We start from the raw sequence: 72,089 nt of genomic DNA, 5'->3' as shown, positions 1-72,089 counted from the left end.
CTACAACATGCCATCCTCACAGCATGGGACAAGAGTTATCACTCCCTGGACAGGAAGTTTGTGATACCAGTATCGACACGTCATCATCTCAGGTAGTGGATGTCACCCAAACGCCTTCAACAAGGCAGAAGTCTGCAATCTCAAAGCCAGATTCACCTCACTACGGATGCCTCCTCCTGGGGTTGGGGTGCCCATGTCGACAGTCTGTGGGTGCAGAGGAAGTGGAACACAGCAGATTCCAAAAGGTCCTCCAACTGGAGGGAGCTAAAGGCGGTACGCCTAGCCTTAATTCATTTCCAGGATCATCTGAAGAGCCGCAGTGTCCTAATCCGGTCAGACAACATCTCCACGGTGTACTACATAAACAAGCAGGGAGGGACGAGAAACAGCAGTCTCTCCAGGGAATGCAGTCTTCTGATGACTTGGGCCGAAGTATGGACCCGAGAGATAACAGCAGTCCACGTAAAGGGTGCATTGAATGTCATGGCCGACCTACTCAGTCGCAAGAAGATGCTCCCGGGAGAATGGAGTCTCAATCCGGCGGTGTTTGCAGAGATCGAGAATCGGTGGGGAGAACCTCGTATGGATGTAATGGCAACGGAACAGAACAGGAAGACCCAAATATTCTGTTCCATTTACCGCTCCACGCAAGCATTTGCGATCGACGGTTTATCAGTCAGTTGGAAAGAAGGTCTGATTTACGTCTTTCCACCAGTTCCAATGATCTCAAAGGTACTCAAGAAGATTCAGCAGGACCAAGCAGAAGCAATTGTGGTCCTACCTTATTGGCCACGAAGAACGTGGTTTTCCCTGGCTCTCCGTCTATCCAGAGGGAGGATTTGGAAGATTCCACCCAGACGGGATCTCCTCAGTCAGAACGGGTTTCTTCATCCGAACCCCAACAACCTCAAGTTATCGGTTTGGAGACTGAGCGGGATTCTTTAATTCACCTAGGTCTTCCCACGGAAGTGATCAATACTCTCCTAGCTGCTCGAAAACCAGCTACAGTTAAGGTTTACAACCGAGTTTGGCGCATCTTTAAGACATGGTGCCAAAGCAACTCAGAAAACCCAGAATCCCTAAATGCGATCATTCACTTTCTTCATGAAGGCTTCAAAAAAGGTCTGAAAACGAATACATTGAAGGTTCACTTTACTGCAATAAATGCACAGCAACAAGGAAAGTTTTCAAATAATCCATTAATCCGCACTTTCTTCAAAGCCTTGAAGAATATGAATCCTTCCTTCCATTCTCCAATTCCATCCTGGGATCTGTCTGTGGTATTGTCCGCTTTGTGTAAACCTCCATTCGAGCCGCTTGAAGAAGCTTCCATAAAACACTTGTCTGGGAAAGCCTTGTTCCTAGTAGCAATCACATCAGCAAGACGTATAAGTGATCTACAAGCCCTATCCTGTAGGGAACCATATTTCAGAGACCTAGGCCACTCCGTGGTTCTACGCACAATGCCAGGTTTCTTGCCCAAGGTTGCTTCAACTACCAACATTAACCAGGAAATATCGCTCCCAGTAATCCAGTCTAACGCTCAAGACCAGGATCAAACTCATCTCCTGGATGTCAGAAGAGTTCTTCTGTTCTACCTACAAGTCACTTCATCATTCAGAGAATGTGAAAGCCTCTTTTTGCAGCATCAGGGCCCTAATAAGGGTAAAAGGGCCAGTAAAGCAACTTTAGCGAGGTGGATCAAACAAACTATAGAGTTGGCCTACTCAATGGCTGAGTTACAGTGTCCATTGTTATTAAAGGCCCATTCAACAAGGTCTACAGCTTCGTCCCGGGCTGAACTGGCACAAGTCCCATTGGAACAAATCTGCAAAGCCGCAACATGGTCTACATCATCAACCTTCATTAAACACTACAGGCTAGACATTCAGGCAGCAGAAGAGGCTTCTTTTGGCAAACGAGTGCTACAGTTGGCGGCCAGTGCTCCCTCCCTTTGAGTACTGCTTAAAAATCCCTTTGGTGTGTGCTGCCAAGGACGAACAGGAAAGCGAAAATTTACTTACCGAAATTTTTGTTTCCTGGAGTCCGTAGGCAGCACAATATGCCCACCCTTAATAAATTATTGCTGCATACAATACATGGCTCTGTGTGCTCTGTGGTGCTTTATACTGGGAGGTACTATGTAATTAATCAATCTATTGCTTGCTAATTGGTCTCTATTCTGGTTGTACCTAGGGGACTTAACCCTTTGGTGTGTGCTGCCTACGGACTCCAGGAAACAAAAATTTCGGTAAGTAAATTTTTGCTTTCTGACCCCCATAAATTTTTTATACTTAGGTCTACTGAGCTGTTTAGAGGCTAATTTTTTGCGGAAAAATCTGTCGTTTTTATTGATACCATTTTGGAGTGTGCGTGACTTAATCACATTTTGTAAAAAAAAAATTGGGTAAGAGAAGCAATGAAAAATGTCAAATTGGCTATTTTGACCCTTTTTTCCATTACGCCATTCTCAGTTTTGTAATTTTTATAAATATTTTAATAGTATGGGAGTTTTCAGTTACGATGATACCCATGATGTTTATATTTATTGTTATTTAGGTATTTTTTTTTATTATACGCAAAGGGGGGGTGTTAAACTTTTAGAAGCTCATATTTGAGCCTATAAATAATGTTTTTTTTAATTTTTTAATTTTGTTCTATCAGGGATTTTTAAAAATGACATTTAAACTAGAAGTTGCTCATTTCTTATCCTGGACTGCCATCTGGTAACCAAAATAAGAATTGCAGCATGAACAATTAAAGCCTCGTCAGCGAGGCTTACAGTGTTCAGCACAACTACAGATGCAAACATTGGCCGAACAAGGCATTGGTAGGAAGCGCATTTAGATGCCGTGATCTTGCTTGATCACGGCATCTAAAGCCTTTAATTACCGCAATCAGCATTATTGCCGGTCACAGTAATTAGCCGCAGGTTTCTGCTATATGAAACAGCAGAGACCTGCTGGCGATGGCGCCCGCTGGACGTGTGAGCGGGCTCCAAGTTTACACATCGCTCCAGCGCCTTACATGTACGGCGGTGGTAGCGAACGGGTTAAAGGGGTTGTCCGGGATTGGGGTAATTGCTCTAATAGTACAAGTGTGGCATACACATTACATACAAGCAGGTAGTATCTTTGGCACCGATTTCTGCAGCCCCATTTTCATCTTTGAAATTCATGGCCGGAAGTTACTGTTTTCTTCTCCTCAGTGACGTACCGGGTCCCTTGCAGACAAACAAAGCTTCCTCTTCCGCTGCTCAGGGAGCCCGGTGACGTCACTGGCAGTGAATAAATCGAGGTGAATATTGATGAGAGGCGGAGTTACAGCGGCTGACCGTCATCCTGGTAAGCCCCGCCCCTCCAGTCTGGTGAGCTTCAGAATGAATGGAGGTGAATATTGATGAGGGGGCGGAGTTACAGCGGAGCAGAGAGACAGCTGTAACCACCTGATCCTGCGCTGCCCCAGGACCCACAGGGCAGTGCAGACGGAAGTCAGGAAAAGATAAACAGATTTATAAACAATGAGTGGGGGACCGTTGGAGCCACATAGAAGTGGCAAAAATAGCTGAAAATGTATGAGGGGACCATTATTTAGATGTACATTGCGCGTAAACGTGTTTTAAAAAAAAAAAAAATAACATTTGGTCCCGGACAACCCCTTTAATGTAATGTTCTGATATACTGTATTGTATCCTCAATAGTTTTGTATCGATAGATCAGGGTTAACTAGATCAGGCTAGACGATTGACTTAAATCTGCCCCTAGTTCGATGTGTTCAGTGAATGTTGTCTGCTGGCTAAGGAAGACAGAGGAGCTACATGTTCTCACTTCTCAGAAAACTAGGCTTAGGTCACAAAGAACCATCATCTCTGAGAAAGAAAAGGAAGAATTAGAAGTTCTAGAATAGGCAAAGCCCTGTACTGGAGTCGGTTAGCAATGTATTCTGCTCATTTAAGGCTGATAGAAACTTTGCTGCTGTGAAAGGGAACATTGCTAATACACCCTTCCACATATTTACATGGAATTGGCCAGCCATATCTTAATCCTGTACCCCTCAGTTTAGAAATTACAGACAAGTTTGAAGGAGCCTTATTGCCAACAATAGATTCTGCAAAGAGAGAAAGACTTTTAACCCCTTAAGGACTCAGCCCTATTTCACCTTAAAGGGACACTGACAGGGCCAATAAGCATATTGAGGTATATATATGGCAGTACAGGTCTTATAATGGGTATTACAATCATATAAGTATCCCCCCTGTCCACATTATACATACAGTAAACTTTAAGTTTTATAACCTGCTCCAACGGTATTCAATCTGCCCAAGGGGCGGCGTTTCACCTCTCTTGCGCCCAGCCAGCCTCCCCAACTGCCGCTTTGAAGTGCCGCCCAGCTCATGAATATTCAGTTTGCTGCGCGGCTTCTGCGGTCCCCGCTCTGAAGCGCTTCGCTTAACAGTGCCCAGCGCATGCGCCGGATCTTGTGAAGTCGGGGACAGTAAGCGCCGCCCAGCGAAGTGAATATTGATGAGCTGGGCGGCGCTTACTGTACCGGACTTCACAAGATCCGGCGCATGCGCCGGGCACTGTTAAGCGAAGCGCTTCAGAGCGGGGACTGCAGAAGCCGCCCAGCAAACTGAATATTCATGAGCTGGGCGGCGCTTCAAAGCGGCAGTTGGGGGAGGCTGGCTGGGCGCAAGAGAGGTGAAACGCCGCCCCTTGGGCAGATTGAAGACCGTTGGAGCAGGTTATAAAACTTAAAGTTTACTGTATGTATAATGTGGACAGGGGGGATACTTATATGATTGTAATACCCATTATAAGACCTGTACTGCCATATATACACCTCAATATGCTTATTGGCCCTGTCAGTGTCCCTTTAAGGACTTGGCCATTTTTTGCAAATCTGACCAGTGTTACTTTAAGTGCTCATAACTTTAAAATGCTTTGACTTATCCAGGCCATTCTGAGATTGTTTTTTCGTCACATATTGTACTTCATGACACTGGTAAAATGAAGTCATAAAAATTTTTTTTTTTGCATAAAAAAATACCTAATTTACCAAAAAATTAGAAAAATTTCAAAGTTTCAGTTTCTCTACTTCTGTAATACATAGTAATACCCCATAAAAGTTGTGATGACTTTACATTCCCCATATGTCTACTTCATGTTTGAATTATTTTGGGAATGATTATTTTATTTTTTGGGGATGTTACAAGGTTTAGAACTTTAGAAGCAAATATTGAAATATTTTAGAAATTTACAAAAAATCAAATTTTTAGGGACCACTACAGCTCTAGAAATAGAAAACCACCCAAAAATGACCCCATTCTATAAACTACACCCCTCAAGGTATTCAAAACTGATTTTACAAACTTTGTTAACTCTTTAGGTGTTGCACAAGAGTTATTGGCAAATGGGGATGAAATTTGAGAATTACATTTTTTTGCCTAGTTTTCCATTTTAACACATTTTTCCCGCTAACAAAGCAAGGGTTAACAGCCAAACAAGACTGTATCTTTATTGCCCTGACCGTAAACTACTGTACGGCCACAAAGCGGGGTGTAGAGTGAAAGGTGCGCCGTTTGGTTTTTGGAAGGCAGATTTTGCTGGACTGGTTTATTTACACCATGTCCCATTTGAAGCCCCCTGATGCACCCCTAGAGTAGAAACTCCCTAAAAGTGACACCATCTAAGAAACTACACCCCTCAAGGTATTCAAAACTGATTTTACAAACTTTGTTAACCCTTTAGGTGTTACATAGTACATAAGGCCGAAAAAAGACATTTGTCCATCCAGTTCGGCCTGTCATCCTGCAAGTTGATCCAGAGGAAGGCAAAAAAAAACTGTGAGGTAGAAGCCAATTTTCCTCACTGTAGGGGAATAAAAATTCCTTCCCGACTCCAATCAGGCAATCAGAATAAATCCCTGGATCAACTATCTCTCTCTAATAGTTATAGCCTGTAATATTATTCTGCTCCAGAAATACATCCAGGCCCCTTTTGAATTCCTTTATTGTACTCACCATCACCACCTCCTCAGGCAGAGAGTTCCATAGTCTCACTGCTCTTACCGTAAAGAATCCTCTTCTATGTTTGTGTACAAACCTTCTTTCCTCTAGACGCAGAGGATGTCCCCTCGTCATAGTCACAATCCTGGGGATAAACAGATGATGGGATAGATCTCTGTACTGACCCCTGATATATTTATACATATTATTTAGATCTCCTCTCAGTCTTTTTTCTAAAGTGAATAACCCTAATTTTGATAATCTTTCAGGGTACTGTAGTTGTCCCATTCCAGTTAATACTTTAGTTGCCCTCCTCTGGACCCTCTCCAGCTCTGCTATGTCTGCTTTGTTCACTGGAGCCCAGAACTGTACACAGTACTCCATGTGTGGTCTGACTAATGATTTGTAAAGTGGTAGGACTATGTTCTCATCACGGGCATCTATGCCCCTTTTGATGCAACCCATTATCTTATTGGCCTTGGCAGCAGCTGCCTGACACTGGTTTTTGCAGCTTAGTTTGCTGTTCATTAAAATTCCTAGATCTTTTTCCATGTCAGTGTTACCGAGTGTTTTACCATTTAATAAGTACGGGTGACTTGCATTATTCCTTCCCATGTGCATAACTTTACATTTGTCAGTGTTAAACCTCATCTGCCACTTATCTGCCCAAGCCTCCAATCTATCCAGATCGCTCTGTAGTAGTATACTGTCCTCTTCCGTGTTAATTACTTTACACAGTTTAGTGTCATCTGCGAAAATTGATATTTTACTATGCAAGCCTTCTACAAGATCATTAATAAATATATTGAAGAGAATAGGGCCCAATACTGACCCCTGAGGTACCCCACTAGTGACAGTGACCCAATCTGAGTGTGTACCGTTAATAACCACCCTCTGTTTTCTATCCCTCAGCCAGTTACTTACCCACATACAGACGTTTTCTCCCAGTCCGAGCATTCTCATTTTATATACTAACCTTTTATGTGGTACAGTGTCAAATGCTTTGGAGAAGTCCAGATACACGACATCCATTGATTCGCCGTTGTCAAGTCTAGAACTTACCTCCTCATAGAAACTGATTAAATTAGTTTGACATGATCGATCCCTCACGAAGCCATGCTGATATGGTGTTATTTGCTTATTTCCGTTAAGATGCTCTAACATAGCATCTCTCAGAAAACCTTCAAACAGTTTACCTACAACAGATGTTAAACTTACCGGCCTATAGTTTCCAGGCTCTGTTTTTGGACCCTTTTTGAATATTGGCACCACATTTGCTATGCGCCAATCCTGTGGGACATTCCCTGTCAACATAGAATCTGCAAATATCAGAAATAAGGTTCTGGCTATGACATTATTTAATTCCCTTAGGATACGGGGGTGTATGCCATCCGGTCCTGGCGATTTGTCTATTTTAATCTTTTTAAGTCGCTGTTGCACTTCTTCCTGAGTCAGACAGGACACTTTTAATGGGGAATTTATTTCAACATTCGGCATGTCATCTGACAGTTTATTTTCCTCAGTGAATACATTGGAGAAAATAATATTTAACAGCTTTGCTTTCTCCTCGTCGCTCTCTGCGACTCCCCCCTCATTACTCTTTAACGGGCCGACACCTTCAGATTTATACTTTTTAACATTTATATAATTGAAGAACATTTTAGGGTTAGTTTTACTCTCTTTGCACAAGATTTAATGGAAAATAGAGATACAATTTCAAAATTTCAAATTTTTGGCAGATTTTCCATTTTAATATCTTTTTTCAAGTAACAAAGCAAGTGTTAACAGCCAAACAAAACTCAATATTTATGGCCCTGATTCTGTAGTTGTAAACCGCTGTACCGGCACACGGCAGGGCGCAGAAGGAAAGGAATGCGGTTGGATTGACAGAGGATGAGGAGAGTGCAGAAGTGGAAGAGTAGAGGAAACTCCAAGCATTGCATGTTTAATATTAGGTTCTAATCTAATACCATGCCATCTGGCCAATTCCTGGCAAATCGATGCCCAAAATTTGCGAACTGCTGTACATTGCCATAACAAATGGGCATTACCAGCATTCTCCCAAAGGCATTTCTATGATCTTTCTTCTTATATATTTTAGCAAGAAAATATGGAGAATAATAGTCGGTGTACTATTTTGAACTGGGTTAATCTATGTTTATAAAAGAAAGATGCATTCTTAATGTTTTATATATTTCCCCCCAGGTATATCGAACTCATTAATTAATATTGTGTGGAAGCAGATCTCGCAGGTCTCAATCAGTATTTTGTGGAAGTAGGTATATTGAACCCCTTTATCAGAATTTTGTGGAAATAGGTATATCGCAGGCCTCAATCAATATTTGGTTCAAACAGGTATATATTGAACCCCTCAATCAGTATTTTGTGGAAGCAGGTATATCGAACCCCTTAATCAGTATTTTGTGGACGCAGGTATATCGTGGACCTCAATCAGTATTTTGTGGAAGCAGCTACATATCAAACCCCTTAATCAGTATTGTCTGGAAGCAGGTATCTTGCAGGCCTCAATCAATATTTGGTGGAAGCAGGTAAATCAAACCCCTTAATTAATATTTTGTGGAAGCAGGTATATCGCAGCCCTCAATCAATATTTGGTGGAAACAAGTATATCGAACCCCGTAATGAGTATTTAGTGGAAGCAGGTATGTCAAACCCCTTAATCTGTATTTTGTGGAAGCAGGTACAGTTGCAAGAAAAAGTATGTGAACCCCTTGGAACGATATGGATTTCTGCACAAATTGGTCATAAAATGTGATCTGATCTTCATCTAAGTCACAACAATAGACAATCACAGTCTGCTTAAACTAATAACACACAAAGATTTAAATGTTACCATGTTTTTATTGAACACACCATGCAAACATTCACAGTGCAGGTGGAAAAAGTATGTGAATCCTTGTATTTAATAACTGGCTGAACCTCCTTTGGTAGCAATAACTTCAACAAAATGTTTCCTGTAGTTGCAGATCAGAAGTGCACAATGTTAAGGAGTAATTCATGACCATTCCTCTTTACAGAACCGTTTCAGTTCAGCAATAATTTTTGGGATGTTTGGTGTGAATCGCTTTTTTCAGGTTATGCCATAACATCTCAATTGGGTTGAGGTCAGGACTCTGACTGGGCCACTCCAGAAGGTGTATTTTCTTCTGTTTAAGTCATTCTGCTGTTGATTTACTTCTATTCTTTGGGTCGTTGTCCTGTTGCAACACCCATCTTCTGTTGAGCTTCAGCTGGTGGACAGGTGGCCTTAAGTTCTCCTGCAAAATGTCTTGATAAACTTGGGAATTAATTTTTCCTTCGATGATAGCAATTTGTCCAGGCCCTGACGCAGCAAAGCAGCCCCAAACAATGAGGCCCCCACCACCATAATTCACAGTTGGGATAATGTTTTGATGTTGGTGCGCTGTGCCTCTTTTTCTCCACACATAGTGTTGTGTGTTTCTTCTAAACAACTCAACTTTGGTTTCATCTGTTCACAGAATATTTTGCCAGTACTGGTTTGGAACATCCACGTGCTCTTGTGCAAACTGTAAACGTGCAGCAATGTTTTTTTTTGGACAGCAGTGGCTTCCTCTGTGGTATCCTCCCATGAAATCCATTCTTGTTTAGTGTTTTACGTATCATAGATTCGCTAACAGGGATGTTAGCATATGCCAGAGACTTTTGGAAGTCTTTAGCTGACACTCTAGGATTCTTCTTCACCTCCTTGAGCAGTCTGCGCTGTGCTCTTGCAGTCATCTTTACAGGACGCCCACTCCTAGGGAGAGTAGCAGCAGTGCTGAACTTTCTCCATTTATAGACAATTTGTCTTACCGTGGACTGATGAACAGCAAGGCTTTTGCAGATACTTTTATAACCCTTTCCAGCTTTATGCAAGTCAACAATTCTTAATCGTAGGTCTTCTGAGAGCTCTTTTGTGTGAGGCATAATTCACATCAGGCAATGCTTCTGGTAAAAAGCAAACCCAGAACTGGTGTGTGTTTTTCATAGGGCAGGGGAGCTGTAACCAACACCTCCAATCTCATCTCATTGATTGGACTCCAGTTGGCTGATACCTCACTCCAATCATCTCTTGGAGATGTCATTAGTCTAGGGGTTCACATACTTTTTCCACCTGCACTGTGAATGTTTACATGGTGTGTTCAATAAAAACATGGTAACATTTAATTCTTCGTGTGTTATTAGTTTAAGCAGACTGTGATTGTCCATTGTTGTGGCTTAGATGAAGATCAGATCACATTTTATGACCAATTTGTGCAGAAATCCATATCATTCCAAAGGGTTCACATACTTTTTCTTGCAACTGTATATCACAGTACTCAATCAGTATTTTGTGGAAGCAGGTATATCGCAGGCCTCAATTAACATTTGGTGGAAACAAGTATATTGAACCCCTTAATTAGTATTTTGTGGATGCAGGTATATCGTAGCAGTAAATCAGTATTTTGTGGAAGCAGGTAAATCAAACCCCTTAATTAATATTTTGTGGAAGCAGGTATATCATAACCTTTAATCAGTATGTTATGGAAGCAGCTATATCGCAGGCCTCAATCAATATATGGTGGAAAATGGTATATTGAACCCATTATTCAGTATTTTGTGGAAGCAGGTATATCGCAAGCCTTAATCAATATTTGGTGGAAACCCCTTAATCAGTATTGTGTAGAAGCAGGTATATTGTATGCCTCAATCAATATTTGGTGGAAACAGGTATATCGAACCCCTTAATCAGTATTTTGTGGAAGCAGGGATATCGCAGCCCTCAATCAATATTTTATGGAAGCAGGTATATCAAACCACTTAATCAGTATTTTGTGGAAGCAGGTATATCAAACCCCTTAATTAGTATTTTGTGCAAGCAGGTATATCAGAGCCCTCAATCAGTATTTTGTGGAAGCAGGTATGTCAAACCCCTTAATCTGTATTTTGTGTTGGCAGGTATATCGCAGTCCTGAATCAGTATTTTGTTGAAGTAGGTATATTGTAGGCCTCAATCAATATTTGGTGGAAACAGGTATATCGCACCCATTAATAAGTACTGTGTGGAAGCAGGTATCTCGCAGGCCTTAATCAGTATTTTGTGTAAGCAGTAAGATCAAACCGCTTAATCAGTATTTTGCGGAAGTAGGTATATCAAACCCCTTAAATCAGTATTTTATCGAAGCAGGTATATCTCAGGCCTCAATCAGTATTTTGTGGAAGCAGGTATATCAAACCCCTTAATCAGTATTTTGTCGAAGCAGGTATATTGCAGACCTCAATCTGTATTTTGTGGAAGCAGGAATATCAAGCCCCTTAATCAATATTGTGTGGAAGCAGGTATATTTCAGGCCTCATTCAATATTTGGTGGAAACAGGTATATTGAACCCATTAATCAGTATTTTGTGGAATCAGGAATATTTAAGCTTTCAATCAGTATTTTATGAAAGCAGGTATATCAAACCCCTTAATCAGTATTTTGTGGAAGCAGGTATATCGCAGGCCTTAATCAATATTTGGTGGAAACAGGAATATCAGACTCCTTTTTTTTATAACTTTATTTAATTTTAAAACAATCACAATTAAATTAATATCCATATCTTTGCACTTATTAACCCCCCCCTCCTTTTCCCAGCCACTCACTGTTGTTGGACCCAAGCCAGAAGTCAAATAAAAAAGTAAAATCAACCTGAGGACTTAGGAAATGTACCCAAATTACCTTCCCGTTTTTTCCCTAATTGTTTCCTATGCACTTATTCTCTCAGTCAAACGTTTCCATTCAAAGAAGTCTGGGGGGTTTCAGAGCCCCAGTATTTTACAATCAGGACTTTTGCAGCTATAAAGCTTTTTAAGCATATATCTTTATTATGTGGGGGATGGGGAAGAGTAGAGGAAACTCCAAGCATTGCATGTTTAATATTAGGTTCTAATCTAATACCATGCCATTTGGCCAATTCCTGGCAAATCGATACCCAAAATTTGCGAACTGCTGTACATTGCCATAACAAATGGGCATAACCAGCATTCTCCCAATGGCATTTCTATGATATTTCTCCTTATATATTTTAGCAAGAAAATATGGAGAATAATAGTCGGTGTACTATTTTGAACTGGGTTAATCTATGTTTATAGAAGAAATATGCATTCTTAATGTTTTATATATTTCCCCCCAGGTATATCGAACTCATTAATTAATATTGTGTGGAAGCAGATCTCGCAGGTCTCAATCAGTATTTTGTGGAAGCAGGTATATCGCAGGCCTCAATCAATATTTGGTTCAAACAGGTATATATTGAACTCCTTAATCAGTATTTTGTGGAAGCAAGTATATCTTAGCCCTCAATCAGTATTTTGTGTAAGCAGGTATATCAAACCCCTTAATCAATATTTTGTGGAAGCAGGTATATTGTGGACCTCAATCAGTATTTTGTGGAAGCAGCTACATATCAAACCCCGTAATCAGTATTGTCTGGAAGCAGGTATCTTGCAGGCCTCAATCAATATTTGGTGGAAGCAGGTAAATCAAACCCCTTAATTAATATTTTGTGAAAGCAGGTATATCGCAGCCCTCAATCAATATTTGGTGGAAACAGGTATCTCGAACCCCTTAATGAGTATTTAGTGGAAGCGGGTATATTGGAGCCTTCAATCAGTAATTTGCGGAAGCAGGTATGTCAAACGCATTAATCTGTATTTTGTGGAAGCAGATATATCGCAGGCCTCAATTAACATTTGGTGGAAACAAGTATATTGAACCCCTTAACCCCTTCAGGACCTTGGACGAGTATACTCGTCCTGGAGCAACGGTACTTAGCACTCCTGGACGAGTATACTCGTCCTGGCATTAAACTGTCACCATGTCTGCAGACATGGTGACAGCGCTGAGTGCCGGCTGTTACACACAGCCAGGCACTCAGGCTCAATGCCGAGGGGGGTCTTGTGACCTTTATGTAGTTTCTGATCCCTGCGGTCCCTGACCGCAGGGATTAGAAACCTAAAAATGGCCCAAATATAATTTTTGGAACCCCCCCTGCACCCCTTAATTCATTTATGTGGCGGGGTGCAGGGGGGTGGTTTGTGGGCGGTGCGGCAGTTGCGGGATCGCGATCCCCCGCCCGCCTCCCGCAAAATTTTCATTGGTGCGTCAGTGGTACCAGAGTGTCAGGACATTGCTAACACTCTTGTATAAACGGCTGACATCGCTGCGATATCAGCCGATTCCCCTTTCCATACCGCGGTCCGTACGGACCGCGGTATGGAAAGGGTTAAGTCAGGGAGCTACCCCCCTCTGCCATCGGGGGGCTGCTGTGCCTTTGCAGCCCCCAGATGGATGGGGGGACAGAGGGAGGGAGCTCCTTCCCCTTCCCCGTCTGCTCAGTTGTGGCAGACGGGGAAGGTTCCCATGGCAGCAAGACGCCTTCTCAGGCGTCCTGCTGTCCATGGTGCTGAACAGATCTATGCTAAAAGCATAGATCTGTTCAGTGTAAGTAAAATACAGTACAGTACAATATATATTGTACTGTACTGTATTATACAGACATCAGACCCACTGGATCTTTAAGAACCAAGTGGGTCTGGGTCCAAAAAAGTAAAAAAGAAAAAAAGATAAAGATAATAAAAACACATTTATCACTGAATAAAAAAATAAATAAAAAAATACACTACACATATTAGGTATCGCTGCGTCCATAACGACCTGATCTATAAAACGGTCATGTTACTTTCGCCGCACGGTGAACGCTATAAAAATAAAAACTATCAGGAAATTGAAATTTTGCCCACCATACTTCCCAAAAAAGGTAATAAAAGTGATCAAAAGAGTCGCATGTATGCCAAAATAGTACCAATCAAACCGTCACCTCATCCCGCAAAAAATGAGCCCCTACATGAGACAATGGCCAAAAAAATAAAAAAAACTATGGGGACACTATAACATGATTTTTTATTTTTTTTTCAAAAATAATTATTGTGTAAAACTTACATAAATAAAAAAAGTATACATATTAGCTATCGCCGCGTCCGTATCGACCAGCTCTATAATATCACATGAGCTAACCCCTCAGATGAACACCGTAAAAAAAAAAAACTGTGTTAAATAAACAATTTTTTATCACCTTACATCACACAAAGTGTAATAGCAAGCGATCAAAAAGTCATATGCACCCCAAAATAGCGCCAATCAAACCGTCATCCCATCCCGCAAAAATCATACCCTACCCAAGATAATGGCCCAAAAACTGAAAAAACTATGGCTCTTAGACTATGGAAACACTAAAACATGATTTTTTTTTTTTTTCAAAAATGAAATCATTGTGTAAAACTTACAGACATAAAAAAAAGTATACATGTTAGGTATCGCCGCGTCCGTATCGACTGGCTCTATAAAAATATCACATGACCTAACCCCTCAGATGAACACCGTAAAAAAATAAAAATAAAAACGGTGTAAAAAAAGCCATTTTTTGTCATCTTATGTCACAAAAAGTGTAATAGCAAGCGATCAAAAAGTCATATGCACACCAAAATAGTGCCAATAAAACCATCATCTCATCCCATAAAAAATGAGACCCTACTTTAGATATTCACCCAAAAACTGAAAAAACTATGGCTCTCAGACTATGGAGACACTAAAACATATTTTTTTGGTTTCAAAAATGAAATCATTGTGTAAAACTTACATAAATAAAAAATTTGTATACATATTATGTATCGCCGCGTCCGTGACAACCTGCTCTATAAAAATACCACATGATCTAACCTGTTAGATGAATGTTGCAAATAACAAAAAAAAACGGTACCAAAAAGCAATTTCTTGTTACCTTGCCTCACCAAAAGTGTAATATAGAGCAACCAAAAATCATATGTACACTAAACTAGTACCAACAAAACTTCCACCCTATCCCGTAGTTTCTAAAATGGGGTCACTTTTTTGGAGTTTTTACTCTAGGGGTGCATCAGGGGGGCTTCAAATGGGACATGGTGTCCAACAAAACTGTCTAGCAAAATCTGCCTTCCAAAAAACGTATAGAATTCCTTTCCTTCTGCGCCCTGCCGTGTGCCCGTACAGCAGTTTACAACCACATATGGGGTGTTTCTGTAAACTACAGAATCAGGTGATAAATAATGAGTTTTGTTTGGCTGTTAACCCTTGCTTTGTAACTGGAAAAAAAATAGTAAAATGGAAAATTTGCCCAAAAATTTAAATTCTGAAATGTCATCTCTATTTGCCAATAACTCTTGTGGAACAGCTAAAGGGTTAACGATGTTTGTAAAATCAGTTTTGAATACCTTGAGGGGTTTAGTTTCTTAGATGGAGTCACTTTTATGGAGTTTCTACTCTAGGGGTGCATCAGGGGGGCTTCAAATGGGACATGGTGTCCAAAAAAAAACTGTCTAGCAAAATCTGCCTTTCCAAAACCGTATGGCATTCCTTTCCTTCTGTGCCCTGCTGTGTGCCCGTACAGCGGTTTACGACCACATATGGAAAATATCCCCAAAAAGTGAAATTTTTAATTTGTATCTGAATTTTCCATTAATTCTTGTGGAACACCTAAAGGGTTAAAAAAGTTTGTAAAATCAGTTTTGAATACCTTGAGGGGTGTAGTTTCTAGAATGGTGTAATATTTGGGTGGTTTCTATTATATAAGCCTCACAAAGTGACTTCAGACCTGAACTGGTCCCTAAAAATTGGGTTTTTGAAAAGTTCAGAACAATTTCAAGATTTGCTTCCAAACTTCTAAGCCTTGTAACATCCCCAAAATATAAAATATCATTCCCAAAATGATGCAAACAGGAGGTAGACATATGGGGAATGTAAAGTAATAAATATGTTTGGAGGTATTACTATGTATTATAGAAGTAGAGAAATTGAACTTAGAAATTTGCAATTTTTTACAAATTGTTGGTAAATTTGGTATTTTTTTTAATAAATAAAAATTTATTTTTTTTACTTCATTTTACCAGTGTCATGAAGTACAATATGTGCCGAAAAAACAATCTCAGAATGGCCTGGATAAGTTAAAGCGTTTTAAAGTTATCACCACTTAAAGGGACACTGGTCAGATTTGCAAAAAATGATCTGGTCCTTAAGGTGAAAATGAGCCGGGTCTTTAAGGTGTTAATTAGTATTTTGTGAAAGCAGGTATATCGCAGCACTAAATCAGTATTTTGTGGAAGCAGGTAAATCAAACCCCTTAATTAATATTTTGTGGAAACCGGTATATCGAACACCTTAATCAGTATTTTGTGGAAGCAGGGATCTCAATCCCCTTAATCAATATTTTGTGGAAGCAGGAATATCATAACCCTTAATCAGTATTTTGTAGAAGCAGGTATATCGCAGGCCTCAATCAGTATTTTATGGAAGCAGGTATATCAAACCACTTAATCAGTATTTTGCAGAAGCAGAAACCTCAATTAACATTTGGCGGAAACAAGTATATCGAACCCCTTAATTAGTGTTTTGTGGAAGCAGATATATCACAGGCCTCAATCAATATATGGTGGAAAATTGTATATTGAACCCATTATTCAGTATTTTGTGGAAGCAGGTATATCGCAAGTAGGGATGAGCGAACCCGAACTGTATAGTTCGGGTTCGTACCGAATTTTGGGGTGTCCGTGACACGGACCCGAACCCGGACATTTTCGTAAAAGTCCGGGTTCGGGTTCGGTGTTCGTCGCTTTCTTGGCGCTTTTTGAAAGGCTGCAAAGCAGCCAATCAACAAGCGTCATACTACTTGCCCCAAGAGGCAGTCACAGCCATGCCTACTATTGGCATGGCTGTGATTGGCCAGAGCACCATGTGACCCAGCCTCTATTTAAGCTGGAGTCACATAGCGCCGCCCGTCACTCTGCTCTGATTAGCGTAGGGAGAGGTTGCAGCTGCGACAGTAGGGCGAGATTAGGCTGATTAACTCCTCCAAAAGACTCCATCCAGTGATCGATCTGCAGCTGTGGATGATTGAACTGCTGCTATTGAATTGCTCACTGTTTTTAGGCTGCCCAGAGCGTTTTTCAGTCACTTTTTTCTGGGGTGATCGGCGGCCATTTTGTGTCTTGTGTTGCGTCAGCACAAGCTGCCACCAAGTGCATTTAACCCTCAATGGTGTGGTTGTTTTTTGGCTAAAGCCTACATCAGGGTGAAGCTGTCACACCAAGTGCATTTAACCAGCAATAGTCTGTTTATTTTTTGGCCATATACTACATCAGGGGCAAGCTGTCACCAAGTGCATTTAACCCTCAATGGTGTGGTTGTTTTTTGGCTAAATCCTACATCAGGGTGAAGCTGTCACACCAAGTGCATTTAACCAGCAATAGTCTGTTTATTTTTTGGCCATATACTACATCAGGGGCAAGCTGCGCCTGTCACCAAGTGCATTTAACCCTCACTAGTGTGGTTGGTCATGCTGTCACACCAAGTGCATTTAACCATCAATAGTGTGGTTATTTTTTGGCCATATCCCAGTCTAATTCTGTCAGTAAACGTATACCTGTCACCCAGTGCCTAAATACTAGGCCTCAAGTTTATATCCAGCTAAAGCTGTCGTTACTGCTGTACTGTTGTGGCTGGGCAAGTTATTTAGTGTCCGTCAAAGCACATTTTTTGTTCTGGGTTGAAATACAATTCCCAATTTAGCAATTTCCTAATTTAGTGGTTTCTGCTGTATCAGGCCTACTTTAAATACATCCCTAAAAGGGTATATCAGATTCAAGGTGCACATAGGGTCATTCTGAATAACTTCACACACATGCTACTGTGCATTTCCAAGTCTAATTCTGTCAGTAAACCTATACCTGTCACCCAGCGCCTAAATACTAGGCCTCAAATTTATATCCTGCTAAATCTGTCGTTACTGCTGTACTGTTGTGGCTGGGCAAGTTATTTAGTATCCGTCAAAGCACAGATTTTGTTCTGGGTTGAAATACAATTCCCAATTTAGCAATTTCCTAATTTAGTGGTTTCTGCTGTATCAGGCCTACTTTAAATGCATCCCTAAAAGGGTATATCAGAATCAAGGTGCTGATAGGGTCATTCTCAATAACTTCCCACACACGCTACTGTGCATATCCCAGTCTAATTCTGTCCGTAAAACGTATACCTGTCACCCAGCGCCTAAATACTAGGCCTCAAATCCATAGTCAGCTAAATCGGTGGTTACTGCTGTGCCTGTATTAGTGTAATACGGTACCTAAATAGATAGCCAGATAGTGTTAGGTGTCTGTAAAAAAAGGCCTGAATTTGAATTCAATACATTGGGCCAAATAATATTTTTGTTGTTGTGTTGAACGATAACAATGAGGAAAACATCTAGTAAGGGACGCGGACGTGGACATGGTCGTGGTGGTGTTAGTGGACCCTCTGGTGCTGGGAGAGGACGTGGCCGTTCTGCCACATCCACACGTCCTAGTGTACCAACTACCTCAGGTCCCAGTAGCCGCCAGAATTTACAGCGATATATGGTGGGGCCCAATGCCGTTCTAAGGATGGTAAGGCCTGAGCAGGTACAGGCATTAGTCAATTGGGTGGCTGACAGTGGATCCAGCACGTTCACATTATCTCCCACCCAGTCTTCTGCAGAAAGCGCACAGATGGCGCCTGAAAACCAACCCCATCAGTCTGTCACATCACCCCCATGCATATCAGGGAAACTGTCTGAGCATCAAGTTATGCAGCAGTCTCTTATGCTGTTTGAAGACTCTGCTGGCAGGGTTTCCCAAGGGCATCCACCTAGCCCTTCCCCAGCGGTGGAAGACATAGAATGCACTGACGCACAACCACTTATGTTTCCTGATGATGAGGACATGGGAACACCACCTCAGCAAGTCTCTGATGACGAAACACAGGTGCCAACTGCTGCGTCTTTCTGCAGTGTGCAGACTGAACAGGAGGTCAGGGATCAAGACTGGGTGGAAGACGATGCAGGGGACGATGAGGTCCTAGACCCCACATGGAATGAAGGTCGTGCCACTGACTTTCACAGTTCGGAGGAAGAGGCAGTGGTGAGACCGAGCCAACAGCGTAGCAAAAGAGGGAGCAGTGGGCAAATGCAGAACACCCGCCGCCAAGAGACTCTGCCTGCTACTGACCGCCGCCACCTGGGACCGAGCACCCCAAAGGCAGCTTTAAGAAGTTCCCTGGCATGGCACTTCTTCAAACAATGTGCTGACGACAAGACCCGAGTGGTTTGCACGCTGTGCCATCAGAGCCTGAAGCGAGGCATTAACGTTCTGAACCTTAGCACAACCTGCATGACCAGGCACCTGCATGCAAAGCATGAACTGCAGTGGAGTAAACACTTTAAAAACAAGGAAGTCACTCAGGCTCCCCCTGCTACCTCTTCTGCTGCTGCCGCCTCGGCCTCTTCCTCCGCCTCTGGAGGAACGTTGGCACCTGCCGTCCAGCAAACGGGGGATGTACCACCAACACCACCACCACCTCCGTCACCAAGCATCTCAACCATGTCACACGGCAGCGTTCAGCTCTCCATCTCACAAAAATTTGAGAGAAAGCGTAAATTCCCACCTAGCCACCCTCGATCCCTGGCCCTGAATGCCAGCATTTCTAAACTACTGGCCTATGATATGCTGTCATTTAGGCTGGTGGACACAGACAGATTCAAACAGCTCATGTCGCTTGCTGTCCCACAGTATGTTGTTCCCAGCCGCCACTACTTCTCCAAGAGAGCCGTGCCTTCCCTGCACAACCAAGTATCCGATAAAATCAAGTGTGCACTGCGCAACGCCATCTGTAGCAAGGTCCACCTAACCACAGATACGTGGACCAGTAAGCACGGCCAGGGACGCTATATCTCCCTAACTGCACACTGGGTAAATGTAGTGGCAGCTGGGCCCCAGGCGGAGAGCTGTTTGGCGCACGTCCTTCCGCCGCCAAGGATCGCGCAGGGCAACATTCTTTGCCTCTTGTTGCCACCTCCTCCTTCTGAGCTTCCTCCTCCTCTTCTTCCACCTGCTCATCCAGTCAGCCACACACCTTCACCACCAACTTCAGCACAGCCCGGGGTAAACGTCAGCAGGCCATTCTGAAACTCATATGTTTTGGGGACAGGCTCCACACCGCACAGGTGGTGGTGTGCGATAATGGGCGAAATCTCGTTGCAGCTCTGGGACTAGCCGGTTTGACGCACATCCCTTGCCTTGCGCATGTGCTGAATTTGGTGGTGCAGAAGTTCATTCACAACTACCCCGACATGTCAGAGCTGCTGCATAAAGTGCGGGCCGTCTGTTTGCGCTTTCGGCGTTCACATCCTGCCGCTGCTCGCCTGTCTGCGCTACAGCGTAACTTCGGCCTTCCCGCTCACCGCCTCATATGCGACGTGCCCACCAGGTGGAACTCCACCTTGCACATGCTGGACAGACTATGCAAGCAGCAGCAGGCCATAGTGGAGTTTCAGCTGCAGCACGCACGGGTCAGTCGCACTGTGGAACAGCACCACTTCACCACCAATGACTGGGCCTCCATGCGAGACCTGTGTGACCTGTTACGCTGTTTTGAGTACTCCACCAACATGGCCAGTGGCGATGACGCCGTTATCAGCGTTACAATACCACTTCTATGTCTCCTTGAGAAAACACTTAGGGCGATGATGGAAGAGGAGGTGGCCCAGGAGGAGGAGGAGGAGGAGGAAGAGGGGTCATTTTTAGCACTTTCAGGCCAGTCTCTTCGAAGTGACTCAGAGGGAGGTTTTTTGCAACAGCAGAGGCCAGGTACAAATGTGGCCAGCCAGGGCCCACTACTGGAGGACGAGGAGGACGAGGATGAGGAGGAGGTGGAGGAGGTTGAAGCATGGTCACAGCGGGGTGGCACCCAACGCAGCTCGGGCCCATCACTGGTGCGTGGCTGGGGGGAAAGGCAGGACGATGACGATACGCCTCCCACAGAGGACAGCTTGTCCTTACTCCTGGGCAGCCTTGCACACATGAGCGACTACATGCTGCAGTGCCTGCGCAACGACAGCAGAGTTGCCCACATTTTAACGTGTGCGGACTACTTGGTTGCCACCCTGCTGGATCCACGGTACAAAGACAATGTGCCCACCTTACTTCCTGCACTGGAGCGTGATAGGAAGATGTGCGAGTACAAGCGCACGTTGGTAGACGCGCTACTGAGAGCATTCCCAAATGTCACAGGGGAACAAGTGAAAGCCCAAGGCCAAGGCAGAGGAGGAGCAAGAGGTCGCCAAGGCAGCTGTGTCACGGCCAGCTCCTCTGAGGGCAGGGTTAGCATGGCAGAGATGTGGAAAAGTTTTGTCAACACGCCACAGCTAACTGCACCACCACCTGATACGCAACGTGTTAGCAGGAGGCAACATTTCACTAACATGGTGGAACAGTACGTGTGCACACCCCTCCACGTACTGACTGATGGTTCGGCCCCATTCAACTTCTGGGTCTCTAAATTGTCCACGTGGCCAGAGCTAGCCTTTTATGCCTTGGAGGTGCTGGCCTGCCCGGCAGCCAGCGTTTTGTCTGACCGTGTATTCAGCACGGCAGGGGGCGTCATTACAGACAAACGCAGCCGCCTGTCTACAGCCAATGTGGACAAGCTGACGTTCATAAAAATGAACCAGGCATGGATCCCACAGGACCTGTCCATCCCTTGTGCAGATTAGACATTAACTACCTCCCCTTAACCATATATTATTGTACTCCAGGGCACTTCCTCATTCAATCTTATTTTTATTTTCATTTTACCATTATATTGCGAGGCTACCCAAAGTTGAATGAACCTCTCCTCTGTCTGGGTGCCGGGGCCTAAATATATGCCAATGGACTGTTCCAATGTTGGGTGACGTGAAGCCTGATTCTCTGCTATGACATGCAGACTGATTCTCTGCTGACATGAAGCCAGATCCTCTGTTACGGGACCTCTCTCCTCTGCCTGGGTGCTGGGCCTAAATATATGACAATGGACTGTTGCAGTGGTGGCTGACGTGAAGCCTGATTCTCTGCTATGACATGCAGACTGATTCTCTGCTGACATGAAGCCAGATCCTCTGTTACGGGACCTCTCTCCTCTGCCTAGGTGCTGGGCCTAAATATATGACAATGGACTGTTGCACTGGTGGCTGACGTGAAGCCTGATTCTCTGCTATGACATGCAGACTTATTCTCTGCTGACATGAAGACAGATTCTCTGTTACGGGACCTCTCTCCTCTGCCTGTGTGCTGGGCCTAAATATCTGACAATGGACTGTTGCAGTGATGGCTGACGTGAAGCCTGATTCTCTGCTATGACATGCAGACTGATTCTCTGCTGACATGAAGCCAGATCCTCTGTTACGGGACCTCTCTCCTCTGCCTGGGTGCTGAGCCTAAATATATGACAATGGACTGTTTGTCATGGAACCATGAACCAGACGTACAACAGAGATGAGTGGAAATAAGAAGGTTTTATTGGAAATCAAGCCGTAGCAAAAGTCCAAACGGATGGCTAAACCGAAGCAGGGTCTTGCGTAGACAGAGGTCAGGAACCAGGAGGGTGGTCAGACGAAGCCAGGATCAGGAACCAACGGGGTAGTCAGACGAAGCCAGGATCAGGAACCAACGGGGTAGTCAGACGAAGCCAGGATCAGGAACCAACGGGGTAGTCAGACGAGGCCAGGATCAGGAACCAGAAGCAGCAGCAGTCTTAGAAGCATGTGAACACAGGAGGACCAAGCAAGGAACTGAAGCCACAGACCTTCTATATATATGAGCTAGGCATCCAGCTCCTCCCAGTGGGAAGGAGGAGCCGCAGGGTGGGAGGCTACAAGAAACCCAGAAACCAAGATGGCCGCCAGCACATGTCAAACGAAGGAGAACAGTGAGAAGGTAAGACCATGACAGTACCTCCCCCTCAAGGGCCCCTCCTCCGCGGAGTAAGGAACGGTTTCAGAGGGAAGCGTGCGTGGAAGGCTCGGAGCAACGCAGGAGCATGGACATCTGCGGAGGGAACCCAGGAACGCTCCTCTGGACCATAACCACGCCAATGGACCAAAAACTGCACCCGACCGCGGACCAGGCGTGAGTCCAGGATATTGCTCACCTCATATTCCTCACGATTGCCCACTTGGACCGGACGGGGCCGAGGAACCGAGGAAGTGAAACGATTACACACCAATGGCTTCAACAGGGAGACATGAAACACGTTGGAGATCCGCATGCCAGGAGGAAGCGCAAGGGCATAGGCTACCGGGTTTACCCTGTGAAGCACTCGGAAGGGACCAACAAAGCGAGGCGCCAGCTTGGGAGTGGGCACTCGAAGGTTGAGGTTGCGGGTGGACAACCATACACGGTCTCCGACCTGGTAGGAAGGAGCGGGCGCTCGTCTGCGATTAGCCTGGAGTCTCTGGCGTTGCGCAGAGACCTCAAGGGACCTCTGGATCTGTACCCAAGAAGTACGTAGGACGGAAAGGTGATCCTCCACAGCCGGAGTATCCTGGGGAGAGAATACCTCCGGTAACACGGCAGGTTGGAACCCATAATTGGCCATGAAGGGAGACGTCCCAGAGGAAGAGTTCACCGCCGTGTTCCTGGCAAACTCAGCCCAAGGCAGGAGGTCAACCCAATTGTCTTGGTGATCGGAGACATAGCAACGAAGGAATTGCTCCAAGGCCTGATTGGATCGTTCTGCGGCCCCATTGGACTGAGGGTGGTAGGCCGAGGAGAAAGAGAGATGAATCCCCAACTGGGAGCAAAAGGCGCGCCAGAACCTGGACACAAACTGACTCCCCCGATCCGACACAATCTCCTTGGGCAAACCGTGCAACCGGAAGACCTCCCTGGCAAAAATCGAGGCCAACTCTTGTGCAGAGGGTAACTTCTTGAGAGGAACACAGTGGCACATTTTGGAAAACCGATCCACAATCATGAGAATGACCGTATGGCCTCGGGATGCAGGGAGGTCCACAATGAAATCCATCCCCAGGTGTGACCATGGACGCTCCCCGGTGGCTATGGGTTGCAAAAGGCCCAGCGGAAGGTGCCGAGGGGACTTACTCTGGGCACAAACGGAGCATGCCGCTACATATGCGGCGATGTCGGAACGTAGAGAAGGCCACCAGAACAGACGTGAAACCGCCCAGGACAGCTGATTCTTTCCAGGGTGCCCCGCGGCCTTGGAGTTATGGTAGGTTCGCAACAACCGAGTGCGCAACTCCTCAGGCACAAAACATCTGCCGTTGGGTCTCCCAGAGGGAAGACCAGATTGAGCCGCCAAAATCTGCTCACCCAGAGGAGAGGTCAGGCTGGTGCGAATAGCGGCCAGGATCTGATTCGGGGGTATGACCGTAGTCGGAATCGACTCCTCCCCGGACAGCTCGGAGTACTGCCATGATAAGGCATCCGCTCTGATGTTCTTGGAGCCGGGTAGGTAGGAGACCACGTAATTAAAACGTGACAAGAACAGAGCCCATCTGGCCTGACGTGGTGTCAATCTCTTGGCCTCAGAGAGGTAGGTCAGATTCTTGTGGTCCGTCAGGATGAGAACCGGAACCACCGAGCCCTCGAGCAAGTGCCTCCATTCTTTAAGGGCCTGCACGATGGCCAATAACTCCCTGTCACCAATCTGATAGTTGCACTCCGCGGAAGACAGTTTCCGGGAGTAAAACCCACAAGGAAGCAGAGGACCCTCTGGTGTTCTACGCTGAGACAGGAGGGCGCCTACTCCCGTCTCAGACGCGTCCACCTCGAGGACAAAAGGCAACCCAGGGTTGGGATGCGACAGAATCGGAGCCGACACAAAGGCGGACTTTAGAGCCTCAAAAGCTCGGATGGCCTCGAGCGGCCAGACCTGAGGATTACTGCCCTTCCTGGTCAGATCCGTGAGGGGCTTGGCTAGCATGGAAAAGTCCCTGATGAACTTCCGATAATAATTGGCGAAGCCCAAAAAGCGCTGCAGGGCACGAAGCCCACTGGGCTGGGGCCACTGTAAGACAGCCGAAACCTTCTCAGGATCCATGGAGAACCCCTCAGCGGAAATGATGTAACCTAAGAAGGTTACCTGGGATCGGTGAAATTCGCATTTCTCAAGCTTACCGAACAGCTTGTTCTCTCGTAAGCGTTGCAACACTCGTCTGACATCCAGAATGTGGGCCTCCATGGATGCAGAATATACCAAGATGTCATCCAAATAGACCACCACACACTGCTGCAACAGGTCACGGAAAACATCGTTGATGAATTCCTGGAAGACTGCGGGCGCATTGCACAACCCAAAGGGCATAACCAAGGATTCATAATGACCGGTCCTGGTGTTAAACGCGGTCTTCCACTCATCGCCCGCCTTGATCCTCACCAGGTTATATGCCGCCCTCAGGTCGAGTTTGGTAAAGACCGTGGCCCCTTTGAGGCGATCGAACAGCTCGGAAATCAAGGGTATCGGGTAAGCGTTCTTGATCGTGATGCGATTTGAGACCCCTGTAATCGATGCAAGGCCTCAACTCGCCGCCCTTCTTTTTCACAAAGAAAAATCCAGCCCCTGCCGGGGACGAGGATTTGCGAATGTGTCCGCGTGAAAGCGCCTCCCTCACGTACTCCTCCATGGCCTCATTCTCCGCTACCGACAGTGGATAGACTTTGCCACGAGGAGGAACGGCACCGGATTGTAACTCTATGGCACAATCGTATGGGCGGTGCGGAGGTAGGGCAACCGCGCGCACCTTGTCGAATACATCCCGGTACTCTTCGTATTCAGGAGGCAACAGAGAGTCCGAGGAAGTACACAGCAACTTGACAGGCCCATGGATGCAACTAGCCCCACACTGCGGTGACCACGAGAGGATCTCGACCGATCTCCAATCGAAAGTCGGATTATGCTTCTGGAGCCAGGGGTACCCCAAGACCACCGAGTAGTGTGGAGATGAAATAACCTGGAGACAGACCGACTCTCTGTGAACGGCACCAATGGCTATCCCCACTGGAAGGGTCTCATGAGTCACGTGTGGCGGCAGAAGGGGTCTGCCGTCTATCGCCTCAAGAGCCAGTGGGGAACCTCGAGGCTGCAGAGGAATGGAATTGGCGGCAACGAACACTCTATCAATGAACAAACCACCAGCACCAGAGTCCACCAACGCCTGGGTCGTCACCGAGCCCCCGACCCAGGAGAGGACAACCGTGATCAGTGGTTTGTCAACACGGGAAACCGGGGACGAGGAGACTCCACCCAAGATCTGCCCCCGACAGGACCTCAGGTGCGAGCGTTTCCCGGACGGTTCGGACATGCCAACCGAAAATGCCCACCGAGACCACAGTACATGCATCGGCCCTCGTGTCTCCGGAGTACCCTCTCCCCCTCAGACAGGCGAGCAAACCCCCGCTGCATGGGTTCACCCCCAGACAAGTCATCCCCAGGAGGCGTGGGAGGAGAGGGAGGCACGGGTGGGACAGCAAACGTAGGCGCCAATCTGTTAGGAGACCTCCGCAGGCTCTCCTTAAAGGAAGGTCTCTCCCTGAGTCTGGTGTCAATCAAAATCAGGAAAGAAATAAGAGACTCGAGCTCCACTGGTAGGTCCTTAGCTGCAACCTCATCCTTCAAGGCATCCGAGAGACCATGAGAGAAAGCAGCGACCAGAGCCTCATTATTCCAGCCCACCTCTGCTGCCAGGGTACAAAACTCAATGGCGTATTCAGCTACGGATCGTGAACCCTGTCTGATGGACATAAGGAGCTTCGCAGCAGAGGCAGCACGAGCCGGCACATCGAATACCTTCCGAAGAGAAGCAACAAAACCGGAAAACTCGGCAACCACCGGATTGTTGTTCTCCCATAAAGGGCTGGCCCAGGCCAAGGCCTTGTCCGAGAGCAGCGAGATCAAGAAGCCCACCTTTGATCTCTCAGTAGGAAAGGCATGTGGCAGCAACTCGAAATAAATGCCCACCTGGTTAAGGAAACCTCGGCACTGAGTTGGCTCTCCCCCAAAGCGCTGTGGAAGGGGGGCAGAACCGGTCATACCCCGAAACACCGCAGGCGCAGCAACAGGTGTCGGGGTAGACTCTGGCGCAACAACCGGAGCGGCAGTAGGAGCGGGCCCAGGAGCGACAACCGACCCATCGGCAACGGAAGCTAAATGAGCCGTGCGTTCAAGCAGGGTTTGCAACGCCACAGCGAACCGACCCAACAGGTGATCCTGCTGATCAAGTCTGGCAACCAGCGTAGGTAGCGAGGATGGCCCTGTACCGTCAGAATTCATGGCTTGGTCCTAATGTCATGGAACCATGAACCAGACGTACAACAGAGATGAGTGGAAATAAGAAGGTTTTATTGGAAATCAAGCCGTAGCAAAAGTCCAAACGGATGGCTAAACCGAAGCAGGGTCTTGCGTAGACAGAGGTCAGGAACCAGGAGGGTGGTCAGACGAAGCCAGGATCAGGAACCAACGGGGTAGTCAGACGAAGCCAGGATCAGGAACCAACGGGGTAGTCAGACGAAGCCAGGATCAGGAACCAACGGGGTAGTCAGACGAGGCCAGGATCAGGAACCAGAAGAAGCAGCAGTCTTAGAAGCATGTGAACACAGGAGGACCAAGCAAGGAACTGAAGCCACAGACCTTCTATATATATGAGCTAGGCATCCAGCTCCTCCCAGTGGGAAGGAGGAGCCGCAGGGTGGGAGGCTACAAGAAACCCAGAAACCAAGATGGCCGCCAGCACATGTCAAACGAAGGAGAACAGTGAGAAGGTAAGACCATGACACTGTTGCACTGGTGGCTGACGTGAAGCCTGATTCTCTGCTATGACATGCAGACTGATTCTCTGCTGACATGAAGACAGATTCTCTGTTACGGGACCTCTCTCCTCTGCCTGGGTGCTGGGCCTAAATATATGACAATGGACTGTTGCACTGGTGGCTGACGTGAAGCCTGATTCTCTGCTATGACATGCAGACTGATTCTCTGCTGACATGAAGCCAGGTCCTCTGTTACGGGACCTCTCTCCTCTGCCTGGGTGCTGGGCCTAAATATATGACAATGGACTGTTGCACTGGTGGTGGTGTCTGACGTGAAGCCTGATTCTCTGCTATGACATGCAGACTGATTCTCTGCTGACATGAAGACAGATTCTCTGTTACGGGACCTCTCTCCTCTGCCTGGGTGCTGGGCCTAAATATATGACAATGGACTGTTGCAGTGGTGGCTGACTTGAAGCCTGATTCTCTGCTATGACATGCAGACTGATTTTCTGCTGACATGAAGCCAGATCCTCTGTTACGGGACCTCTCTCCTCTGCCTGGGTGCTGGGCCTAAATATATGACAATGGACTGTTGCAGTGGTGGCTGACGTGAAGCCTGATTCTCTGCTATGACATGCAAACTGATTCTCTGCTGACATGAAGACAGATTCTCTGTTACGGAACCTCTCTCCTCTGCCTGGGCCTAAATATATGCCAATGGACTGTTCCAATGTTGGGTGACGTGAAGCCTGATTCTCTGCTATGACATGCAGACTGATTCTCTGCTGACATGAAGACAGATTCTCTGTTAGGGGACCTCTCTCCTCTGCCTGGGTGCCTGGGCCTAAATATATGCCAATGGACTGTTCCAATGTTGGGTGACGTGAAGCCTGATTCTCTGCTATGACATGCAGACTGATTCTCTGCTGACATGAAGACAGATTCTCTGTTACGGGACCTCTCTCCTCTGCCTGTGTGCTGGGCCTAAATATATGACAATGGACTGTTGCAGTGGTGGCTGACGTGAAGCCTGATTCTCTGCTATGACATGCAGACTGATTCTCTGCTGACATGAAGCCAGATCCTCTGTTACAGGACCTCTCTCCTCTGCCTGGGTGCTGGGCCTAAATATATGCCAATGGACTGTTGCAGTGGTGGCTGACATAAAGCCTGATTCTCTGCTATGACATGCAGACTGATTCTCTGCTGACATGAAGCCAGGTCCTCTGTTACGGGACCTCTCTCCTCTGCCTGGGTGCTGGGCCTAAATATATGCCAATGGACTGTTGCAGTGGTGGTGGTGTCTGACGTGAAGCCTGATTCTCTGCTATGACATGCAGACTGATTCTCTGCTGACATGAAGACAGATTCTCTGTTACGGGACCTCTCTCCTCTGCCTGGGTGCTGGGCCTAAATATATGACAATGGACTGTTGCAGTGGTGGCTGACGTGAAGCCTGATTCTCTGCTATGACATGCAGACTGATTCTCTGCTGACATGAAGACAGATTCTCTGTTACGGGACCTCTCTCCTCTGCCTGGGTGCTGGGCCTAAATATATGACAATGGACTGTTGCAGTGGTGGCTGACGTGAAGCCTGATTCTCTGCTATGACATGCAGACTGATTCTCTGCTGACATGAAGCCAGATCCTCTGTTACGGGACCTCTCTCCTCTGCCTGGGTGCTGGGCCTAAATATATGACAATGGACTGTTGCAGTGGTGGCTGACATGAAGCCTGATTCTCTGCTATGACATGCAGACTGATTCTCTGCTGACATGAAGACAGATTCCTCTGTTACGGGACCTCTCTCCTCTGCCTGGGTGCTGGGCCTAAATATATGACAATGGACTGTTGCAGTGGTGGGTCTGACGTGAAGCCTGATTCTCTGCTATGACATGCAGACTGATTCTCTGCTGACATGAAGCCAGATTGTCTGTTACGGGACCTCTCTCCTCTGCCTGGGTGCTGGGCCTAAATATATGACAATGGACTGTTGCAGTGGTGGCTGACGTGAAGCCTGATTCTCTGCTATGACATGCAGACTGATTCTCTGCTGACATGAAGACAGATTCTCTGTTACGGGACCTCTCTCCTCTGCCTGGGTGCTGGGCCTAAATATATGACAATGGACTGTTGCAGTGGTGGCTGACGTGAAGCCTGATTCTCTGCTATGACATGCAGACTGATTCTCTGCTGACATGAAGACAGATTCCTCTGTTACGGGACCTCTCTCCTCTGCCTGGGTGCTGGGCCTAAATATATGACAATGGACTGTTGCACTGGTGGCTGACGTGAAGCCTGATTCTCTGCTATGACATGCAGACTGATTCTCTGCTGACATGAAGACAGATTCCTCTGTTACGGGACCTCTCTCCTCTGCCTGGGTGCTGGGCCTAAATATATGACAATGGACTGTTGCAGTGGTGGCTGACGTGAAGCCTGATTCTCTGCTATGACATGCAGACTGATTCTCTGCTGACATGAAGCCAGATCCTCTGTTACGGGACCTCTCTCCTCTGCCTAGGTGCTGGCCTAAATATATGACAATGGACTGTTGCACTGGTGGCTGACGTGAAGCCTGATTCTCTGCTATGACATGCAGACTGATTCTCTGCTGACATGAAGACAGATTCCTCTGTTACGGGACCTCTCTCCTCTGCCTGGGTGCTGGGCCTAAATATCTGACAATGGACTGTTGCAGTGATGGCTGACGTGAAGCCTGATTCTCTGCTATGACATGCAGACTGATTCTCTGCTGACATGAAGCCAGATTCCTCTGTTACGGGACCTCTCTCCTCTGCCTGGGTGCTGAGCCTAAATATATGACAATGGACTGTTGCACTGGTGGCTGACGTGAAGCCTGATTCTCTGCTATGACATGCAGACTGATTCTCTGCTGACATGAAGCCAGATCCTCTGTTACGGGACCTCTCTCCTCTGCCTGGGTGCTGGGCCTAAATATATGACAATGGACTGTTGCACTGGTGGCTGACGTGAAGCCTGATTCTCTGCTATGACATGCAGACTGATTCTCTGCTGACATGAAGACAGATTCTCTGTTACGGGACCTCTCTCCTCTGCCTGGGTGCTGGGCCTAAATATATGACAATGGACTGTTGCAGTGGTGGCTGACGTGAAGCCTGATTCTCTGCTATGACATGCAGACTGATTTTCTGCTGACATGAAGCCAGATCCTCTGTTACGGGACCTCTCTCCTCTGCCTGGGTGCTGGGCCTAAATATATGACAATGGACTGTTGCAGTGGTGGCTGACGTGAAGCCTGATTCTCTGCTATGACATGCAAACTGATTCTCTGCTGACATGAAGACAGATTCTCTGTTACGGAACCTCTCTCCTCTGCCTGGGCCTAAATATATGCCAATGGACTGTTGCAGTGGTGGCTGACATGAAGCCTGATTCTCTGCTATGACATGCAGACTGATTCTCTGCTGACATGAAGCCAGGTCCTCTGTTATGGGACCTCTCTCCTCTGCCTGGGTGCTGGGCCTAAATATATGCCAATGGACTGTTGCAGTGGTGGTGGTGTCTGACGTGAAGCCTGATTCTCTGCTATGACATGCAGACTGATTCTCTGCTGACATGAAGACAGATTATCTGTTACGGGACCTCTCTCCTCTGCCTGGGTGCTGGGCCTAAATATATGACAATGGACTGTTGCAGTGGTGGCTGACGTGAAGCCTGATTCTCTGCTATGACATGCAGACTGATTCTCTGCTGACATGAAGACAGATTCTCTGTTACGGGACCTCTCTCCTCTGCCTGGGTGCTGGGCCTAAATATATGACAATGGACTGTTGCAGTGGTGGCTGACGTGAAGCCTGATTCTCTGCTATGACATGCAGACTGATTCTCTGCTGACATGAAGCCAGATTCTCTGTTACGGGACCTCTCTCCTCTGCCTGGGTGCCGGGGCCTAACTATCTGAGAATGGACTGTTCCAGTGGTGGGTGACGTGAAGCCAGATTCTCTGCTATGGGACCTCTCTCCAATTGATATTGGTTCATTTTTATTTATTTTATTTTTATTTTTATTTATTTTCCTATCCACATTTGTTTGCATGGGATTTACCTACATGTTGCTGCCTTTTGCAGCCCTCTAGCCCTTTCCTGGGCTGTTTTACAGCCTTTTTAGTGCCGAAAAGTTCGGGTCCCCATTGACTTCAATGGGGTTTGGGACGAAGTTCGGATCGGGTTCGGATCCCGAACCCGAACATTTCCGGGAAGTTCGGCCGAACTTCTCGAACCCGAACATCCAGGTGTCCGCTCAACTCTAATCGCAAGCCTTAATCAATATTTGGTGGAAACCCCTTAATCAGTATTGTGTAGAAGCAGGTATATTGTATGCCTCAATCAATATTTGGTGGAAACAGGTATATCAAACCCCTTAATCAGTATTTTGTGGAAGCAGGGATATCGCAGCCCTCAATCATTATTTTATGGAAGCAGGTATATCAAACCACTTAATCAGTATTTTGCGGAAGCAGGTATATTAGAAACCTCAATTAACATTTGGCGGAAACAAGTATATCGAACCCCTTAATTAGTATTTTGTGGAAGCAGGTATCTCGCAGGCCACACTCAGTATTTTGTGGAAGCAGGTATATCAAACTCCCTAATCAGTATATTATGGGAGCAGGTATATTGCAGCCCTCAATCTGTATTTTGTGGAAGCAGGTATATCAAACCCCTTAATTAGTATTTTGTGCAAGCAGGTATATCAGAGCCCTCAATCAGTATTTTATGGAAGCAGGTATGTCAAACCCCTTAATCTGTATTTTGTGTTAGCAGGTATATCGCAGTCCTGAATCAATATTTTGTGGAAGCAGGTATATCGTAGGCCTCAATCAATATCTGGTGGAAACAGGTATATCGAACCCATTAATAAGCACTGTGTGGATACAGGTATCTCGCAGGCCTTAATCAGTATTTTGTGTAAGCAGTAACATCAAACCGCTTAATCATTATTTTGTGAAAACAGGGATATCAAACCCCTTAATCAGTATTGTGTGAAAACAGGTATATGGCAGACCTCAATCAGTATTTTGTGGAAGCAGGAATATCAAACCCCTTAATCAATATTGTGTGGAAGCAGGTATATTTCAGGCCTCGTTCAATATTTGGTGGAAACAGGTATATTGAACCCATTAATCAGTATTTTGTGGAATCAGGTATATTTAAGCTTTCAATTAGTATTTTGTGGAAGCAGGTATCTCAAACCCCTTAAATCAGTATTTTGTGGAAGCAGGTATATCAAACCCCTTAATCAGAATTTTGTCGAAGCAAGTATATTGCAGGCCTCAATCATTATTTTGTGGAAACAGGGATATCAAACCCCTTAATTAGTATTGTGTGGAAACAGGGATATCAAACCCCTTAATCAGTATTGTGTGGAAGCAGGTATATCAAACCCCTTAATCAGTATTTTGTGGAAGCAGGTATATTTTAGGCCTCAATCATTATTTGGTCAAAACAGGCATATCAAACCCCTTGATCAGTATTTTGTGGAAGCAGGTATACCAAATCCCTTAATCAATACTGTGTGGAAGCAGGTATATTGCAGGCCTCAATCAATATTTGGTGGAAACGGGTATATCAAACCCCATAATCAATATTTTGTGGAAGCAGGTATATGGCAGACCTCATTTAGAATTTTGCAAAAGCAGGTATATCAAACCCCTTAATCAGTATTTTGTGGAAGCAGGCATATGGCAGACCTCAATCAGTATTTTGTGGAAGCAGGTATATATAACCCCTAAATTAGTATTTTGTGGAAGTAGGTACTGTACAGACCAAAAGTTTGGACACACCTTCTAATTCAAAGAGTATGAAATAAGACTATGAAAATTGTAGATTCACACTGAAGGCATCAAAACTCTGAATTAACACATGTGGAATTATATACATAACAAAAAAGTGTGAAACAACTGAAAATATGTCATATTCTAGGTTCTTCAAAGAAGCCAACTTTTGCTTTGATTACTGCTTTGCACACTCTTGGCATTCTCTTGATGAGCTTCAGTTGTTTCACACTTTTTTGTTATGTATATAATTCCACATGTGTTAATTCATAATTCTTGTGTTCTTTAGCCCAAACAAGTCTCTTCTGCTTGCTGCCTGTCCTTAGCAGTGGTTTCCTAGCAGATATTCTACCATGAAGGCCTGATTCACACAGTCTCCTCTTAACAGTTGTTCTAGAGATGTGTCTGCTGCTAGAACTCTGTGTGGCATTGACCTGGTCTCTAATCTGAGCTGCTGTTAACCTGCGATTTCTGAGGCTGGTGACTCAGATTAACTTATCCTCCGCAGCAGAGGTGACTCTTGGTCTTCCTTTCCTGGGGCGGTCCGCATGTGAGCCAGTTTCTTTGCAGCGCTTGATGGTTTTTGTGACTGCACTTGGGGACACTTTCAAAATTTTCCTAATTTTTCAGACTGACCTTCATTTCTTAAAGTAATGATGGCCACTAGAGTTGAGCGAACACCTGGATGTTCGGGTTCGAGAAGTTCGGCCGAACATCCCGGAAATGTTCGGGTTCGGGATCCGAACCCGATCCGAACTTCGTCCCGAACCCGAACCCCATTGAAGTCAATGGGGACCCGAACTTTTCGGCACTAAAACGGCTGTAAAACAGCCCAGGAAAGGGCTAGAGGGCTGCAAAAGGCAGCAACATGTAGGTAAATCCCCTGCAAACAAATGTGGATAGGGAAATTAATTAAAATAAAAATTAAATAAATAAAAATTAACCAAAATCAATTGGAGAGAGGTTCCATAGCAGAGAATCTGGCTTCCCGTCACCCACCACTGGAACAGTCCATTCTCAGATATTTAGGCCCCGGCACCCAGGCAGAGGAGAGAGGTCCCGTAACAGAGAATCTGTCTTCATGTCAGCAGAGAATTAGTCTGCATGTCATAGCAGAGAATGAGGCTTCACGTCAGCCACCACTGCAACAGTCCATTGGCATATATTTAGGCCTAGCACACAGGCAGAGGAGAGAGGTCCCGTAACAGAGAATCTGGCTTCATGTCAGCAGAGAATCAGTCTGCATGTCATAGCAGAGAATGAGGCTTCACGTCAGCCACCACTGCAACAGTCCATTGGCATATATTTAGGCCCAGCACACACACAGGCAGAGGAGAGAGGTCCCGTAACAGAGAATCTGTCTTCATGTCAGCAGAGAATTAGTCTGCATGTCATAGCAGAGAATGAGGCTTCACGTCACCCACCACTGCAACAGTCCATTGGCATATATTTAGGCCTAGCACACAGGCAGAGCAGAGAGGTCCCGTAACAGACAATCTGGCTTCATGACAGCAGAGAATCAGTCTGCATGTCATAGCAGAGAATGAGGCTTCACGTCACCCACCACTGCAACAGTCCATTGGCATATATTTAGGCCTAGCACACAGGCAGAGGAGAGAGGTCCCGTAACAGAGAATCTGTCTTCATGTCAGCAGAGAATCAGTCTGCATGTCATAGCAGAGAATGAGGCTTCACGTCAGCCACCACTGCAACAGTCCATTGGCATATATTTAGGCCCAGCACCCAGGCAGAGGAGGGAGGTCCCGTAACAGAGAATCTGTCTTCATGTCAGCAGAGAATTAGTCTGCATGTCATAGCAGAGAATGAGGCTTCACGTCAGCCACCACTGCAACAGTCCATTGGCATATATTTAGGCCCAGCACACACACAGGCAGAGGAGAGAGGTCCCGTAACAGAGAATCTGGCTTCATGTCAGCAGAGAATCAGTCTGCATGTCATAGCAGAGAATGAGGCTTCACGTCAGCCACCACTGCAACAGTCCATTGGCATATATTTAGGCCCAGCACACACACAGGCAGAGGAGAGAGGTCCCGTAACAGAGAATCTGGCTTCATGTCAGCAGAGAATCAGTCTGCATGTCATAGCAGAGAATGAGGCTTCACGTCAGCCACCACTGCAACAGTCCATTGGCATATATTTAGGCCCAGCACCCAGGCAGAGGAGGGAGGACCCGTAACAGAGAATCTGTCTTCATGTCAGCAGAGAATTAGTCTGCATGTCATAGCAGAGAATGAGGCTTCACGTCAGCCACCACTGCAACAGTCCATTGGCATATATTTAGGCCCAGCACACACACAGGCAGAGGAGAGAGGTCCCGTAACAGAGAATCTGGCTTCATGTCAGCAGAGAATCAGTCTGCATGTCATAGCAGAGAATGAGGCTTCACGTCAGCCACCACTGCAACAGTCCATTGGCATATATTTAGGCCCAGCACACACACAGGCAGAGGAGAGAGGTCCCGTAACAGAGAATCTGGCTTCATGTCAGCAGAGAATCAGTCTGCATGTCATAGCAGAGAATGAGGCTTCACGTCAGCCACCACTGCAACAGTCCATTGGCATATATTTAGGCCCAGCACACACACAGGCAGAGGAGAGAGGTCCCGTAACAGAGAATCTGGCTTCATGTCAGCAGAGAATCAGTCTGCATGTCATAGCAGAGAATGAGGCTTCATGTCAGCCACCACTGCAACAGTCCATTGGCATATATTTAGGCCCAGCACACACACAGGCAGAGGAGAGAGGTCCCGTAACAGAGAATCTGTCTTCATGTCAGCAGAGAATTAGTCTGCATGTCATAGCAGAGAATGAGGCTTCACGTCACCCACCACTGCAACAGTCCATTGGCATATATTTAGGCCTAGCACACAGGCAGAGCAGAGAGGTCCCGTAACAGACAATCTGGCTTCATGACAGCAGAGAATCAGTCTGCATGTCATAGCAGAGAATGAGGCTTCACGTCACCCACCACTGCAACAGTCCATTGGCATATATTTAGGCCTAGCACACAGGCAGAGCAGAGAGGTCCCGTAACAGACAATCTGGCTTCATGTCAGCAGAGAATCAGTCTGCATGTCATAGCAGAGAATGAGGCTTCACGTCACCCACCACTGCAACAGTCCATTGGCATATATTTAGGCCTAGCACACAGGCAGAGCAGAGAGGTCCCGTAACAGACAATCTGGCTTCATGACAGCAGAGAATCAGTCTGCATGTCATAGCAGAGAATGAGGCTTCACGTCACCCACCACTGCAACAGTCCATTGGCATATATTTAGGCCTAGCACACAGGCAGAGCAGAGAGGTCCCGTAACAGACAATCTGGCTTCATGACAGCAGAGAATCAGTCTGCATGTCATAGCAGAGAATGAGGCTTCACGTCACCCACCACTGCAACAGTCCATTGGCATATATTTAGGCCTAGCACACAGGCAGAGCAGAGAGGTCCCGTAACAGACGATCTGGCTTCATGTCAGCAGAGAATCAGTCTGCATGTCATAGCAGAGAATCAGGCTTCACGTCAGCCACCACTGCAACAGTCCATTGTCATAAATTTAGGCCCAGCACCCAGGCAGAGGAGAGAGGTCCCGTAACAGACAATCTGGCTTCATGTCAGCAGAGAATTAGTCTGCATGTCATAGCAGAGAATCAGGCTTCATGTCAGCCACCACTGCAACAGTCCATTGGCATATATTTAGGCCTAGCACACAGGCAGAGGAGAGGTTCATTCAACTTTGGGTAGCATCGCAATATAATGGTAAAATGAAAATAAAAATAGGATTGAATGAGGAAGTGCCCTGGAGTCCAATAATATATGGTTATGGGGAGGTAGTTAATGTCTAATCTGGACAAGGGACGGACAGGTCCTGTGGGATCCATGCCTGGTTCATTTTAATGAACGTCAGCTTGTCCACATTGGCTGTAGACAGGCGGCTGCGTTTGTCTGTAATGACGCCCCCTGCCGTGCTGAATACACGTTCAGACAAAACGCTGGCTGCCGGGCAGGCCAGCACCTCCAAGGCATAAAAGGCTAGCTCTGGCCACGTGGACAATTTAGAGACCCAGAAGTTGAATGGGGCCGAACCATCAGTCAGTACGTGGAGGGGTGTGCACACGTACTGTTCCACCATGTTAGTGAAATGTTGCCTCCTGCTAACACGTTGCGTATCAGGTGGTGGTGCAGTTAGCTGTGGCGTGTTGACAAAAGTTTTCCACATCTCTGCCATGCTAACCCTGCCCTCAGAGGAGCTGGCCGTGACACAGCTGCCTTGGCGACCTCTTGCTCCTCCTCTGCCTTGGCCTTGGGCTTCCACTTGTTCCCCTGTGACATTTGGGAATGCTCTCAGTAGCGCGTCTACCAACGTGCGCTTGTACTCGCGCATCTTCCTATCACGCTCCAGTGCAGGAAGTAAGGTGGGCACATTGTCTTTGTAGCGTGGATCCAGCAGGGTGGCAACCCAGTAGTCCGCACAGGTTAAAATGTGGGCAACTCTGCTGTCGTTGCGCAGGCACTGCAGCATGTAGTCGCTCATGTGTGCCAGGCTGCCCAGGGGTAAGGACAAGCTGTCCTCTGTGGGAGGCGTATCGTCATCGTCCTGCCTTTCCCCCCAGCCACGCACCAGTGATGGACCCGAGCTGCGTTGGGTGCCACCCCGCTGTGACCATGCTTCATCCTCATCCTCCTCCACCTCCTCCTCATCCTCGTCCTCCTCGTCCTCCAGTAGTGGGCCCTGGCTGGCCACATTTGTACCTGGCCTCTGCTGTTGCAAAAAACCTCCCTCTGAGTCACTTCGAAGAGACTGGCCTGAAAGTGCTAAAAATGACCCCTCTTCCTCATCCTCCTCCTCCTCCTCCTGGGCCACCTCCTGTTCCATCATCGCCCTAAGTGTTTTCTCAAGGAGACATAGAAGTGGTATTGTAACGCTGATAACGGTGTCATCGCCACTGGCCATGTTGGTGGAGTACTCGAAACAGCGCAACAGGGCACACAGGTCTCGCATGGAGGCCCAGTCATTGGTGGTGAAGTGGTGCTGTTCTGTAGTGCGACTGACCCGTGCGTGCTGCAGCTGAAACTCCACTATGGCCTGCTGCTGCTCGCACAGTCTGTCCAGCATGTGCAAGGTGGAGTTCCACCTGGTGGGCACGTCGCATATGAGGCGGTGAGCGGGAAGGCCGAAGTTACGCTGTAGCGCAGACAGGCGAGCAGCGGCAGGATGTGAACGCCGGAAGCGCGAACAGACGGCCCGCACTTTATGCAGCAGCTCTGACATGTCGGGGTAGTTGTGAATGAACTTCTGCACCACCAAATTCAGCACATGCGCCAAGCAAGGGATGTGCGTCAAATTGGCTAGTCCCAGAGCTGCAACGAGATTTCGCCCATTATCACACACCACCAGGCCGGGCTTGAGGCTCACCGGCAGCAACCACTCGTCGGTCTGTTGTTCAATACCCCGCCACAACTCCTGTGCGGTGTGGGGCCTGTCCCCCAAACATATGAGTTTCAGAATGGCCTGCTGACGTTTACCCCGGGCTGTGCTGAAGTTGGTGGTGAAGGTGTGTGGCTGACTGGATGAGCAGGTGGAAGAAGAGGAGGAGGAAGCCGAGAAGGAGGAGGTGGCAACAGGAGGCAAAGAATGTTGCCCTGCGATCCTTGGCGGCGGCAGGACGTGCGCCAAACAGCTCTCCGCCTGGGGCCCAGCTGCCACTACATTTACCCAGTGTGCAGTTAGGGAGATATAGCGTCCCTGGCCGTGCTTACTGGTCCACGTATCTGTGGTTAGGTGGACCTTGCTACAGATGGCGTTGCGCAGTGCACACTTGATTTTATCGGATACTTGGTTGTGCAGGGAAGGCACGGCTCTCTTGGAGAAGTAGTGCCGGCTGGGAACAACATACTGTGGGACAGCAAGCGACATGAGCTGTTTGAAGCTGTCTGTGTCCACCAGCCTAAATGACAGCATTTCATAGGCCAGTAGTTTAGAAATGCTGGCATTCAGGGCCAGGGATCGAGGGTGGCTAGGTGGGAATTTACGCTTTCTATCAAATGTTTGTGAGATGGAGAGCTGAACGCTGGCGTGTGACATGGTTGAGACGCTTGGTGACGGAGGTGGTGGTGGTGGTGTTGGTGGTACATCCCCTGTTTGCTGGGCGGCAGGTGCCAACGTTCCTCCAGAGGCGGAGGAAGAGGCCGAGGCGGCAGCAGCAGAATAGGCCGAGGCGGCAGCAGCAGAAGAGGTAGCAGGGGGAGCCTGAGTGACTTCCTTGGTTTTAAGGTGTTTACTCCACTGCAGTTCATGCTTTGCATGCAGGTGCCTGGTCATGCAGGTTGTGCTCAGGTTCAGAACGTTAATGCCTCGCTTCAGGCTCTGATGGCACAGCGTGCAAACCACTCGGGTCTTGTCGTCAGCACATTGTTTGAAGAAGTGCCATGCCAGGGAACTCCTTGAAGCTGCCTTTGGGGTGCTCGGTCCCAGATGGCGGCGGTCAGTAGCAGGCGGAGTCTCTTGGCGGCGGGTGTTCTGCTTTTGCCCACTGCTCCCTCTTTTGCTACGCTGTTGGCTCGGTCTCACCACTGCCTCTTCCTCCGAACTGTGAAAGTCAGTGGCACGACCTTCATTCCATGTGGGGTCTAGGACCTCATCGTCCCCTGCATCGTCTTCCACCCAGTCTTGATCCCTGACCTCCTGTTCAGTCTGCACACTGCAGAAAGACGCAGCAGTTGGCACCTGTGTTTCGTCATCATCAGAGACATGCTGAGGTGGTATTCCCATGTCCTCATCATCAGGAAACATAAGTGGTTGTGCGTCAGTGCATTCTATGTCTTTCACCGCTGGGGAAGGGCTAGGTGGATGCCCTTGGGAAACCCTGCCAGCGGAGTCTTCAAACAGCATAAGAGACTGCTGCATAACTTGAGGCTGAGACAGTTTCCCTGGTATGCATGGGGGTGATGTGACAGACTGATGGGGTTGGTTTTCAGGCGCCATCTGTGCGCTTTCTGCAGAAGACTGGGTGGGAGATAATGTGAACGTGCTGGATCCACTGTCGGCCACCCAATTGACTAATGCCTGTACCTGCTCAGGCCTTACCATCCTTAGAACGGCATTGGGCCCCACCATATATCGCTGTAAATTCTGGCGGCTACTGGGACCTGAGGTAGTTGGTACACTAGGACGTGTGGATGTGGCAGAACGGCCACGTCCTCTCCCAGCACCAGAGGGTCCACTAACACCACCACGACCATGTCCACGTCCGCGTCCCTTACTAGATGTTTTTCTCATTGTTATGGTTCACCACAACAACAAATATATTATTTGGCCCAATGTATTGTATTCAAATTCAGCGGGATATAAATTTGAGGCCTAGTATTTAGGCGCTGGGTGACCGGTATGGATTTAGTGACAGAATTAGACTTGGAAATGCACAGAAGCGTGTGTGTGAAGTTATTCTGAATGACCCAATGTGCACCTTGAATATTATATACCCTTTTTGGGATAGATTTCAAATAGCTCTGATATAGCAGGAACCACTAAATTATGAAATTGCTAAATTGGGAATTGTACTTCAACCCAGAACAAAAAATGTGCTTTGACGGGCACTAAATAACTTTCCCAGCTACAACAGTACAGCGGTAACGAGAGATTTAGAGGGATTTAAATTTGAGGCCTAGTATTTAGGCGCTGGGTGACAGGTATGGGTTTAGTGACAGAATTAGACTTGGAAATACACAGTAGCGGGTGTGTGTGAAGTTATTCTGAATGACCCAATGTGCACCTTCAATATTATATACCCTTTTTGGGATAGATTTCAAATAGCTCTGATATAGCAGGAACCACTAAATTATGAAATTGCTAAATTGGGAATTGTACTTCAACCCAGAACAAAAAATGTGCTTTGACGGACACTAAATATCTTGCCCAGCAACAACAGTACAGCGGTGGGTAACGAGAGATTTAGAGGGATTTAAATTTGAGGCCTAGTATTTAGGCGCTGGGTCACCGGTATGGATTTAGTGACAGAATTAGACTTGGAAATGCACAGAAGCGTGTGTGTGAAGTTATTCTGAATGACCCTATGTGCACCTTCAATATTATATACCCTTTTAGGGATAGATTTCAAATAGCTCTGATATAGCAGAAACCACTAAATTATGAAATTGCTAAATTGGGAATTGTACTTCAACCCAGAACAAAAAATGTGCTTTGACGGACACTAAATATCTTGCCCAGCAACAACAGTACAGCGGTGGGTAACGAGAGATTTAGAGGGATTTAAATTTGAGGCCTAGTATTTAGGCGCTGGGTCACCGGTATGGATTTAGTGACAGAATTAGACTTGGAAATGCACAGAAGCGTGTGTGTGAAGTTATTCTGAATGACCCTATGTGCACCTTCAATATTATATACCCTTTTAGGGATAGATTTCAAATAGCTCTGATATAGCAGAAACCACTAAATTATGAAATTGCTAAATTGGGAATTGTACTTCAACCCAGAACAAAAAATGTGCTTTGACGGACACTAAATATCTTGCCCAGCAACAACAGTACAGCGGTGGGTAACGAGAGATTTAGAGGGATTTAAATTTGAGGCCTAGTATTTAGGCGCTGGGTGACAGGTATGGGTTTAGTGACAGAATTAGACTTGGAAATACACAGTAGCGGGTGTGTGTGAAGTTATTCTGAATGACCCAATGTGCACCTTCAATATTATATACCCTTTTTGGGATAGATTTCAAATAGCTCTGATATAGCAGGAACCACTAAATTATGAAATTGCTAAATTGGGAATTGTACTTCAACCCAGAACAAAAAATGTGCTTTGACGGACACTAAATATCTTGCCCAGCAACAACAGTACAGCGGTGGGTAACGAGAGATTTAGAGGGATTTAAATTTGAGGCCTAGTATTTAGGCGCTGGGTCACCGGTATGGATTTAGTGACAGAATTAGACTTGGAAATGCACAGAAGCGTGTGTGTGAAGTTATTCTGAATGACCCTATGTGCACCTTCAATATTATATACCCTTTTAGGGATAGATTTCAAATAGCTCTGATATAGCAGAAACCACTAAATTATGAAATTGCTAAATTGGGAATTGTACTTCAACCCAGAACAAAAAATGTGCTTTGACGGACACTAAATATCTTGCCCAGCAACAACAGTACAGCGGTGGGTAACGAGAGATTTAGAGGGATTTAAATTTGAGGCCTAGTATTTAGGCGCTGGGTCACCGGTATGGATTTAGTGACAGAATTAGACTTGGAAATGCACAGAAGCGTGTGTGTGAAGTTATTCTGAATGACCCTATGTGCACCTTCAATATTATATACCCTTTTAGGGATAGATTTCAAATAGCTCTGATATAGCAGAAACCACTAAATTATGAAATTGCTAAATTGGGAATTGTACTTCAACCCAGAACAAAAAATGTGCTTTGACGGACACTAAATATCTTGCCCAGCAACAACAGTACAGCGGTGGGTAACGAGAGATTTAGAGGGATTTAAATTTGAGGCCTAGTATTTAGGCGCTGGGTGACAGGTATGGGTTTAGTGACAGAATTAGACTTGGAAATACACAGTAGCGGGTGTGTGTGAAGTTATTCTGAATGACCCAATGTGCACCTTCAATATTATATACCCTTTTTGGGATAGATTTCAAATAGCTCTGATATAGCAGGAACCACTAAATTATGAAATTGCTAAATTGGGAATTGTATTTCAACCCAGAACAAGAAATGTGCTTGAACGGACACTAAATAACTCGCCCAGCTACAGCACTAGGGACAGATTTAGCTGGATATAAATTTGAGGCCTAGTATTTAGGCGCTGGGTGACCGGTATGGATTTAGTGACAGAATTAGACTGGGATATGGCCAAAAAATGAACAGACTATTGCTGGTTAAATGCACTTGGTGTGACAGCTTCACCCTGATGTAGGCTTTAGCCAAAAAACAACCACACCATTGAGGGTTAAATGCACTTGGTGACAGGCGCAGCTTGCCCCTGATTTTGTATATGGCCAAAAAATGAACAGACTATTGCTGGTTAAATGCACTTGGTGTGACAGCTTCACCCTGATGTAGGCTTTAGCCAAAAAACAACCACACCATTGAGGGTTAAATGCACTTGGTGACAGGCGCAGCTTGCCCCTGATTTTGTATATGGCCAAAAAATGAACAGACTATTGCTGGTTAAATGCACTTGGTGTGACAGCTTCACCCTGATGTAGGCTTTAGCCAAAAAACAACCACACCATTGAGGGTTAAATGCACTTGGTGACAGGCGCAGCTTGCCCCTGATTTTGTATATGGCCAAAAAATGAACAGACTATTGCTGGTTAAATGCACTTGGTGTGACAGCTTCACCCTGATGTAGGCTTTAGCCAAAAAACAACCACACCATTGAGGGTTAAATGCACTTGGTCGCAGCTTGTGCTGGCGCACCACAAGACACAAAATGGCCGCCGATCACCCCAGAAAAATGAGACTGACAAACGGTCTGTGCAGCCTAAAAACAGTGAGCAATTGAGGATCAGCAGCTCAATGATCCACAGCTGCAGATCGATCAGTTAATCAAGTCCTTTGGAGGAGTTAATCTGCCTAATCTCGCCCTACTGTCGCAGCCGCAACCTCTCCCTACGCTAATCAGAGCAGAGTGACGGGCGGCGCTATGTGACTCCAGCTTAAATAGAGGCTGGGTCACATGGTGCTCTGGCCAATCACAGCCATGCCAATAGTAGGCATGGCTGTGATGGCCTCTTGGGGCAAGTAGTATGACGCTTGTTGATTGGCTGCTTTGCAGCCTTTCAAAAAGCGCCAAGAAAGCGTCACAAAAGCGCGAAGAAAGCAACGAACACCGAACCCGAACCCGGACTTTTACGAAAATGTCCGGGTTCGGGTCCGTGTCACGGACACCCCAAAATTCGGTACGAACCCGAACTATACAGTTCGAGTTCGCTCATCCCTAATGGCCACTCATTTTTCTTTACTTACCTGCTTTTTTCTTGCCATAATACAAAGTCTAACAGTCTATTCAGTAGGACTATCAGCTGTGTATCCACCTGACTTCTCCACAACGCAACTGATGGTCCCAACCCCATTTATAAGGCAAGAAATCCCACTTATTAAACCTGACAGGACACACCTGTGAAGTGAAAACCATTTCAGGTGACTACCTCTTGAAGCTCATCAAGAGAATGCCAAGAGTGTGCAAAGCAGTAATCAAAGCAAAAGGTGGCTACTTTGAAGAACCTAGAATATGACATATTTTTAGTTGTTTCACACTTTTTTGTTATGTATATAATTCCAAATGTGTTAATTCATAGTTTTGATGCCTTCAGTGTGAATCTACAATTTTCATAGTCATGAAAATAAAGAAAACTCTTTGAATGAGAAGGTGTGTCCAAACTTTTGGTCTGTACTGTATATCACAGCCCTCAATTAGTATTTTGTGGAAGCAGCTATATCGCATGCCATAATCAATATTGTGTGAAAGCAGGTATATCAAACCCCTTAATCAGTATTTTGTAGAAGCAGGTATATCACAGCTCTTAATCAGTATTTTGTGGAAGCAAGTATATAGCAGTCCTCAATCAATATTTGGTGGAAACAGGTATATCGAACCCCTTAATCAGTATTTTGTGGAAGCAGTATATCGCAGCCCTCAATCACTATTTTGTGGAAGCACGGATATCAAACCCCTTAATCAATATTTGGTGGAAACAGTTTTATTGAACCCCTTAATCAGTATTTTGTGGAAGCAGGGATATCACACCCCTCAATTATTATTTTTTACACAATAGTTACATCACACCACCCTGTTTCTTTGGGGCAACAGGTATATCGCAGCCCTCAATCAGTATTTTGTGGAATCAGGTATCACACCCCTCAATCAGTTTTTTTGGGGGCAACATGTATATCACACCCGCTGCAAATAGTTGTTCCAATTGCGTTTGTCCCTCTATATAGCTTAAGTGTCACAGCAGAACCGCACACAACTGCTACACAATACAAATACACTATAATATACTTTCTATGTTAGAAATTATATTATAAGTATATGACATTCCTCAGTATATCACCCCTATTGATAGCACACCTATACCAGTCCTTAAAATGACTTTTGTGGCCCTATTAGCTAGTGTTTGGTGTCCCTAACAGCCTGTCCCTGCTCCACAATTGTGTCCAATTGCTGAAACGTCTCAATTGGCTGTCCTGCCCCACCTGATGGTTGTGCCATGGGTCAAAGTTCGGCGTAATGCAAAAGAATATGGCGCTGGTGGACATCACCATATGTTCGCGAACCCGCAAAGTTTGCCGCGAAACAACCGCCGGGCGAAACGCAAGGCCATTTCTATACCACAAACTGTACCATTGTTGTTATTCATGCATTGCTATTGAGGAAGAATTGCACTGTGATTTGTTTGGAACTGTGCTTTAATAACATTGTTCCTATTCTGCACTTTAGTAAATAGAGACATCTATTTTATACCACTGACCTGGTAACTCACATCGTGGCCACAGTACCTACATCTCTTGTTTTGCACCCTTACTAAAAGCTTAACACCAAGGGCACCCCAATTACCTTCAGACAGGAGCCCCAACATTAGGGGGTGCCCTGCAGAAAGAAAGGGTGCACCCTCCTGTCTTTGTCTTGCCCATGGGAGCATTGGTGTGAGGCATAACTATTGGTGCCAGAGCAACTGCCACTTCGCTCCTCCTGGGCTTGCAGCAATAACTTTCTGTCACACACAGGATACAGCTACCCAGGGCCAGAAAGTTGGGTAGCTGTTCACCCTCATAGGCCTTAGGCCTACCTGAGATCTAGTAGGCCTAAAGGCTATAAAACAGTAAACCCCAGTGCATGCGGGCATGATGACGCCATCATGTCCGACTGTGCCGGGACGCAGAAGAGCATCTGGCCTGTGTTTATCCCAGGATCCCAGGCCCGAAGGGGCATGACTGCATCCTGAACACCGGGGAACAGGATCTTAGGTGACAGGGGTGCACCACTAATGAGGCCAGGTGAGGCGATCAGGCAGCACCAGGTAGGGGCAAGAGAGGGCCAGCTGAAGGACCATGGGCTAAGGGGAAGGGGTTAAGGTTAGGAAATTGGCATTGGGAAGGGGGTCGCCATTTCAGTTTTCACCTCAGGCAGTAGAAAGGCTAGGTGCACCAATAAGGTGAGTATTAGTTTTTTTCCCCTTTACTGCACATAGAGGACATTTGTACCAGGGCTGCTAGAGGAGCACTATGGGGGACTTAACTACTGGGGAACATGACTGGAGGGGCACAGTGGAGGACACACAGTAATGGGGGGCATTACTACCTGGCGGGGGCTCTGTGGGTAAAATGTACTACTTGGGAACATAACTACTGGAGGTGCACTGTGGGACATAACTACTGTAGGAGCAGTGTGGGGTGGCATTACTATGGGGGGTCTCTGTGGGGGACATTACTGGGGTTAATGTGGAGGGCATCATTACAGGAAGGGGGAAGTGTGGGGGGTATACCACTACAGTGAAGGGAACATTGGTATACCAATGCAGGGGCCATCCGAGAGACATTACTACTGGGGAGGCACTGTGAGGGACAATACTGGCAGCACTACAGGGAGTGCAGAATTATTAGGCAAATGAGTATTTTGACCACATCATCCTCTTTATGCATGTTGTCTTACTCCAAGCTGTATAGGCTCGAAAGCCTACTACCAATTAAGCATATTAGGTGATGTGCATCTGTAATGAGAAGGGGTGTGGTCTAATGACATCAACACCCTATATCAGGTGTGCATAATTATTAGGCAACTTCCTTTCCTTTGGCAAAATGGGTCAAAAGAAGGACTTGACAGGCTCAGAAAAGTCGAAAATAGTGAGATATCTTGCAGAGGGATGCAGCACTCTTAAAATTGCAAAGCTTCTAAAGCGTGATCATCGAACAATCAAGCGTTTCATTCAAAATAGTCAACAGGGTCGCAAGAAGCGTGTGGAAAAACCAAGGCGCAAAATAACTGCCCATGAACTGAGAAAAGTCAAGCGTGCAGCTGCCAAGATGCCACTTGCCACCAGTTTGGCCATATTTCAGAGCTGAAACATCACTGGAGTGCCCAAAAGCACAAGGTGTGCAATACTCAGAGACATGGCCAAGGTAAGAAAGGCTGAAAGACGACAACCACTGAACAAGACACACAAGCTGAAACGTCAAGACTGGGCCAAGAAATATCTCAAGACTGATTTTTCTAAGGTTTTATGGACTGATGAAATGAGAGTGAGTCTTGATGGGCTAGATGGATGGGCCCGTGGCTGGATTGGTAAAGGGCAGAGAGCTCCAGTCCGACTCAGACGCCAGCAAGGTGGAGGTGGAGTACTGGTTTGGGCTGGTATCATCAAAGATGAGCTTGTGGGGCCTTTTCGGGTTGAGGATGGAGTCAAGCTTAACTCCCAGTCCTACTGCCAGTTTCTGGAAGACACCTTCTTCAAGCAGTGGTACAGGAATAAGTCTGCATCCTTCAAGAAAAACATGATTTTCATGCAGGACAATGCTCCATCACACGCGTCCAAGTACACCACAGCGTGGCTGGCAAGAAAGGGTATAAAAGAAGAAAAACTAATGACATGGCCTCCTTGTTCACCTGATCTGAACCCCATTGAGAACCTGTGGTCCATCATCAAATGTGAGATTTACAAGGAGGGAAAACAGTACACCTCTCTGAACAGTGTCTGGGAGGCTGTGGTTGCTGCTGCACGCAATATTGATGGTGAACAGATCAAAACACTGACAGAATCCATGGATGGCAGGCTTTTGAGTGTCCTTGTTTTTGTTTTGTTTTTGAATGTCAGAAATGTATATTTGTGAATGTTGAGATGTTATATTGGTTTCACTGGTAAAAATAAATAATTGAAATGGGTATATATTTGTTTTTTGTTAAGTTGCCTAATAATTATGCACAGTAATAGTCACCTGCACACACAGATATCCCCCTAAAATAGGTAAAACTAAAAACAAACTAAAAACTACTTCCAAAAATATTCAGCTTTGATATTAATGAGTTTTTTGGGTTCATTGAGAACATGGTTGTTGTTCAATAATAAAATTAATCCTCAAAAATACAACTTGCCTAATAATTCTGCACTCCCTGTATGTCTGTGTGGTAAATACAGGACAAATACAATCCTAGTAGAAATAAAATACCACAATGCAGCACAATAAACTTCCCCAGCAACACAAAATACCTCCACAGAAGCTGCCTTCTGTGGTGGCCACAAGAACATATTGCTGGGGCAGTATATTGTGCTGCATTGTGGTATATAGTTCTGCTGGGGAAGTATATTGTAGTGCACTGTAGTATTTGGTTCCTCTGCTGCAGTATATTGTGTTGTGCTGTGGTATTTGGTGCTGCTGGGGCAGTATATTGTGCTGTGTTATAATGTTTGGTTCTGAGGCTGGCCACATCTGTGTATTAGCCCCACCTACTTGAGGTGACCCTGCACACTCATGTTGGCAACAGGGGTGCACCTCTAATGAAGCCAGGTGAGGCAATCACCTCAGGCAGCCCCAGGAAGGGGCAAGAGTGGGGCAGCATAAGGGCCATGGGCAATGAGCTCTTTCATTGTGGCAAAGGGGTTAGGTTAAGAAATTTGCATGGGGGAAGGGGGGCCATTTCAGTTTTCACCTCAGGCAGCAGAAAGGCTACTTGCGCCCCTGGTTGGCAACACATTATTTCAATTTGGGCCCCGATAGGGAGCATTCAGATTTGGTGCCTAGGGCTGCACCAGCTATAAATATAGCCATATTGTGTTTTGTGGAGGTAATAACCAGACTGTGTTGTGGAGAACTCCCATGACTGTTAACACTCACCTCGGTTGCTGTTAAGGATTAGAGTCACGCCCCTGGTTGTAATCCAGCTCACAAGGGGTTACACTCCACTAACCCATCCTTGCCTTAGCGCCACCCATCCAAATGTGGAAATCTGCGAGACAACGCCCTGCATGGAGTGGGAGAATCAATACCTACCCAGTGGAAACTACAGCTCACAGCTGTGAGGATTGCCACTGTGATTTTCATGAAAAACTGTAGTTCCCAGCGCCACTACCACTCACAGCTCACAGCTGTGACGATTGCCACTGTGATTTTCATGAACAACTGTCGTTCCCAGCACCACTACCACTCCCATCCTCCACACAGCTCCTCCTACGTTTGCGACACACACCAAAATGATATTAATAAAAACGTATTGGCCCAAAAAAAGGAGTGCTCACACAGCTCTGTAGATGTAAACATAAAAAAGATTTGGAGGTCAGAATATGGAGATGAAAGAAAAATATTTACTGACTGGTGATGAGCGAGCACCAAAGTATTCGGGTGTTCGGCCTGAACACTACTATATTTGTGTGCTCGGCAGAGCACCTGAGTATAATGGAAGTCAATGGGAGACAACCAGGCACCCCCTGCTCTGAAGAGGGTAGGGGGCCTGGTCCATTGGAAAAAGGTCAGAAAGTGACAGAAACACCACCAAAATGGATCGAGAACAGCATGGGGACGATGTCTGGATGCATCTTGGATTCCCAGGTCGCCGTGGGAACCATGTTGTCAGAGTTGTACGCCACTTTTACAGACTGGCAAAAATACGCACAAAACCCGCAAAAAAATGGGGAATCAGGGTTTGATGCCGGAGAGGGAGCTTGAGAAAGGAATACCACATCCAAGGCAGGTCAATGGCTGAAATCTGATTGGCTGCTGTTGCCTTGCCCCTTTTTTTTTCCTAATTGTGAACCACCCAGAGAGGGTGGGTCAAGTTATTAAAGCTTAAGATTCTAAGGAAGGCAGCAGATGCGTGGCAATTACACACTCCTGACTCAGGGAGGTAGTGACGATAAATAACAATACAGCACTCCTAAGCGACCCTGTTATTGGAATGAGTACACTTTCCATTAACGAGGATCAATTGGAGGGCTGGTGCCAGCAGCCAACTTGCTCCCGGTCTCCACAACGTTCACCCAGTGTGCCTTTATGGTGAGGATTGTGTTGACCAGACTCTTGGCTACTGAGACTAGACTTGTAGGTGAGGGCCTGCTGCCGCTTTGTTGACTCTAGATAACACCTAGGCAGTGACGGCAACGATCCATTTGGATGTCTGCCCTATCAACTTTGGATCAATTTTTCAACAAGGACCTTCTGGTATAGCACCGTTTTGCTTGTCCTCTCCACCAGAGGAATGAGAGATGAGACGTTCTCTTTGTAGCGGGGTCAAGAAGGGTGAACAACCAGTAATCCGTGTTGTCTAAAATGCATATAACGCACGGGTCGTGGGAAAGGCAGCCTAACATGAAGTCAGCCATGTATGCCAGTGTACCAACAGGCAAGACTTTGCTGTCATCATCAGAAAGTGAGCGGTACCCTTGTAAAAGATTTTAGGTGAGGGCCTGCAGGTGAAATGACCCTGTAAAACATTATATGCGAGGGCCTGCAGTTGAGCTGACCCTGCAAAACATTATATGCGAGGACCTGCTGCTGAGATGACCCTCAGTCTAAAACATTAGGGGAGAGGGCCTGCTGGTGAGCTGACACACTAAAACATTATATGCGAGTGCCTGCTGGTAAGCTTACGCTCTAAAACATTATATGCGAGTGCCTGCTGATGAGCTGACGCTCAAAAACATTATATGCTAGTGCCTGCAGGTGAGCAGACGCTGTAAAACATTATATGCTAGTGCATGCAGGTGAGCAGACGCTGTAAAACATTATATGCAAGTGTCTGCAGGTGAGCCGACGCTCTAAAACATTATATGCGAGTGCATGCTGTTCAGCTGACCCTATAAAAAAATTAGAGTGGAGGGAATATGTACAATCTGGATGAGGAGGAGGAGGAGGAGGAAAAAACAAGATTCAACCATATACTTTTTTTGTGGTGGAAAAGGTGCATGGGAATACACTACAGTAGATTGAGTACATTATAAATGATAGATTGCAATTGCCTTTATGTTCATCATCAGCTCAGCTCTCCTTTGGTGGAGTTGAGAAGTCAGGGGCAATCCAGGTCTTGTTCATTTTTATCTCAGTCAACCTGTCAGCATTGCCAGTGGACAACGCTTATCTGTTATAATGCAACCAGCAGCACTAAACACCCACTCAGACAAAACACTGGCGGCAGGGCAGGCCAGCACCTCGAAGGCGTAGAGCGCAAGTTCATACCATGTGTCCAACTTGGACACCCAGTAGTTGTAAGGCACTGAGGGATCATTTAGGACGCTGACACGGTCTGCTATGTATTCCTTCACCATCTTTGAAAACTTTTCCCCCCTTGTACCACTAGGCCACGCTTTAGGGTGCGGTTGCTGGCGGGGTGTCATGAAAGTATCCCATGCCTTGGAGAGTGTTGCCCTGCCTTTGTTGGAACTGCTGTGTGTTCCTCTTGTCTCCCTTCCTCGGTTGCCTAATGAAGTATGGACTTTTTGGAGCAATCTCTCAACAAGTACCTTCTTAACCAATTCCTGGCAGACATAAATACTAATGAGGTCAATTTACACTTCTAATATCTGTGAAACTTCTATAGAATACTTGGACATACAAATAACCACACAGGGTAATAAAGTCATATTCACCACTTATCACAAACCCACTGCTAAAAATAGTTTTATTTTGTTCACTAGCTGTCATCTGCCCAGGTGGTTATTGAATGTACCCTATGGTTAATTTCGCAGACTATAAAGAAATTGTATTTCAGATATCAAGTTTGAAGAAGAAGCAACAACTATGCAGAATCAATTTATTGAGAAACAATATCCCTCCAAATTAGTAGAAATCACATTGAATAGAGTCAGAGTGTTGGAAAGAAATAGTTTCTTTACTAAACAAAAAATGGAAGTCTCAAATATCGATAAAGTCGAAAATATGCGAATTATAATACCATTCAATAACCAGTACAAGAAAATAAAATATATTGTGCAAAAACACTGGCACTATGTCACGGAAGGTGTACAGGAAACAAGACAATACAAAATGAATATATGACTCACTGGATCCAAAACTAAGGAACAAAAGGGAGACCCCTGCATAAGACCTGGCTCTCTCCCTGTCTGCTCAGCCTATGCGAAAATCCCAATGGTGGATGATCGCATATCCACGTACCTCGACTATATACCACCTGAACACCCTACAATAGTGAGGGGACACGACCACCGGCTCCCTACACTAGACACGGAGGGAGTCAGGGTCACCTGGGATCCAGCAAACAGAAAATCACTAATAAATGTACAGCACTTATCTTGTAGAAGGCTGGAAAATAGGATCAGCATGCACACACTCCAGGAAGTTGTATAAGCCGCACACTAATGCATTATGGGGAGGAATTTAAAGGGATGCAATCAGTCCAACTACATGACAGCTGAGAGAGGCTAATGAGATGAGGAACTGAAATTCAAAACAAAGAAAACTCAAGGAGGAGGTTCTGAAAGGCTTCTGTCAGAGCTTCTCAGCTGTCTGGTTGTGACACACTATTTACAAAAAGATAAAGTGATAGGCACACTTATTCCACCCATACCCCAGGTAATCTTTACTAAGGCCCACAATTTGGGGTTACAAGTAGCACCCACTGTACAAAATGATATAAAAAAGGTGGAAACCATACAAAATTGGATACAGTTGAAAGGGTTTTTTAGATGTGGGTCTTGAAGAAACTGTACCGGCACCTCCTTTCCCAAAAAAATCACTGAAATCATTGCCACACATAACCACCATAAACATATAATCAGAGAGTTTCTTACATGTGCAATGAGCCGGACCGTGGTACAGTTAGGCGGACGCCAAAATTATGCAGTGGGTCCGGATATGGATATAGAAGTCTATTGTTTTTGTTCGTGGCGCCAATTGCAGCGTTCTCAGGGTACAGTCTCAGAGCCCTTTAAGGTGTTGCAACTCACATACCAGGTGAGGAATGCCAGAGTGGTATAATGTCTCTGTGTAGCTGTAGTAATAGTGTCAACGGTGTCTCCTACCTTGGTACGGCTGGACTCCTGGATCCTGGCTCACTTGCAATAAATTAGTGTGTTGCTAGTAGGAGTAATTGAGGGTTTTGGTAGCAGTAAATGAGATCCAGACTTGAAATATAATTCAACTTGTCTTTACTGAAGGCAGCATTAATCCATATGAGATACAGCATTAGTCTTGGGTCCCAACAGGTATTTGGCAATGTATGGCAGGGATCAATATCTCTTCTGCATCTATCATGTGCCTGGAGAATATGGCAGGAATTACTTTCTTCTGCTCTGTCTATCTTCTGCTATGTATGGGACTGACTAGCTGAGGAGGAATTTGGCTTCTCCTTGTCTCTGGATGGTACTCACAGTTATGCTCACAGGGAATGGTTCGTCCTGAAGTTCTGGAGATGGCTGCTTGCTTGTCACTAGTTGAGGCTGAAGGGCTCAGACTGGGAATGGTGATCTTTGGTCTCAACCGAGATGAGATCCTGGTTTGGGATCCCTATTTCTGGGAGCTCCTACTTGCACAGCCTTCCCTTTGCAGGGAGAGCTGGAACACTAACTATAACTTCCTTCTCCTCCCCATGAGGCAGGATGTGGGAACATTCCACACCTCCTCAAAGAGGGGGAGCTAAACTGGAATATATTATTCCGGTCTAGATATGCTAAACTGACACTAAGTTTTTGGTCATACATTGCTGCCCCCTGCTGGTGTACATAGAAATTACAGCAATTACATGTAACAGGCTTAGAAAATGCACATTATTGAGGATGTGATATTAAATTATACAAGATGACAGCACAAATACACTTAACAGGTTGTAGCGGGGTAAAAGTGTTTTGTAACATAACTCTAGGATGTTACATTCCCCCTTACTTTAAGTTAAGCCGCCCTCGGCTTATGCTTAGGAGGGAAGAGGAATCATCTCTGGGGTACCCAATAAACTACAAAGTGCTGCATGAATTACACATATAGACCCCAGGTTCCTGCCCGCTAGAGTAAGGTGTCCAACACACAGTTTCCTTCTCTTGGTATAACCAGTTACCCTAAATACTGCTCAAAGCAAACATTACTGACTGACTTTTGGGGTATCATCCAGCAATACCAAAGAAAGCATGGGGGTGCCTTTACTCTGTAGTCCCACCATGGTGTAATGGAATGCCTGCAAATGAAAGGGTGGCTTTATCCTGCATTCCCTTTCCTGCACCAAAGTATGAGAAATTTGGCTTATAGCACGATCACTATGGTGACTAAGGGGTAGCTAAATTGTGGCTCTAAGGTTTGAGGCGCCATACCTTAGGCAAAGGCTCAGAAGGGGAGGTATTAGCGTCTCCATGCTCTTCTGGCAATGTCACAGGAACTCCTGGAAGACACACCAGGATGGGGTTTTAGAAGCCCCATTACCATTCCTGGTACATATAACAAGCGAGAAGGAGGGATACCTTGTTCCCCTAGCCATTCTCGAAGCAGCGGGGTTACTCTTGCTGGACCTGCCTGGTCCTACAAGTGCACTAAGAGTAGGCCATTAGTTTTAAGCGTCCGTATAAAGGCAGTCCGTGTAAAGAGAACAGAGCTGTAAGACACACAAAAGGTAGGTGCTACTGCTGTTCTAGTGGAATTTGCCACTCTACACACCAAGTACGCACTCCCAAATACCTGCTTTTATCATTTCTTGCAAATCCGGCATTTTCTAAACTCATTGGCTGACCGCCAACTGCCCACTCCTAATTCCTTCCAGCTCCTTATCAGAGAGTCTTGCCCCCTTAGGCCCAAAATTTCTACATTTTATGCTGCCATCCTTCCTGCGGAATTGGCGGTTAAGCAACCCTTTGCCCATCGGTGGGAATTGGAATTGGGGAAAGTATTCTCTGTACGGCAATGGAACGCAGCTTTACACTGGTCCTACAAATGCACCAGATGTATTAACCATGTTGAGCAGGCCAGGCGGATTCAATTGCGCTGGTACCTGACGCCCAATAGACTGGCCCACCTGGTTCCAGGTTACTCCCCCCTTTGCTGGAGAGGTTGCGGGATGGTGGCCCCCTTGCACATGTGGTGGTCATGTCCCTCAGTCACCTCTTTTTGGTCAGATGTTGGATCCCTCCTTAGAGAAGTCACTGACACACAAATAGATCTTTCTCCTGAATTGTCAATCCTAGGTATAGGATTGGAAAACTCCCCTCCCAAGATAAGGGAGACTGTAGCGCATGTACTTAGCGCTTCCAGGAATGTTATAGCCCGCCAGTGGAAGTTGGCGCAGTCTCCGGAGGTAGCTGCGGTGGTGCAATCTGTTAATGAACATATGCATTGTGAAATGTTTTTTGCGGAAAATGTACGTTCCAGAATATGAATACATAATCAGTGGGTTACGTAGTTATCCAGTCATTATGCTACTCCTCTACCGGCCTCTATACTTTGATGGTGTTGCATTGTTACTGAAGTTCTCACTGTCTATGCCGCTCCATATATATGTACTCAGACTGTGCTGCACATGTCTTATCATGTACGCCTTTTATTTTCTTCTGCACTATATTGTTATTATTTGTAATACTGTAATTGCACTATTCGCGCCTCTGTATACTGTGCTGTCCTCTTTTGTTATAACTCAATAAAAACTTATTGAACACCTAAAGGCAAAAGTTAGTGCAGTTTCACAATAAATGCATAAATTCACATTGCGACATCTGTAAAAGAGTCCATACAATGGGCACAAATGCTTGAACGTTGCTCAACCTGTAAACAATTGAGCAAAATTAATGTAAGATTAGAACAGTATAAGTCACAAAGAGCTCAGGTACACGTTTGAGTCCTTTTACTAGAAGTACTTGACTGTGGACAGGAACAATAAATCCATAAGTCACTTGTAATCCACAGGAACAATAAGAGTTAATCTTAATCCAATGGAACAATAAAGTTAATTATAATTCACGCAAGGTAGTGGGTAATTTTCCTCACAGGAAAGTCTATCCCATATTTGAGGAGGCAAAAGTTCTTCTTTAAGCTGTCTGGTGCTCTCGGCAGCTGTAACTCTAGCAGAAACTTAATCTGCAATCTCCTGGTGGCATTCTGTGGCAGAACTTGGTATTGCAGGATCACCTTTCCCTGGAAAATCCTCTGTGAGCCTTGGCTTTTTCCTTGTAGGTGACAGATTTTCTGGACAGCAATAAAGGACGGACCCTTGGTCTTTCATAGCAAAGAGCTCTGGATTCGGTGCTGGTTCTGATAGTCATATCAGGTGTGCTGTCTTCAGCAGGCGGCTGAGAAGAAGACTTGGAGGCTTCATCACTAAACATCCTCTGTATCTTTTTCCGTTCTTCCGCTCTTTTTAGAAAGTCCTGCAATTTACTCCACCTGCGGGCTTTCCATTGGGCAAGGTTATCCTGCCAGGTGACTTCATCACTGCAGGAACTGTTGAAGAACACAAGAGGGCGCTCCTGCATCTTATAGCTCAGGCTGGCCGCTGTGATGGAGCTCTACTGACCTCTTGTGGCGGTTTCTGGTACTGTCTGTGTAGTGAGGCTAGTCAAAACTGCAGTGTGCTGCTGTACATCGGGAACTCCTGGCTCTAGTGGCTCTGGCAAAGGTATCGGCAGTGATGATGACGACAGGGAAGGAGCGCTGTCTCTGGGCAGCGGAGTGGCAACCCGCATGATGAGGGACACCTTACGGACCTCTCTGGGTAAGACGTGCCCCTGTACTCTGGGGCTGAAAGTCATTACTAAGTTATTTATTTGCCCCACCTGTAGATTTGAGGCAGCAGGGAGTTCAGGGATCACTATGGGAACCTCCGGTTTCAAGCGTCCCACTCTGGCAGTAGTTGCAGCAGTGGGCGGCAGAGTCGAAGTTCCGGCCGCCTTCGCCGCACCAGTAGGTGTCCTTGGCGGAGCAGGCCTAGGCCTGTTCGGTGTATCGCGACCCTCAGGGATCGGTGCAGGGGCAGGTACGGACCAAGCCTGGGCCTCAGGGAGCGATTCTGCTCCTACCTGATGTCGTGGCCGGGCGGCCGGTTCCGGTGCCTCCTGGTAGTCATCGCGGGCTTCAGGTGCCGTCCGCGGTGCAGGCTAGTCCAAAGCCTGGGCAGCTGTGTCAGCGGCGTCCTTCGCAGGAGCAGGCTTAGCGTTGGCGGCCATCTTTCTTTCCGTCTTGGTGCATGCAGGAGGTAAGGGTTGAGCCTGAGGGGAGGAGTCTTCACTCCCTGGGCTTGCATTACAGAGTTCTTGGTGGGCAGGCTTTAAAGTTCCCGCTTCTAGGGGGCGCATATTCGGTATTTTCACACTCTTGAGAGGGCGTTCCTGAGTTTTCCCGCTACTGGGTATGAAGAAGCAGCGCCATTTTGCGAATATGGCAAATTAACCCTTTGAGTGCTGGAGTGCACGTTTTAGCGCTTTCTGGCACAGCAACAAAGCAATAAAGTCAATTCTCAGGGTTTTTGTACAATTTGTAGATCTTGCAGTACTGTGAAACATGCACTTCTATCCGGTTCTGTTGTTGCACACAATTAGATCCGGTTCTGTTGGCACACAGCTCGATCCTGTTGGCACACAGTTCGATCCTGTTCAGGTGACGACAAAAATGCAATGAGCCGGACCGTGGTACGGTTAGGCGGACGCCAAAATTATGCAGTGGGTCCGGATATGGATATAGAAGTCTATTGTTTTTGTTTGTGATGCCAATTGCAGCGTGCGCAGGGTACAGTCTCAGGGCCCTTTTAAGGTGTTGCGACTCACGTACCAGGTGAAGAATGCCAGAGTGGTATAATGTCTCTGTGTAGTAGTAGGTATAGTGTCAACGGTGTCTCCTACCTTGGTACGGCTGGACTCCTGAATCCTGTCTCACTTGCAATAAATGAGTGTGTTGCTAGTAGGAGTAATTGAGGGTTTTGGTAGCAGTAAATGAGATCCAGACTTGAAATATAATTCAACTTGTCTTTACTGAAGGCAGCATTAATCCATATGAGATACAGCATTAGTCTTGGGTCCCAGCAGGTATTTGGCAATGTATGGCAGGGATCAATATCTCTTCTGCATCTACCATGTGCCTGGAGAATATGGCAGGAATTACTATCTTCTGCTCTGTCTATCTTCTGCTATGTATGGGACTGACTAGCTGAGGAGGAATTTGGCTTCTCCTGGTCTCTGGATGGTACTCACAGTTATGCTCAGAGGGAATGGTTCGTCCTGAAGTTCTGGAGATGGCTGCTTCCTTGTCACTAGTTGAGGCTTTTCTGGGAGCTCCTACTTGCACAGCCTTCCCCTTGCAAGGTGAGCTGGAACAATAACTATAACTTCCCTCGCCTCCCCATGAGGCAGGATGTGGGAGCATTCCACACCTCCTAAAAGAGGGGGGAGCTAAACTGGAATATACTATTCCAGTCTAGATATGCTAAACTGACACTAAGTTCCTGGTCACACATTGCTGCCACCTGCTGGTGTACATGGAAATTACAGCAATTACATGTAACAGGCTTAGAAAATGCACATTATTCAGGATGTGATATTAAATTACACAAGATGACAGTACAAATACACTTAACAGGTTGTAGCGGGGTAAAAGTGTTTTGTAAGATAACACTGAAATGTTACACATGCACCTTTACAGGTGTCATTTACGTTATTACATGCCCATGTGCAAAACAGTATGTGGGCAGAACTAAAAGAACTCTCAAAAAACGTATTTCGGAACATATGTCCAATATCAAGAGTGGTTATATGAAACATCCATTATCTAATCATTTTAGGGATCATCATAACCAAGATCCGAGTGGTGTTATATTTGTGGCAATAGACAAAGTGGAAAAATATTGAAGGGGAGGGGACTATATCAAACAAATGTCAAGAATGGAATCAAGGAGAATTTTTGAGTTCAATACATTGATGCCGGCGGGTCTCAATGCAGATATGGAGTTGTTGGGTTCTTGTGAATTTTAGGGCGGTGTCCCTTCACTGATGAGGAACCCTGGTAGTTTTAAAGCCAAGGGTCTATCCTTAGTGACGGTAACCCGCCCCATACCATCTCTTCCACCCCTGACAATTCCCATATACTTAACTCTGTCATCAATATGAAAAGGTCTCTATAGAGGTGATGCAGGAGAGGAGAGAAACAAAGAAAAAAATGTAAAAAAAAAAATTATAATAATTTTAGAATATATAGGCTGACCGAGTGTATTTTATTCACCAAAAACCGCAGGAAAATCGCAAGATAAACGCATATGTGTTTTTTGGCTTTTATAATAGTGGTTTTATTCTCCAGACTATAAACACGCATGTATAATCAAGTATGTGCAATTTTTTCGTGAAGGAAGTTTGTCCTATCTCATCCTTTACTTAATTTTCATTTTTATAACATCCAGTCTTGTTTCAAATAAGAAAAAAAAAAGGCTCTATTTATAAGATGCAGGGGTGAAAAGCCTCCTGGTCATACAGGATGATGGAACACACTTCCTTTTAGTTTTAGACCATTTTTTCTGTTCTTTACTCTTTTGACCATATGTGCAATTCAGTATGTGATCTAATCAACCCAATTTGAAGGGACTTGAGATCCAAGGAGCAAAATCCAGAGATTACCAGAAATCCTAGAGGCGGAGTCTTTAGGATATGTAAGAGGTATTTTTGGCAGCAATATCTTACCACTGATGAAGGAGCAGGTCTAACAAAGCTCCGAAACGTGTCTGGTTGCCATTGGAAAATACCTCATAATTTATAGGAAGATCGACCACAGCATGCCGGCATAGATAATCATTTTCATCAATCTTTCAAGCGATTTTAACACAGAAGAAAATTAAAAAGAGCCTTCCACTCTGCAGTGAATAGTGGAAAAACATAGAAAATCCGTTGAGATGACGATGTGATTGCAAAGCCTTCAATTGAGCTACACACCTGCGGTAATCTCGAGACATCATTGGGATCAGAGAAACCCATCTATCAGTGAGTACCGCATATATTTGTGAAGGTCTAAAGTGTCAAAATTGAATTATGTAGAGATCCTGAAAACGAATATGTTGGGATAATTCACGAAAAATTGCATGTATAATAATAACAACAAAAAAAATCGCATTATCACCAATCGGATGAACATTATATAAAAAATTGGACGTGATTTTCCTCCATCATCTATGACAAATACGTGAGACTTTTGCTCAGCAACTATCATATAAGTTTAATATAGGATAAGTTGTATTCATATTCCAACACCATCGATATTCCAAATGAATATGTATTGAAATAATTCATATAAAAATCGCAACAAAATAATCGGATGAATATTACTACCAGCTTGCTGCGGTTATCATAGATCATCCATACTAACATTTGAATAAGTTATATGTGGGACTTTGAGATATTTCACATAAAAATCGTAACAAAATAATCTGATGAACATTACTATCAGCTTGCTGCGATTATTATAGATCATCCATACTGGCATTTGAATAAGTTCTATATGGGACTTTGGTTGATATATACGTATACAGCAGTACCCTGTAGCGGTCATTTGTACAGATGGACCAAATTATACTAGGTCAACCAATGCGTACTTCTGGATTTTAACTTTGTGAATTTTGGTTTTTAGTGTGAATAATTATCATTTTCACTACTTTAATGTTTTATTATTAAAACATTATCAGCGTGAAACAGATATCGAGTGCCGATCTATTTTTCTGATATATATTTCTACACGTGATTGGAGGTGTCATATCGATCAGAGCACCAACCATTATTTCTGGGTCAGTTGTGCCACTCTATATATATAGATCAAAGGACCTTCTGGTATTGCACCGTTTTACTCGTCCTCTCCACCACAGGAATGAGAGATGAGAAGTTCTCTTTGTAGCAGGGTCCAGAAGGGTGAACACCCAGTAATCCGTGTTATCTAAAATGCGTAAAACGCGAGAAACGCTGGAAAGGCAGCCTAACATGAAGTCAGCCATGTGTGCCAGAGTACCAACAGGCAAGACGTCGATGTCGACATCAGGATGACTCTCCATTTCCTCATCCTCCTTCTCCTCTTCTGCCCATCCACGCTGAACAGATGGAATTAAAGTTCCATGGGTACTAACCTCTGTAGCAGAGGCAACTGTTTCCAGCTCCTTCTCCTCTTCATGGTCCAATTCGCGCTGAGAAGGCAAACCGAGGGTGGGCTGGCTATCACCCTGTGTAATGTCCTCACCCATTTTCTCGTCTGCCACATTCAGAGCGCCATCCTTAATTGTGAGCAGCGATCATTTGAGTAGACACAGCAGTGGAATGGTTTACGCTGATAATAGCGTTATCGCCACTAACCATCTGGGTGGATTTATCAAAGTTTTTTAACCCCTTAAGGCCCTATTTCACCTTAAGGACTTGGCCATTTTTTAGCAAATCTGACCAGTGTCACTTTAAGTGGTGATAACTTTAAAACGCTTTGACTTATCCAGGCCATTCTGAGATAGTTTTTTCGTCACATATTGTACTTCATGACACTGGTAAAATGAAGTCAATAAAATTATTTTTTTACATAATACCTAATTTATCAAAAATTTGGAAAAATTAGCAAATTTCTAAGTTTCAGTTTCTCTACTTCTGTAATACATAGTAATACCCCCAAAAATTGTGATGACTTTACATTCCCCATATGTCTACTTCATGTTTGAATTATTTTGGGAATGATATTTTATTTTTTGGGGATGTTACAAGGTTTAGAACTTTAGAAGCAAATATTGAAATTTTTCAGAAATTTACAAAAACACAATTTTTAGGGACCACTACAGCTCTGAAGTCACTTTGCGAGGCTTACATAAAAGAAACCACCCCAAAATCACCTCATTCTATAAACTACACCCCTCAGGGTATTCAAAACTGATTTTTAAAAACTTTGTTAACCCTTTAGGTGTTGCACAAGAGTTATTGGCAAATGGGGATGAAATTTGAGAATTTCATTTTTTTGCCTAATTTTCCCATTTAACCCATTTTTTCCACTAACAAAGGAAGGGTTAACAACCAAAAAAGACTGTATCTTTATTGCCCTGACTCTGCAGTTTACAGAAACACCCCATATGTGGCCGAAAACTACTGTACGGCCACACAGCGGGGCGTAGGGTGAAAGGTGCGCCGTTTGGTTTTTGGAAGGCAGATTTTGCTGGACTGGTTTATTTACACCATGTCCCATTTGAAGCCCCCTGATGCACCCCTAGAGTAGAAACTCCCTAAAAGTGACCCTATCTAAGAAACTACACCCCTCAAGGTATTCAAAACTGATTTTACAAACTTTGTTAACCCTTTAGGTGTTGCACAAGATTTAATGGAAAATACAATTGCAAAATTTCACTTTTTTGGCAGATTTTCCATTTTAATATTTTTTTTCAAGTAACAAAGCAAGGGTTAACAGCCAAACAAAACTCATAATTTATGGCCCTGATTCTGTAGTTTACAGAAACACCTCATATGTGGTTGTAAACCGTTGTACGGGCACACGGCAGGGCGCAGAAGGAAAGGAATGCCATATGGTTTTTGGAAGGCAGATTTTGCTGGACTGGTTTTTTGACACCATGTCCCATTTGAAGCCCCCCCTGATGCACCCCTAGAGTAGAAACTCGAAAAAAGTGACCCTATTTTAGAAACTATGGGATAGGGTGGCAGTTTTATTGGTACTAGTTTAGGGTACATATGATTTTTGGTTGCTCTATATTACACTTTTTGTGCGGCAAGGTAACAAGAAATAGCTTTTTTGGCACAGTTTTTTTTTTAAAGGTTAGATCATGTGGTAATTTTATAGAGCAGGTTGTCACGGACGCGGCGATATCTAATATGTATACAATTTTTTTTATTTATGTAAGTTTTACACAACAAACAAAAAAGTTTTAGTGTCTCCATAGCCTAAGAGCCATAGTTTTTTCAGTTTTTGGGCGATTATCTTAAGTAGGGTCTCATTTTTTGAGGGATGAGATGGCTGTTTTATTGGCACTATTTTGGGGTGCATATGACTTTTTGATCGCTTGCTATTGCACTTTTTGTGATGTAAGATGACAAAAAATGGCTTTTTATAAACCGTTTTTATTTTTATTTTTTTACGGTGGTCACCTGAGGGGAGACAGCGATACCTAATATGTATAGTTTTTTTTATTTATGTAAGTTTTACACAATGATTTCATTTTTTAAACAAAAAAAATAATGTTTTAGTGTTTCCATAGTCTAAGAGCCATTGTTTTTTCAGTTTTTGGGGCGATTATCTTGGGTAAAGTCTCATTTTTTGCGGGATGAGATTACGGTTTGATTTGCACTATTTTGGCGTACATGCAACTTTTTGATCACTTTTATTACCTTTTTTGAGAAGTAAGGTGGGCAAAATTTAAATTTTCTCATAGTTTTTATTTTTTTATTTTTATGGCGTTCACCATGCGGGGAAAGTAACATGACTGTTTTATAGATCAGGTCGTTAAAGACGCGGCGATACCAAACATGTGTAGGGAATTTTTTTTTTCATTTTTAATCAGTGATAAATGTGTTTTTTTATTTTAACTTTTTTTTCACTTTTTTTTACTATTTTTTTTACCCAGACCCACTTGGTTCTTGAAGATCCAGTGGGTCTGATGTCTGTATAATACAGTACAGTACAATATATATTGTACTGTACTGTATTTTACTTACACTTTGTCTGAACAGATCTATGCCTTTAGCATAGTTCTGTTCAGCACCATAGACAGCAGGATGCCTGAGAAGGCGTCCTGTTGCCATGGAAATCTTCCCCGTCTGCGAAGTTGTGGCCACAACTTCGCAGACGGGGAAGGGTAAGGACTGGAGCTCCCTCCCTCTGTCACCCCATCCTGTCGGGGGGCTGCAAAGGCACAGCAGCCCCCCGATGGGAGAGGGAGGGAGCCGCATCTTACTGTTAACTCTTTCCATACAGCGGTCCGTACGGCCACACACCCGCACCGCCGCCATAAAACCATCCAGGGGTGCAGGGGGGGGGGGTGGAAAAAAAATGTATATGCAGCATTTTGAAGTTTGATCCCCGCGGTCAGGGACCGCGGGGATCAGATTCAGCCAAAAGCGAAGCAAACCACGGGTCTGAATTGACCTGCGGTTTGCTGTGATCGCCGATACGGGGGTGTCATATGACCCACCCCAGCGTTGTGACAGGATGCCAGCTGAATGATTTCAGCCAGCATCCTGTGCGGATTAACCCCAGCAGCGCCGCAATCTTACTTTAAACTCATGACGTACCGGTACGTCATGGGTCCTTAAGGACTCGGGATCCATGCCGTACCGGTACGTCATGGGTTCCTAAGGGGTTAAAACATCACAGAGGTCTGACATCAATGCCCACTCCTCGCTTGTGAATAGTGGCAGTTGACTCAAAAGGCGATGACCATGTTGCAGCTGGTATTCCACAACTGCCCTCTGCTGCTCATTTTGGTACGGCACAGGTTGCAAACTACCACTCTTGTCGTCTGCACTTTCATTAAAAAAGCGCCATACTGCGGAACACCTACCCCATGGCAAAGTAGATTTACGCATAGGGGTGCTCGGTGTAACAGTTGCGGGCATGTTTGGTGTGGGCCGACTTCTCCCTTTTGCAACCTCACTGCCTCTTCCAGCCTGTTGTGGTTGCGGTGCTGCGGATCCCTCTGTACTGCTGTTCTCGCTCGGCTTTTCACCTTCCCCTGTTGGGTCAGTGACCTCATCGTCAACCACACAACCTCTTCCACTTCCTCACTCTGCTCATTCTCCTGACTTCACCTAACCACAACCTCAGTGATTGACAACTGTGTCTCATCATCATCCACTTTGTGAACAAACAATTGTCGTTCACCACCTTATCTCCTTGATACTGTGAAGGCTCAAGTCGTTGGGAATCAGGGCTCAATATCTCAGGTCCCTCTTCAAGCGTGCTGGGAGTGAGGGCCAAATATAATAGTGGCGCTGGAAAGAGCTCCTCGGATTATCCGAGTGTGGGATCACTCGTTTGGCAAGCCTCTCCATAGTGGGAGGAAGGATGATCAGAGTGAGGATTCGGTTGACCAGACTCTTGGCTACAGAGACTGGACTTGGTGGAAGAGAGGGTGGTGCTTAACAAACTGGAAGCATTATCTTTAGCAATCCAACCGACCAACTGTTCGCACTGGTCCGACTTGGACAGTGTTGTCCTGCGCCGCCCAGCTAAGTTGGACATGAAGCTGGGTACAGTGGAAGTTTTTTTTTTCTGGTGCACTGGCAGCAGGCACAGTTTCATTGCGCCCAGGGCCACGGCCTCTGCGTGCACCATCATCTTCACGCCCACTTCCCCGTCCCTTAGTGCTCGCCTACTTCATATTAATAGTTTTGTCACTAGATGTGGCGCAGGTTGTTTTACAGTCCGCTAAAGTTTTCGGATGCAGGACAGTATATGTCACAGAAACCCACAGAATATGGACACTATATTAGGCCCAGATAAGTTAAATTTGCCCTAAAGAAACAGTTTTTGGATGGTGTACTGTATATGTCACAGAAAACAACACACTATGGACACTATATTAGGCCCATACCATTGAATTTACGCTAAAGAAACTGTTTTCGGATGGAGTACTGTATATGTCACGGATGTGTATTAAACGCACACTATAGACAATAAATGTGGCGCTGATTCTTTGAATGTGCACAAAAAGACAAAAGTCTGCGGATGATGTACAGTATATGTCACTAATCGGTATTAACCGCCTCCGGACTGCCTAACGCAGGATCGCGGTCCGGAGGTGGCAGCTGTGCGCAGAGTCACGCATATACGCGTTATCTCGCGAGACACGAGATTTCCTGTGAACGCGCACACACAGGCGCGCGCGTTCACAGGATCGGAAGGTAAGCGAGTGGATCTCCAGCCTGGCAGCGGCGATCGTTTGCTGGCAGGCTGGAGATGCGATTTTTTGAACCCCTAACAGGTATATTAGACGCTGTTTTGATAACAGCGTCTAATATACCTGCTACATGGTCCTCTGGTGGTCCCTTTTGCTTGGATCGACCACCAGAGGACACAGGCAGCTCAGTAATAAGTAGCACCAAACACCACTACACCCCCCCCCAGTCACTTATTAACCCCTTTTTAACCCCTGATCACCCCTGATCACCCCATATAGACTCCCTGATCACCCCCCTGTTATTGATCACCCCCTGTAAGGCTCCATTCAGACGTCCGTATGATTTTTACGGATACACGGATACATGGATCGGATCCGCAAAACACATTCGGACGTCTAAATGGAGCCTGACAGGGGGGTGATCACCCCATATAGACTCCCTGATCACCCCCCTGTCATTGATCACCCCCCTGTAAGGCTCCATTCAGACATTTTTTTGGCCCAAGTTAGCGGAAATTGTTTTTATTTTTTTTCTTACAAAGTCTCATATTCCACTAACTTGTGTCAAAAAATAAAATCTCACATGAACTCACCATACCCCTCATGGAATCCAAATGCGTAACATTTTTTAGACATTTATATTCCAGACTTCTTCTCACGCTTTAGGGCCCCTAAAATGCCAGGGCAGTATAAATACCCCACATGTGACCCCATTTCGGAAAGAAGACACCCCAAGGTATTCCGTGAGGGGCATATTGAGTCCATGAAAGATTGAAATGTTTGTCCCAAGTTAGCGGAAAGGGAGACTTTGTGAGAAAATACAAAAAAAAAATCAATTTCCGCTAACTTGTGCCAAAAAAAATCTATGAACTCGCCATGCCCCTCATTGAATACCTTGGGATGTCTTCTTTCCAAAATGGGGTCACATGTGGGGTATTTATACTGCCCTGGCATTTTAGGGGCCCGAAAGCGTGAGAAGAAGTCTAAAAATGCCCACCTAAAAGGAATTTGGGCCGCTTTGCGCATCTAGGCTGCAAAAAAGTGTCACACATGTGGTATCGCCGTACTCAGGAGAAGTTGGGGAATGTGTTTTGGGGTGTCATTTTACATATACCCATGCTGGGTGAGATAAATATCTTGGTCAAATGCCAACTTTGTATAAAAAAATGGGAAAAGTTGTCTTTTGCCAAGATATTTCTCTCACCCAGCATGGGTATATGTAAAATTACACCCCAAAACACATTCCCCAACTTCTCCTGAGTACGGCGATACCACATGTGTGACACTTTTCTGCCGCCTAGGTGGGCAAAGGGGCAGACATTCCAAAGAGCACCTTTCGGATTTCACCGGTCATTTTTTTTACACGTTCTGATTTCAAACTACTTACCACACATTAGGGCCCCTAGAATCCCAGGGCAGTATAACTACCCCACAAGTGACCCCATTTTGGAAAGAAGACACCCCAAGGTATTCCGTGAGGGGCATGGCGAGTTCCTAGAATTTTTTATTTTTTGTCACAAGTTAGCGGAAAATAATGATTTTTTTTTTTTCTTACAAAGTCTCATATTCCACTAACTTGTGACAAAAAATATAAAATTCTAGGAACTCGCCATGCCCCTCACGGAACAACTTGGGGTGTCTTCTTTCCAAAATGGGGTCACTTGTGGGGTAGTTATACTGCCCTGGCAATTTAGGGGCCCTAATGTGTGCGAAGTAGTTTGAAATCAAAATCTGTAAAAAAATGGCCGGTGAAATCCTAAAGGTGCTCTTTGGAATGTGTTCCCCTTTGCCCACCTAGGCTGCAAAAAAGTGTCACACATCTGGTATCGCCGTACTCAGGAGAAGTTGGGCGATGTGTTGTGGGGTGTCATTTTACATATACCCATGCTGGGTGAGATAAATATCTTGGTCAAATGCCAACTTTGTATACAAAAATTGGAAAAGTTGTCTTTTGCCAAGATATTTCTCTCACCCAGCATGGGTATATGTAAAATGAGACCCCAAAACACATTCCCCAACTTCTCCTGAGTACGGCGATACCAGATGTGTGACACTTTTTTGCAGCCTAGGTGAGCAAAGGGGCACACAAAGAGCACCTTTCGGATTTCACCGGTCATTTTTTACAGATTTTGATTTCAAACAAATTTACACGCATTTGGGCCCCTAAAATGCCAGGGCAGTATAACTACCCCACAAGTGACCCCATTTTGGAAAGAAGACACCCCAAGGTATTTCGTGATGGGCATAGTGAGTTCTTTGAAGTTTTTATTTTTTGTCACAAGTTAGTGGAATATGAGACTTTGCAAGAAAAAATTAATAAATCATCATTTTCCGCTAACTTGTGACAAAAAATAAAAAATTCTATGAACTCACTATGCCCATCAGTGAATACCTTAGGGTGTCTACTTTCTGAAATGGGGTCATTTGTGGGGTGTTTGTACTGTCTGGGCATTGTAGAACCTCGGGAAACATGACAGGTGCTCAGAAAGTCAGAGCTGCTTCAAAAAGCGGAAATTCAAATTTTTGTACCATAGTTTGTAAACGCTATAACTTTTACCCAAACCATTTTTTTTTTACCTAAACATTTTTTTTATCAAAGACATGTAGAACAATAAATTTAGTGAAAAATTTATATATGGATGTGTTTTTTTTTGCAAAATTTTACAACTGAAAGTGAAAAATGTCATTTTTTTGCAAAAAAATAGTTAAATTTTGATTAATAACAAAAAAGTAAAAATGTCAGCAGCAATGAAATACCACCAAATGAAAGCTCTATTAGTGAGAAGAAGGAGGTAAAATTAATTTGGGTGGTAAGTTGCATGACCGAGCAATAAACAGTGAAAGTAGTGTAGTGCAGAAGTGTAAAAAGTGGCCTGGTCATTAAGGGTGTTTCAGCTAGGGGGGTTGAAGTGGTTAAAGAAAATATCTTGCTGCTGTCAAACACACACACAGTAGTCCTTAAAAGGACTTTGGGGTCTTTGGAAAGCTTTTGGTAGTAAAAACAGCAAATTTCTCTCCCTGCATTATCTGTCCCTTCCTCAGCACGGATGTCCCTGAGACTGATCAATTTAGCGCAGGTAAAAATATATTGCTGCTCTAAAACACACACACACACACACAGTAGTCCTTAAAAGTACTCTTTGAAAAGCTTTATTCAAATAATAACTGAGAATTTCGCTCCCTACACTGTCTTTCCCTTCCTACCCTCTGCTCTCCCTGACTATGACTGAGCCGAGCACATGTCATCGGGTGCTATATAGCACCTGATGACCCATTCCAGCCAGCCAATCACTGTAATGCCAGCAGCCAACATGGCTACTAGCATTACAGTAATGGCAGTACTTACCTGCACATTTATTGGCTGCTTAGCAGCCGTGAAACATGCGGGGAGGAGACTCAAGCATGGCGCTCGAGCAAAACTCGGCTGAGTACCGCCATGTGCCGATCATAGCGATGCGTTAGCCGAACCGGTATTCGGCTGAGCATGCTCGCTCATCACTAATGTTAGTCTATGTATGTATATTTTTGCAGCACTTAAAGGGGTATTCCCATCTTAATGATCACTGTTAAATCTGTTAATGATTTAACAGTGATCATTTTTCTAAATATATTTAATTAACAAATTCCCACCCCTTAGAAGAAAATAAACATATACTTACCTGACTGTTGTCTTCTGTCTCCCCTGGTTACGGCCACGCGCATTCCCGAAAGCGCACGCCGAGGCCGCGCATGCGCTATGGTGATTTCTTCCTGGCCAGTATAGTATACTTGCCAGGAAGAAGTCACCAGGGCGCATGCGCGGCCTCGGCGTACGCGTACAGTACATCAAGATGGAGCCCGCGCCCCTGCCGAGTGCCGAAACTAGGAAGTGGACAGCGCGCCAGGAGCAGGTAAGTATGAAATAGAGTGTTGAGAATACCCCTTTTTCCCTGGTACCCTTAGAGCATACCCTAAGCACAAGCCGAGGGCGGCTTGATTTTAAGTAAGGGAGTATGTAACACCCCAGAGTGGAATTACCATCTCTGCACCTTGCTATTGTCTCCTATGGTTAACTTAAAGGGGTTCTGCACTTTGTTTAAACTGGTGATCTATCCTCTGGATATTTCATCAGCTTCTGATTGGCGAGGGTCCGACACCCAGGACCCCCGCCGATCAGCTGTTTGAGAAAGCAGCGGCGCTCCAGCAGCGTTGCGGCCTTCTCACTGTTTACCGCTGGACGAGTGATGTCATGACTTGTGCCAAATGACCTGGGCGGGGCTAAGCTCCATATAAGGGAACGAAGCTTAGCCACGCCCAGGTCAGTTGACACAAGTCATGGCATTACTCGTCCAGCGGTAAACAGTGAGAAGGCCGCAATGCTGCTGGAGCGCTGCTGCCTTCTCAAACAGCTGATCGGTGGGGGTCCCAGGTGTTGGACCCCACCAATCAGATGCTGATGAACTATCCAGAGGATAGATCATCAGTTAAAACAAACTGCAGAACCTCTTTAACCACCTCAGCCCCCCTAGCTTAAACACCCTTAATGACCAGACCACTTTTTACAATTCTGCACTACACTACTTTCACAGTTTATTGCTCGGTCATGCAACTTACCACCCAAATTAATTTTGCCTCCTTTTCTTCTCACTAATAGAGCTTTCATTTAGTGGTATTTCATTGCTGCTGACATTTTAACTTTTTTTGTTATTAATCGAAATTTACCGAAATTTTTTCAAAAAAATGAAATTTTTCACTTTCAGTTGTAAAATTTTTCAAAAAAAAAAAAGACATCTATACATAAATTTCTCTCTAAATTTACTTTTCTACATGTCTTTGATAAAAAAAAAATGTTTGGGTAAAAAAAAAAATGGTTTGGGTAAAAGTTATAGCGTTTACAAACTATGGTACAAAAATGAGAATTTCCGCTTTTTGAAGCAGCTCTGACTTTCTGAGCACCTGTCATGTTTCCTGAGGTTCTACAATGCCCAGACAGTAGAAAACCTCTACAAATAACCCCATTTTGGAAAGTAGACACCCTAAGGTATTCGCTGATGGGCATAGTAAGTTCATAGAAATTTTTATTTTTTATCACAAGTTAGTGGAAAATTATGATTTTTTATTTTTCTTACAAAGTCTTATATTCCACTAACTTGTGACAAAAAATAAAATTTTACATGAACTCGCCATGCCCCTCACGAAATACCTTGGGGTGTCTTCTTTCCAAAATGGGGTCACTTGTGGGGTAGTTATACTGCCCTGGCATTTTAGGGGCCCTAATGTGTGAGAAGTAGTTTGAAATCAAAATGTGTGAAAAATGCCCTGTGAAGTCCTAAAGGTGCTCTTTGGAATTTGGGCCCCTTTGCCCACTTAGGCTGCAAAAGAGTGTCACACATGTGGTATCTCCATACTCAGGAGAAGTTGGGCAATGTGTTTTGGGGTGTCATTTTACATATATCCATGCTGGGTGAGATAAATATCTTAGTCAAATGCAAACTTTGTATAAAAAAATGGGAAAAGTTGTCTTTTCCCGAGATATTTCTCTTGGCCAGCATGGGTATATGTAAAATTACACCCCAAAACACGTTGCCCTATTCTACCCTCACTGCACCCCCAGAGGACTCTAAGCTTCGTTAAATGTTGGAATGGGAGGCTGATCTATTAGAGGAAACCAGTGTATCTAGATGGCACCAACGCTCCCAGACACTCTCCAAGGGGTCATGGCAAACTACTATGGCGGAGACCTCAATTAAGGTTCTTCACCGTCGTCCTCCCCCCACTCTGCAAATCTTTCTCTCTACCCTGAACTTTGATAGGATA

The sequence above is a fragment of the Bufo gargarizans genome, chromosome 1, assembly GCF_014858855.1.
Source record: "Bufo gargarizans isolate SCDJY-AF-19 chromosome 1, ASM1485885v1, whole genome shotgun sequence".
Taxonomy (NCBI): Eukaryota; Metazoa; Chordata; class Amphibia; order Anura; family Bufonidae; genus Bufo; species Bufo gargarizans.
This window is presented reverse-complemented; position numbering follows the sequence as displayed.